The sequence below is a fragment of the Gymnoscopelus microlampas genome, assembly GCF_963454915.1.
Source record: "Gymnoscopelus microlampas genome assembly, chromosome: 18".
In the NCBI taxonomy this organism is placed as follows: Eukaryota; Metazoa; Chordata; class Actinopteri; order Myctophiformes; family Myctophidae; genus Gymnoscopelus; species Gymnoscopelus microlampas.
This window is the reverse complement of record NC_139955.1, coordinates 13,013,508-13,085,596: the sequence shown is the minus strand read 5'-3', so window position 1 is coordinate 13,085,596 and position 72,089 is coordinate 13,013,508. Positions and strand designations below refer to the sequence as shown.

At 43.7% G+C, this 72,089-nt stretch overlaps 3 protein-coding genes and 1 long non-coding RNA gene across 5 annotated transcripts; all 4 read left to right on the top strand.

Moving 5' to 3' along the window:
* Window positions 1-11,619: 11,619 nt before the first annotated feature.
* Window positions 11,620-25,834, top strand: sncb (synuclein, beta; the record flags this gene model as incomplete). Its single annotated transcript, XM_084085735.1, has 5 exons — window positions 11,620-11,740; window positions 17,594-17,623; window positions 18,032-18,117; window positions 22,595-22,681; window positions 25,740-25,834. 5 exons carry the CDS (start codon window positions 11,620-11,622, stop codon window positions 25,767-25,769), a joined length of 354 nt encoding a protein of 117 aa, XP_083941861.1. The 3' UTR covers window positions 25,770-25,834.
* Window positions 25,835-28,462: 2,628 nt separating this feature from the next.
* Window positions 28,463-30,353, top strand: adirf (adipogenesis regulatory factor; the record flags this gene model as incomplete). Its single annotated transcript, XM_084041671.1, has 3 exons — window positions 28,463-28,541; window positions 29,342-29,404; window positions 30,250-30,353. 3 exons carry the CDS (start codon window positions 28,463-28,465, stop codon window positions 30,351-30,353), a joined length of 246 nt encoding a protein of 81 aa, XP_083897797.1.
* Window positions 30,354-48,182: 17,829 nt separating this feature from the next.
* Window positions 48,183-52,171, top strand: LOC311033692. Of its 2 annotated transcripts, XR_014599530.1 has the most exons (6): window positions 48,183-48,234; window positions 48,467-48,532; window positions 48,614-48,681; window positions 48,933-49,030; window positions 51,778-51,983; window positions 52,064-52,171. It is a non-coding gene; the product is annotated as an uncharacterized lncRNA (long non-coding RNA). The 2 variants fall into 2 exon arrangements; XR_014599531.1 differs by lacking the exon at window positions 48,467-48,532 and having other exon boundaries at window positions 48,197-48,234.
* A 12,997-nt stretch (window positions 52,172-65,168) lies between these two features.
* LOC311033688 (uncharacterized protein) lies at window positions 65,169-68,409 on the top strand. The gene is made up of 7 exons (XM_084041298.1): window positions 65,169-65,357; window positions 65,629-65,824; window positions 66,013-66,065; window positions 66,287-66,423; window positions 66,534-66,598; window positions 66,889-66,968; window positions 67,572-68,409. The coding sequence occupies exons 4-7, from the start codon at window positions 66,364-66,366 to the stop codon at window positions 67,694-67,696; spliced, it is 330 nt and encodes a 109-aa protein (XP_083897424.1). The 5' UTR covers window positions 65,169-65,357; window positions 65,629-65,824; window positions 66,013-66,065; window positions 66,287-66,363; the 3' UTR covers window positions 67,697-68,409.
* Window positions 68,410-72,089: the final 3,680 nt, after the last annotated feature.

The window sequence follows — 72,089 nt, the reverse complement described above, 5'->3', positions numbered from 1 at the left end:
CTGAGACGCTCTGCTCCGCTCCGCTCTGCTCCGCTCCGCTCTGAGACGCTCTGCTCCGCTCTGAGACGCTCTGCTCTGAGATGCTCTGCTCTGAGACGCTCTGCTCTGAGACGCTCTGCTCCGCTCCGCTCTGAGACGCTCCGCTCTGAGACGCTCCGCTCCGCTCTGAGACGCTCCGCTCCGCTCCGCTCCGCTCTGAGATGCTCCGCTCTGCTCCGCTCTGCTCCGCTCCGCTCTGAGACGCTCTGCTCTGAGACGCTCTGCTCCGCTCCGCTCTGAGACGCTCTGAGACGCTCTGCTCTGAGACGCTCCGCTCCGCTCTGCTCTGAGACGCTCTGCTCCGCTCTGAGACGCTCCGCTCCGCTCTGAGATGCTCCGCTCTGCTCTGAGACGCTCTGCTCCGCTCCGCTCTGAGACGCTCTGCTCTGAGACGCTCTGCTCTGAGACGCTCTGCTCCGCTCCGCTCTGAGACGCTCTGAGACGCTCTGCTCCGCTCCGCTCTGAGACGCTCTGCTCTGAGACGCTCCGCTCTGCTCTGAGACGCTCTGCTCTGAGACGCTCCGCTCCGCTCTGAGACGCTCCGCTCCGCTCTGAGATGCTCCGCTCTGAGACGCTCTGCTCCGCTCCGCTCTGAGACGCTCTGCTCTGAGACGCTCCGCTCTGAGACGCTCCGCTCTGAGATGCTCCGCTCTGCTCTGAGACGCTCTGCTCCGCTCCGCTCTTGAGACGCTCTGCTCCGCTCCGCTCTGAGACGCTCCGCTCTGAGACGCTCTGCTCCGCTCTAAGACGCTCTGCTCCGCTCCGCTCTGAGACGCTCCGCTCTGAGACTGCTCCGCTCTGAGACGCTCTGCTCCGCTCCGCTCTGAGACGCTCTGCTCTGAGACACTCTGCTCCACTCTGCTCTGAGACGCTCTGCTCTGAGACGCTCTGCTCTGAGACACTCTGCTCTGAGACGCTCTGCTCTGAGACGCTCTGCTCTGAGACGCTCTGCTCTGAGACGCTCCGCTCTGCTCTGAGACGCTCTGCTCCGCTCCGCTCTGAGACGCTCTGCTCCGCTCCGCTCTGAGACGCTCTGAGACTGCTCTGCTCTGAGACGCTCTGCTCCGCTCCGCTCTGAGACGCTCTGCTCCGCTCCGCTCTGAGACGCTCTGCTCTGAGACGCTCCGCGACGCTCCGCTCTGAGATGCTCCGCTCTGCTCTGAGACGCTCTGCTCCGCTCCGCTCTGAGACGCTCTGCTCTGAGACGCTCTGCTCTGAGACGCTCCGCTCTGCTCTGAGACGCTCTGCTCTGAGACGCTCCGCTCCGCTCTGAGATGCTCCGCTCTGCTCTGAGACGCTCTGCTCCGCTCTGCTCTGAGATGCTCCGCTCTGCTCTGAGACGCTCTGCTCCGCTCCGCTCTGAGACGCTCTGCTCCGCTCCGCTCTGAGACGCTCTGCTCCGCTCTGAGACGCTCTGAGACGCTCGGCTCCGCTCCGCTCTGAGACGCTCCGCTCTGAGACTGCTCCGCTCTGAGACGCTCTGAGACCCTCTGCTCTGAGACACTCTGCTCTGAGACGCTCCGCTCCGCTCTGCTCTGAGACGCTCCGCTCTGAGACGCTCCGCTCTGAGACTGCTCCGCTCTGAGACGCTCTGCTCCGCTCCGCTATGAGACGCTCTGCTCCGCTCTGCTCTGCTCCGCTGCTCTGAGACGCGGAGCAGAGCGTCTCAGAGCGGAGCATCTCAGAGCGGAGCGGAGCAGAGCGTCTCAGAGCGGAGCGTCTCAGAGCAGAGCGGAGCATCTCGGAGCGGAGCGGAGCATCTCGGAGCGGAGCGGAGCAGAGCGGAGCGGAGCGTCTCGTCTCGTCTCAGACGAGACGAGACGCTCTGCTCTGAGACGCTCCGCTCTGAGACGCTCTGAGACTGCTCTGCTCTGAGACGCTCTGCTCCGCTCCGCTCTGAGACGCTCTGCTCCGCTCCGCTCTGAGACGCTCTGCTCTGAGACGCTCCGCTCCGCTCTGCTCTGAGACGCTCTGCTCTGAGACGCTCCGCTCCGCGACGCTCCTCTCCGCTCTGAGATGCTCCGCTCTGCTCTGAGACGCTCCGCTCCGCGACGCTCCTCTCCGCGACGCTCCTCTCCGCTCTGAGATGCTCCGCTCCGCTCTGAGACGCTCTGCTCTGAGACGCTCTGCTCTGAGACGCTCCGCTCCGCTCTGCTCTGAGACGCTCTGCTCTGAGACGCTCTGCTCTGCTCCGCTCCGCTCTGAGACGCTCTGCTCCGCTCTTCTCTGAGACGCTCTGAGATGCTCCGCTCTGCTCCGCTCCGCTCTGAGGCGCTCTGCTCCGCTCCGCTCTGAGACGCTCCGCTCTGAGACGCTCTGCTCCGCTCCGCTCTGAGACGCTCCGCTCTGAGACGCTCTGCTCTGAGACGCTCTGCTCCGCTCCGCTCTGAGACGCTCCACTCTGAGACGCTCTGCTCCGCTCCGCTCTGAGATGCTCCGCTCTGCTCTGAGATGCTCCGCTCAGCTCTGAGACGCTCTGCTCTGAGACGCTCTGCTCCGCTCCGCTCTGAGACGCTCCGCTCCGCTCTGCTCTGAGACGCTCTGCTCTGAGATGCTCTGCTCCGCTCCGCTCTGAGACGCTCCGCTCCGCTCTGCTCTGAGACGCTCTGCTCTGAGACGCTCCGCTCCGCTCTGAGACGCTCTGCTCTGAGACGCTCTGCTCCGCTCCGCTCTGAGACGCTCTGCTCCGCTCCGCTCTGAGACGCTCTGCTCCGCTCCGCTCTGAGACGCTCCGCTCTGAGACGCTCCGCTCTGAGACGCTCTGCTCCGCTCCGCTCTGAGACGCTCCGCTCTGAGACGCTCTGCTCTGAGATGCTCCGCTCTGCTCTGAGACGCTCTGCTCTGAGATGCTCCGCTCCGCTCTGAGACGAGACGAGACGCTCCGCTCTGCTCTGCTCCGCTCTGAGACGCTCTGCTCCGCTCCGCTCTGAGATGCTCTGCTCTGAGACGCTCTGAGACGCTCCGCTCTGAGACGCTCCGCTCTGAGACGCTCCGCTCTGAGACGCTCTGCTCCGCTCCGCTCTGAGACGCTCCGCTCTGAGACGCTCTGCTCTGAGACGCTCTGCTCCGCTCCGCTCTGAGACGCTCTGCTCCGCTCCGCTCTGAGATGCTCCGCTCTGAGACGCTCTGCTCTGAGACGCTCTGCTCCGCTCCGCTCCGCTCTGCTCTGAGACGCTCCGCTCCGCTCTGAGACGCTCCGCTCTGCTCTGAGACGCTCTGCTCCGCTCCGCTCTGAGACGCTCTGCTCTGAGACGCTCTGCTCCGCGACGCTCTGCTCCGCTCCGCTCTGAGACGCTCTGCTCCGCTCCGCTCTGAGATGCTCCGCTCTGCTCTGAGACGCTCTGCTCCGCTCCGCTCTGAGACGCTCCGCTCCGCTCTGAGACGCTCCGCTCTGCTCCGCTCCGCTCTGAGACGCTCTGCTCTGAGACGCTCTGCTCTGAGATGCTCCACTCTGCTCTGAGACGCTCTGCTCTGAGATGCTCCGCTCTGAGATGCTCCGCTCTGCTCTGAGACGCTCTGCTCCGCTCCGCTCTGAGACGCTCCGCTCTGCTCTGAGACGCTCTGCTCCGCTCCGCTCTGAGACGCTCCGCTCTGCTCTGAGACGCTCTGCTCCGCTCTGCTCCGCTCCGCTCTGAGATGCTCCGCTCTGAGACGCTCTGCTCCGCTCCGCTCTGAGACGCTCTGCTCCACTCCGCTCTGAGACGCTCCGCTCTGAGACGCTCTGCTCCGCTCCGCTCTGCTCCGCTCCGCTCTGAGACGCTCCGCTCCGCTCTGAGACGCTCTGCTCTGAGACGCTCTGCTCTGAGACGCTCTGCTCCGCTCCGCTCTGAGACGCTCCGCTCTGAGACGCTCTGCTCCGCTCCGCTCTGAGACGCTCTGCTCTGAGACGCTCTGCTCCGCTCCGCTCTGAGACGCTCCGCTCTGAGAGTGCTCCGCACTGAGGCGCTCCGCTCTGAGACGCTCTGCTCCGCTCTGCTCCGCTCCGCTCTGAGACGCTCCGCTCTGAGACGCTCTGCTCCGCTCTGAAACGCTCTGCTCTGAGACGCTCTGCTCTGAGACGCTCTGAGACGCTCCGCTCTGAGATGCTCCGCCCTGAGACGCTCAGAGCGGAGCTGAGCGTCTCAGAGCAGAGCGTCTCAGAGCAGAGCGGAGCGGAGCGTCTCAGAGCGTCTCTGAGCGCTCTGAGACGCTCCGCTCCGCTCCGCTCTGAGACGCTCTGCTCCGCTCCGCTCTGAGACGCTCTGCTCCGCTCCGCTCTGAGACGCTCTGCTCTGAGATGCTCCGCTCTGCTCTGAGACGCTCTGCTCTGAGATGCTCCGCTCCGCTCTGAGATGCTCCGCTCTGCTCTGAGACGCTCTGCTCCGCTCCGCTCTGAGACGCTCCGCTCTGCTCTGAGACGCTCTGCTCCGCTCCGCTCTGAGATGCTCCGCTCTGCTCTGAGACGCTCTGCTCCGCTCCGCTCTGAGACGCTCTGCTCCGCTCTGCTCCGCTCCGCTCTGAGATGCTCCGCTCTGAGACGCTCTGCTCCACTCCGCTCTGCTCCACTCCGCTCTGAGACGCTCTGCTCCGCTCCGCTCTGAGACGCTCCGCTCTGAGACGCTCCGCTCTGCTCTAAGACGCTCTGCTCCGCTCCGCTCTGAGACGCTCCGCTCTGAGACGCTCTGAGACGCTCCGCTCTGAGACGCTCTGCTCTGAGACGCTCTGCTCTGAGACGCTCTGCTCCGCTCCGCTCTGAGACGCTCCGCTCTGAGAGTGCTCCGCACTGGGACGCTCCGCTCTAAGACGCTCTGCTCCGCTCTGCTCTGAAACGCTCTGCTCTGAGACGCTCTGCTCTGCTCCGCTCTGAGACGCTCTGCTCCGCTCCGCTCTGAGACGCTCCGCTCTGAGACGCTCTGCTCCGCTCCGCTCTGAAACGCTCTGCTCTGAGACGCTCTGCTCCGCTCCGCTCTGAGACGCTCTGAGATGCTCCGCTCTGCTCCGCTCCGCTCTGAGACGCTCTGCTCCGCTCCGCTCTGAGACGCTCTGCTCTGAGACGCTCCGCTCCGCTCTGCTCTGAGACGCTCTGCTTTGAGACGCTCCGCTCTGAGACGCTCTGCTCTGAGACTGCTCCGCTCTGAGACGCTCCGCTCTGAGACGCTCCGCTCTGCTCTGAGACTGCTCTGCTCTGAGACGCTCTGCTCTGAGACTGTTCTGCTCTGAGACTGTTCTGCTCTGAGACGCTCCGCTCCGCTCTGAGACACTCTGCTCTGAGACGCTCCGCTCTGCTCTGAGACGCTCTGAGACGCTCCGCTCTGAGACACTCTGCTCTGAGACACTCTGCTCTGAGACGCTCCGCTCTGCTCTGAGACACTCTGCTCTGAGACGCTCCGCTCTGAGACTGCTCTGCTCTGAGACTGCTCTGCTCTGAGACGCTCCGCTCTGAGACGCTCCGCTCTGAGACGCTCTGCTCCGCTCTGCTCTGAGACGCTCCGCTCTGCTCTGAGACGCTCTGCTCTGCTCTGAGACGCTCTGCTCTGAGACGCTCTGCTCTGAGACGCTCTGCTCTGCTCTGAGACGCTCTGCTCTGAGACGCTCTGCTCTGAGACTGCTCCGCTCTGAGACGCTCCACTCTGAGACGCTCTGCTCTGCTCTGAGACGCTCTGCTCTGAGACGCTCTGCTCTGAGACGCTCTGCTCTGAGACTGCTCTGCTCTGAGACGCTCTGCTCTGAGACGCTCTGCTCTGCTCTGAGACACTCTGCTCTGAGACGCTCCGCTCTGCTCTGAGACACTCTGCTCTGAGACGCTCCGCTCTGAGACTGCTCTGCTCTGAGACTGCTCTGCTCTGAGACGCTCCGCTCTGAGACGCTCCGCTCTGAGACGCTCTGCTCTGAGACGCTCCGCTCTGCTCTGAGACGCTCTGCTCTGAGACGCTCTGCTCTGCTCTGAGACGCTCTGCTCTGCTCTGAGACGCTCTGCTCTGAGACGCTCTGCTCTGCTCTGAGACGCTCTGCTCTGAGACGCTCTGCTCTGAGACTGCTCCGCTCTGAGACGCTCCGCTCTGAGACGCTCTGCTCTGCTCTGAGACGCTCTGCTCTGAGACGCTCTGCTCTGAGACGCTCTGCTCTGAGACTGCTCCGCTCTGAGACGCTCCGCTCTGAGACTGCTCCGCTCTGAGACGCTCTGCTCTGCTCTGAGACGCTCTGCTCTGAGACTGCTCCGCTCTGAGACGCTCCGCTCTGAGACGCTCCGCTCTGAGACTGCTCTGCTCTGAGACGCTCTGCTCTGAGACTGCTCCGCTCTGAGACGCTCCGCTCTGCCCTGAGACGCTCTGCTCTGAGACTGCTCTGCTCTAACTGCTCCGCTCTGAGACGCTCTGCTCTGAGACGCTCTGCTCTGAGACTGCTCTGCTCTGAGACGCTCTGCTCTGAGACGCTCTGCTCTGAGACTGCTCTGCTCTGAGACTGCTCCGCTCTGAGACGCTCCGCTCTGCTCTGAGACTGCTCTGCTCTGAGACGCTCTGCTCTGAGACGCTCTGCTCTGAGACTGCTCTGCTCTGAGACTGCTCCGCTCTGAGACACTCCGCTTTGAGACTGCTCTGCTCTGAGACGCTCTGCTCTGAGACGCTCTGCTCTGAGATGCTCCGCTCTGCTCTGAGACTGCTCTGCTCTGAGACGCTCTGCTCTGAGACGCTCTGCTCTGAGACGCTCTAGCCTGCTTTGTAGGTTATATGAGAGGGATTTGTAGTATAAAATTCACAAAACATGCACATTCAAGTAATAAAAACCCAGCTCCTGGACAGAGCATGTTTAAAATAGAAATATACAGTCTGCACACTGGATCATGCTCCCACCGTGTATTTATTGAATCAATACGCTATGGGAACATGATCCTGTGTGTGGACGCTCTATTTTAGGGCTGTGTAGTATAACGGCTCACTCCCAGAAAGGACCTGATTGCAGAAGATGAAATGGATCAAGGAGGGGTTGGAAGTGAAAGAAGAAAATGGGCATCAACTGAAAGACAGCGCATATCTATGTAACACAATTATATCATATATCATCATATTATACATCTGCCGCAAGAAAGTAATCTACTGAATGGAAAACGATAGCCTATAGAGTAAATGATATTGAACTGCAGTCCACATTGAAAATCAAGTAAATCCAGTGTGATAGCTGGGAATTCCATGACCAGGGGGATGGGGTTGAGAGGGGGAGGGAGTGTTACTCACTCACCACCCACTACCACAAGCATGACATCACTTCACACACATCAGGGTAAAATGGTTGATTTTAACCATTCCGTGATTTACTGATCAGTTGAACACACCATAGGACATTTATTTTTTTGACACATCAGCATCCTCCATCTGACGACATAACAGTCTTGTTCAATATTCTATTCAGGAAGAAGATTGTGAAGATGTCAAATTTTGAATTAACCCCTGGAGGAGAAATGGTATCATCCTTGGATTCCCGCCCACCACCCCTTACTTGGTCCATGCAGGGTTGAGCACGTCATTAACAGCATGCTACTACTACAACTACAGTTCACATGACAAGCTAACATGGCAGTATACATAAGACTGCCATGTTATCAAATAAAGTAATAATGGCAGAGGTGTTTTATAGGTTAGTGCTACCACTAAATATATATCTTTTTTTTAATAATTGCTGGCAATTATAAAAAAAAATCATCCTAATAAAGTGATGAATGCAAAACATAATTTTAGAATTTGTGGGGTTATATTTTAACAACAAATTGCATTAGATTTGGCCAATAAATACGCTAGAAGACAACAGTCTAGTAGTTTATAAATTCAATCCCAGGGTTCCTTGACAGTTTAAGAAATCCCAGATAATCTGAGTTCTTTTTTTTATTTATTTTTTACCCTTTATCAATATCATTTAATTTATTACACAGCTGCATAAAGACTATCCTGAGAATCTATATATTGATAATGTATCTGCCCAACTATGTTAATAGTACATTCATACACAGGCTATTAGGATAACCAAATGAAAGCTGGGAGTAGGCCTACTCGATAACAATGTCTTCCAATTATAATAAATCCATAAGAGGTCCTTGAAAATATTTTATAACCCCTAAGGTGGCAAGGCAGTGTTATTACTGAGCTGTAGGGAAAAACGAATAAGGGTTCTTCTAATCATGAAATAGAATATCAGAAAGATAAGGGTGACGTGGTGCACCTAGGGCCATCGCTACACGACCGTGCCGGGTGTTACACCGACGTTGGTGACCTATTGAACGATTTGGTTCCGGCCAAGTCGTTGTGTTCGCCGTGAAAATGTGGCTTGTGTTTGATGTTATTTATGTTTGGCTTTTGCCCATGGCATCCCTGCGGGATTGGTTGTTGGTGTTTTTTATTTTATTTTTAACTATAGGTTTTCCTACCTTTTGACATCACATGCAGAATTTCTGGCAGCATTGGTATAATAATAGGCCTAATGCAATGCATATAAGATATAACAACTGCATGTATCACTTTAGTTTACCGAAGATGTTCAACATATTTGAATATCATGCACATCTTCTTCAATCTCGGCAGTAGCCCTGAAAGTCTACGACAGTCATGGACTTCAACCTGGTGTTTGCATTTTCATAATTTACGACCCGTACATCTACATAAACGGTCAGATTTAAAATGTAAAGTACTGACCTTATAGACCAATTATTTGTTTACTAACATTTAGACTGGACGCACAGGTGATTGTTTCACGCAATCAATTTCCAACCTGTTTCGGGGTGCGCTGGTTTCAGCACACCCCAACCCCCTCTTGTGTGTTGGCTAGTGAGGCGCGTCCTAGCGAGAGCTGATAGAATGGGTTTCATTGCGCGCATACTGGTTGCACGCATACTGGTTCTCATCAGTGTGACGTCGTCTGTTAAGGGGTCTATGGCTACGGTTGTTAAAATTATGTACGGACCCTCAGAAGTACCCGTATCTTCCATATTGTTCAATAAAATACCTTTTAATCCGATTAATGGCCATTTTCTCATAGAGTTATACCGTGTCAGCGTGCAATACACCTTCCAGCCGATAGGGTCACGTAGTGAAAAGCATGGAAAATATACGAAGAAAATGGCCACCAATCAGATTACAATGTTTTTTTATTGAACAATAAGGAAGATATGGGTACTTTTTAGGGCCCGCACATAATTGCAACATCGGTGGTCATGGGGTAAGCACTTTATATTTGAACGTTTATGTAGATGTACGGACAGTACGGGCCATAAATAGAAAAAGTGCAAACACCAGGTTGAAGTTCACCCATGACTGTCATGATGACAGTCTTGTTTCAGGGCTACCTCGGCAGCTAATTGGTAAAACAGCGACCCCTTGAGTTACTGGATTCGATGGATCCCCAACTCCGGTGTAGCCGCTAACAGCTGACATGTTCTAGTGATGTTGGGGGTGGGGCGGGGGGGGGAGGGGGCGTCGTGATTGTATGAGCCGCACCGTGAAGGGGGACGTCCCTATTGGTGGAGAGAATCCAGAGGAAGGCCCACCTATAGTGATCACTTGGTGATATATCTCCCATTTACTCCATATTTTGAATCAGCTGTGTGTGTCAAAAAGGGGACGAGAGTCAAAGGCTGTTTATAGTAAGTAAGAACTATTTTTTTCTGGCGTTAATTTGCGTTGGCTTTTGTATTTACAAACCATATACGATCGTCGTGAAGACGGGCTGGTTTGGACCGTTATTTGATGAAAGGCTGTTAAACCAGCTAAATAGGCCTATGATCACAATATTCGTGCATGTGCTTATTTTTTAATTTTTTTATTTCCCCCTCCCTCAATCTATAACACAATGGTCGTGGCTTAAATATGTTTGAATGTTTCCAAGGAATGTTCAATATTCACAGTGGGTGTTGGAAGTATGAAATGTCGACAGCGTTGCCGTTTATTATAGTGACTGGATTCTACTATGTCCACGACAGGATTGGATCGGTTATTCACAGCATGCCATCCTATTTATGAAGGGCTCAGAATTGGTGTGTTTTTTTTTTGTTAAGACTAATGACTGTGTATAGGCCACATAATATTTTATTTCACATAGCCTATGTGAAATAAAATATTATGTGGTCACATGTCTAAAATAACCCCAAAAATAAACATTGTTACATAGGCTATAATAACCTACCAACATCTGACATTCGCTGTAAATGTGTGGATTTATGTAGTGACGACGTGTGAATTATATCAAAACGATATCAAAATCATGTCGTCGTCGTCGTCGTCGTTGCGCCCCCCCCCCCCCGCCCCCCAGCAAAAAGCTGTCGAGCCCTCAAATGTAGGCTACTTGGTCTGCCAGATAAATCTATATTTAGCCTGTATATATTATCCACTCAGATAAATCTATATTTATCTTATCTATATTTATATTTAATCTGCTCGATCTTTATCTTATAATCTACCCAGATAAATGTATATTTAGCCTGTAAATATTAATATCTACCCAGATAGCCTGCGTTATTTTCAAGTCAAAGCCATCACCACGTCCTTCATTGGCAGCCATGGTGGGATGGATAGCATTTCAAGCGACCAATAATTAATGAGCGCGTAACACAATTAACCGTTTCACTGATGTGTTGAATATTTCATGCAATGACGGACGGATAAAAGAAAAGGGAGCTGGACGCGCGTCATTGAACTGCGCGTCCATGGCGGGTGTACAGTGGCGGCCCTAATGCTTAATTTATTCTCCGTGGTGTAAGGGTGTCGAGTGCCAAAAACGAACAGATCTACAAGCCAATAGATTGGCCGGATCTGTTCTGTTTTTGGCCAGCGACACCCAGCGCGAGATTGAGTAAATTATGCTTTGACCACTTAAACCCCATATCATATGGATTGCGCCGCGGAGTCCCTCAGGGTTCAATATTAGTGTATTTTCATTTTCCCTTTATCGTGGGGAAAGCTTTCGCTGAAAATAGCAGATCAAAGCTCACAACGCGACGCAACAGCTCACGTTGTGTCATGTTATAAGCTTGCCTATCTGCTATTTTCAGCTTTCCCCACGACCCCACAATACATGCTGGGGTTTAAGTGGTTAATTGTTTGCGTGAGCTCTGTCACTGTCACAATCAGGTTTTATGGATAAACCACGCCTACACAGGAGGCCAGAGATTGTGACAGGGTTAGAATGCTAGCCTACTGCTGAAAATAGTAGATCTACAAGCTCACAGTGTCCCATCAGATGGGACGTGTTGTGCACTTGTAGATCTATTATTTTCAGCACTAGTATTTCCAACGCTGCCGCTGTCACTAGATTGTGACTGAAAATAGTAGATCTACAAGCTCACAGTGTCTCATCAGACGGGACTCGTGAGCTTGCAGATCTACTATTTTCAGCAGTAGCAGTCTACCGTTACCGCTGTCACTAGATTGTGACTGAAAATAGTAGATCTACAAGCTCACAGTGTCTCACCACGGGACTCGCTGTGAGCTTGCAGATCGGCTTTTTTCCTTTTCGCGGCGCGCGACACCGTCCCACCACAAAGTATGAATACATCATGCTGTAACACATAACGACATGTCATCCATTCCATTCCTCTGCACAAACAGCTTGCTGGCCAAGATGGATGTATTTATGAAGGGTTTGTCTAAAGCCAAGGAAGGCGTGGCGATGGCTGCCGAGAAGAGCAAGGAGGGCATCGCCGTGGCGACTGAAAAGACTAAAGAAGGGGTCATGTTTATAGGTAAGATGGTTAACTATACCTGCTGGTGCTCTCTCACACACACACGCGCACACACACACACACACACACTCGTTTGTATTACTATACTGTTGTGAGGACATCAACACTTTAGGACAGCATCTTATGAATGCCATTCATAAAATATATGTATTGTGCCATTTTTAACCGTAAGCCTAAAGCCGAAAAACAGCAGATCTATAAGCCCACAACGCGTCGCGAGCTTATACTGTAGATCGGCTATTTTTCGGTGCATGACACTGGCGCGCGACTAAGTATAAATCATGTTGAACTCTAATTCCAATCCCTAAACCTAACCTCTAAATGTCTAATCCTGACCTGAATGTTTTTCTAATTGTAAACGTATCATTAAAAAAAAAAATTTTAACTATAAAACAACCATTTGTCTTGTGAGGACCAGGAAAACGGTCCTCACAATGTATATTTCTTCAAATTCTACTATACTTGGTCCTCGCAAGTATAGTAATACACACACACACGCACACGCACCCCATATAATGAGAATGCATGCAGGTGACTCTCTGTGCTTCATGTAGGAGGCGACCGACCAGCAGAGAGAGAACATTCAGCATCCCCAATTGTCCAGAGATAATTGTATACTTTATTGATTGGCTGCATTGAAGCTCGGGTCGATTTATACTTCGTCGCGCATTGAAAATAGCCGACCCACTCAAGCCTCAAGTCAGTGTTAATACTATAGAACTAGCACATGGTTGGAAGTGGTCTCTCCCTACTCTTCCATTGAGACATTTTGATCCTGTTGTCCGTTCTTAGGACACCTACTGTTTGACTGGTTGAGTAGCCCTGCTTGGAACTTAAGCCAAATATCTCTCCAGGCTAAGCAGTCAGTGCATCTGATCAATAATTGATCAGCTGATTGATAATTTTGTTCTGCTGCTTAGAGAGGTCATTCTTTGAAGCTGTTCTATTAATCAGCACTTTTCTCTGTAGTAGGACCATACTGCTCTCAGTGAATACCCTGTCTCTCAACACATGTCATTGTCAAGTCACTTCAGACCGTATCGTATGTAAGCATAGCACATTTTTCAGTCAATGGATTCATTTTTAGATTTTGTCATCGTTTCGATTTTCTCTATAGTCATTAAACATTACCAAACGTAGCTGAATAATTGGGGGGAAAAGGAGTGGACCAAGTATAGAGCCCTGGGGGACCCCTGTCAACTAAGTACGTAGGATTTAAGTGGTTCAATGAATTAAAATGGAATGATAATGTAACTTTTGACCCAAAAATAAAGCAGTTATAAAGCTTACTATGTTGGATTACCTATCTCTGCAAGTTTGATTTTCATATTGTACTCAGATGAATAGAATCCAGAAGCTTCCTTGAAAGTCAAACACAAAAAGGAATGTCAAGTATACTGTGATTGGAGTTGCATACTAGACTGGTATGGTCCTTTAACCCAGTGGTTCTCAACCCCCCAAAATAATCCTATTTGAACTGGGGACCCCCCAAAATAATCAAAATTGAACTGGGGACCCCCCACCCTGATAAGCACTTGGAATGTAGGAGTTGAGGCATTCAATTGTCAGTTCCACAGATAAATATTGTGAAAATAGCCGATCTACAAGCACCCACAGGTTGAGTAGCACTGCTTTAACCACTTAAAGAGAACCGGGGTCCCCCAGGGGTCTGTACTTCGCCCCCCTCCCTTAATCCCCCTATAATAAAATCTCTTGTAGATCAGCTATTTTCACGGAATGTTTGCCGAATGTTCGCCTATTACGACATGTCCAGAATAGGACCGATAGGGTTCGTGTGGTTTAACAGCATGACTCAGAAAAGATCTGTAATTTGGGAAACAGGACAGTGGCACCGGGGTGACATTGAGTCACGGGGCACTGTACTGTGGATGGCCTCGTTGTCTGTCCTCTGAACAGGCTAAAGGGAATGGGGGTGGGGCAGTAGAAACGCAGGGTGGTGAGAGCTCACGGGCAGCGTTGCCAGATTCTGTGAGAGAAACGAGCAACCAGGTCTAGGAAAACAAGCCCAAAAGAAGCGACTATGGGCTACACGAGCACTTTAAACATATGCATCTGCTATTTGAAAATAGCACATCTACAAGCTGACAACGCGTCGCGATGCGACGCGTTGTGAGCTTGTAGATCTGCTATTTTCAAATAAAATCTTGGGGGGGGGGGGGAATTATAATAAGCAGACCTGGCAACGCTGCTCACGGGAGGTATACGTGCGTGCCACATGTCATTGGACTGCAACAGATTGTGGAAACAGATTCACAGCGAGTGTCCATCTCTTGGAGGAGCGACAGCCATGGATTTGTGTACTTGTCCTTCTGCCGTCGCTGATAAAAAAATAAAAATAAATCACAAATAGGCAGAAACAGATGGTTGAATTAGTTTTCATTGGGTGCTGTGGTATATGACTGACTGTCTTAGTTCCTGTGTCCAGGGCAGCTCGATAGCCAAGTGGTTAGGGCACATGCCATATGGCTGCAACCAAATAGGATGGCAGGTCGACATTTGTTCCATATATACAGTATGTGTCTGGCGCTATACAGAGATAAAATCTACCTCTGTATTGAGTGCACACAGTATTGATATATTACATTTTTTGTATAGTTGTTATATAGCAATAATAATGTGTGGTTGTCACAAGATGCCAAGGCACACCTGGACTTGATTCACGGCACATCAGTGTGCAAATGGTGTACGGCACACGTACACCATTTGAGACACACGTAGTAGTAATAATAATAATACTAACATAGGTTGGTCTTTTCTTCAGTTCTGCCCATGCTGTAGTAGCAAGGAGGTGAGCGGATATTAGCGTTATCTGTAGCATCCTTGTACATCTGTGTACTGCTTGTTGAGTGCGGTAGGGTCGTCCTAGAAAGCGACACACGATTGGCTGCTAAGCCCCCTTGTGGAGGAGGGGTGAGAGGGAGCTGATAGGTCTATGCTGCAGCCCACCTTTGATGCTGCAGCCCACCCGCCCACCCACCCAGCTGAGAGGAGCAGCCAGTCTGAGGGAGGCAGAAAGACCCTGCTTTACGAGACACCATTTAATATCACATCTAACAGTCTCACAGAGCATGTGCCACCCTGTTGAAGGTGCAATGCTGGCCTGATTGTCGCTATAATTCACAATATTAATCAGCCAATTCTATTGGGATGGGTGATGTGGACAAAATCAAATATCACTGTATTTTAGGCTCATATTGCTATTGTGATGATAATATTGTATAGTGACAATTATAATCTATAATATGTATAGATAGATAGATAGATCATTTTATTTCTGTGTCCTGCACACAAAGTGCCCAACCCTCATGGGTTTATAAGACACCATTTTACATTTATAACATGTTTTACAATGTATTCACGTAGTACATTCAATTACATCTCAGAATTATACCTCAGAATTATACAGACTGTTCTGTCTTCTCTCCCAAGCTTGACAAATAAAATCTGCAACAACAAAAGCTCCTTTAACAAAACATATCTCAAATTTTTCATAATCATCTAACTCAAGGAAATGTCCACAAATAGAAGACATCTTACTAACAAATACCTCTCTTATATCATCATACTTTGAGCAATAAAACAAAAAGTGTACCTCATTTTCAATTTCCCCAAGTTCACAAAACAGACAATATCTCTCTTCCTCTGGAATGCATATTCTATGCATATTTAGAGCAATATGCTGAAATGTCTAAAAAAAAATTAAACTCAATTAAAGGGAGGGTAAGTGATTTGCTTTTGTTAAGATAAGTGTTAAATAGCTCTACTGTATATGCTGATTACTCATTGCTATATGTTTGTTCAGTAAAAGGAGTCTCCCATGTCTCTCCAGCTCTTTATTAAAACAGAAAATGCATTTTCAGTACTCTCTCCTGATTGGCTTAAAATGTTGTCACCTACCTGAAAATGTACAGTATGTATAATATGTTTACTAAAGAGCTGGAGAGACCCCTGTGACCGAACAAACGCTCTGTAGCAATGATTACTATCAGAATATAGTACTTTAACCTTTTAACAAAAATAAAAAATAAACCAAAAAATATCACTTATTTTTCAGAGAGTGTTTCGCTGGTGCTTTTTGAGCTGCAATTTTACACTGTAGTGTAAAGTACGGGTTCCACGCGCTTATGTGCTTCATCGACGACCAGCACTTAGATAGACGCCTCTCTCAGATGTACGTATATGTGGCGCTTGGAGGCTCATCTTTTGAACACAACGTTCCTGCGCTTCTTAAGGTTTTCTCCTCTTTCTCCAATGGGCTTTTAGAAGCCCCAAGGGTGCAGTGAGAGATAGACGGTAGAGGATGACGAGAAGTTGAGCGGGTGCACCAAGTAGACTGCTCAGATAGCCGACTTGATCACTGATGGAACTAGTCATGACCAAAGGTCAGCGGTTGTATTTCAGCCGGCTGGGAAGTTTAATGGCGCCTCGGTCTTAAAGGGCCACGTCTCCTTTTTGTTTTAGTTTTTTAACCACATGAACCTTAGCGTCTCTATTCAGGGGTGAACATTCTATGAAAATAACCGTCACCTTTTGAGCTTGTAGGTCTGCTATTTTCTGCAAAGTCGATGCTAAATGAAGTATATAGGATTTAAGTGTTTAAACTTGAATCCTGTCGTATTGTGAGCCTTTGAGAGTGAGCACTCAAGATACAGAACACACGAGAAAGTGATAATGTCAGATTCTCACATCACGTTATCCTCACAATAGAATGACGGGATTCAGGTTAAACGGTGAAGTGGCCCTTTAAGGTGCCTCGGGGAGAAATGGTAACCTGACGACCATCCGCAGAGCTGTCGGCTTGATAAATCAACGATCAATAAAACCGAACGGTTCGAGATGCCTGTTCCTAGACTACCGTGGCAGCTTGCAACGATGAGAATATAGAAGTGTTCCTGTACCATCGCTATGCTATAATCGCACCCTGGTGTTCCAGTTTGGCACACAGTGTTATGCATTGTTCTTTTATTTATTTTATTACATTGATTAATCATAAGCAAAGTTCTGAACAGGACGCTATGTCTTCAACTTCAAGCAACTTTATTAATCCCACTAGAGGCAATTAGTTATGAGTCTGGGAATTAATAAGAGTCTACATCGTTATATAAGGCCCTACTGTACTAATGATGACCTAGCTTCTTTGTATCATCTAAGTAGATGACATTATTTTGACCTGTACATTTTCCACTCTTAGTGAGATTAGGATGTCCCCTGTGCACTGTGAATATACGTAGTGTGAGACATAATGGTCCAAATAGATGCTAGTAATTCATGCCCGGATCCATGCCTGCTTTATAGTTAGTACACCGAAAATTGCAGATCTACAAGCTCACAACGTGCTGTGGGCTTGTTGATTTGATATCGTCAGTGCACGACACCCACACCCAAGTATAAATAAAAAATAAGGGCCAAACTCATTTGCCCAGGCTCCACAGACTTGCAGTCCAATAAATAAAAAAAACTGAATAAAACAAACTAAATTGCTACACTGAGATCAGCTTTAAAGTAGCTTAAACTTCTATCTGCATTCTAAAATCCGAACTGCATTCTATCTGCTGTAGCCTTCTTTCTTTTACAACTTATAGTTGACCTGACCACAGTATAGACATTACATTTGCATGCGTGTGTATCTATCACAGAGTATGTACAGTATGTATGTATGTATGTTTGTTTGTATGTATATCTAAATTATGTGTATTTATGTAAGACAAGAGTAAGCTTGTACTTGCATCATCTGATATGGAACCTGTAGCCTAACCATTTATCTGTTTGAATGTTGTAGTTTGTTCGTAGCATTGTTTATTTCACACTTGTGCATTTTTTTTCTCACCACAGGCACCAAGGCCAAAGACAGCGTTGGTACAGGTGAGTGTTCCGCCCGTGGGCCACATCATTAGATCGTTGCCGTCGAAGGTGTTAAGAAGCTTAGATTGTAGCGACAAAGGCACTTAGAGCTGATTAAAAAACGGAGTGTCTAGCCTGAAACTGTGTCGCACTGTGGCGGCATGACCTTAAGAACAACAGGATGAGACTGCATTAGGGCTGTGTGTGCGTGTGTGCGTGTGTGTGTGTGTGTGTGTGTGTGTGATATACACTGTAAAAACCTCCTGAAAATGCTTAAGATGTTGTGTGTGTGTGTGTGTGTGTGTGTGTGTGTGTGTGTGTGTGTGTGTGTCTGTGTGTGTGTGTGTGTGTGTGTGTGTGTGTGTGTGTGTGTGTGTGTGTGTGTGTGTGTGTGTGTGTGTGCTTATGCATAATGCATGTGTGTTGCAGTGGCGGAGAAGACCACCGGAGCCATGGGGAACATTGCTGCTGCCACTGGACTTGTGAAGAAGGACGAGTTCCCTACTGACATGAACGTATGTATACTGGACTGTACGGCACTGGTTCTCAACATGGGGTCCTTGAGGGGGCTCACCGACTAAGTGATTGATAGTTTGGAACCAAATGGACCCTTAACCCTCCGGGAACTCCGGGTCTATTCATTTTTGTTGTTCCATTTGCACACTTTTGTACATTTGAAATAAATGAACACTGAGGTTTTTACTGTGTAGATATTAATTGGGTGTTTGTGGCCTAATGCAAATGAAACTGGGGTCCTTGAAATTAAAAGGACTGAGACTCACTGTCGCCACCAACAGCAGTCTAAATACACATTCACATGTAGCAACTTTATTAGAGTTATTAGAATTTAAAATCTCACATAATGTATTAATAGACCTGTAAAGGTCTACTTGTACATTCTCAAAGCAAAAAAGATTACTCTCAGTAATTCTCTGTGTTCAGTTATTAATTTACGACCGCTTGTGTAAAGGATATATTATTATCTTCTACCCACCAGCAGGGGATATGTGCTGCTTAGCCTGAAGCAGTTGAGTAACCCTTAATCTGTGAAATAAATATCCCTTTAGATTAGTCTTGTTTTTATTTAGCTGTTTTGTTGTTCAGAAAGAACATGTGAATTTAATTAGCTTGTTCTCTGAGGATAGGGAAAACACAATTATCATTGGCATTACAGACTGAGACAATTGCTTTTAAAAAGCCATATGTATCTTCATTATCCTTAATGATCTGCTTCTTATGTTCGGTTGGGACTAACTTGTAATGGTGAATGTAATGCATGGTTTTCAATAATCTTAAGAAATCTTGCTCAACACATTGAGTGCCAGAGGTTTTTTAAAACAGGGTACAGCCAGTGCCAGCGTTTTAAACATTTATTTTACCTTTTCAATCAGTCACAAAATATTTTCCGTGATCACCGTCCTCACGGTGATCCCCTCTTTACACACACAGGGGTCTCGTAGAATCGGGGAAAAAAGGTAAACGTAATCAATATCAGCCTCAAAGTCGACTGATGAACAAAGGACTTCTTCAGTCTAACTGTCTGGGAGTCACTGCCCTAGCAGACATACACAACAGCAACAGCTCTGTGACATTGTACGACATTTCACAAGCATTTATATCTGTCTCTTAGTCTAGCCTAGCGGATATGAGAAAGTCATAGTGCTCTGATTTGTTCCGACATTTATTTGGACATACAGCATTTCTGCCCTGAACTGTGTTTGTTACAGAAGTATAGATTAACAGGACCAATCACAAATAAAAGTCAGCACACTGGCTTACGCGGCTCCCAAAAAGCTTTATAGATGTGCTAGCTCTATTGTATTTTATAGATGCAGTACACAGGACAACCCACTAGGATAGCAATTGGTTTCTTGAAATCTGAACAACCTCCGTCTGTTTCACTCACTATACGGGCGTTTTTGAGAGAATTGCTGGTATTGGAACACAGTGTGGAGTAAGGAATAGGGCCACCAGAGACTAGCTGACTCTTTTGTCCATGGTGCCTCACATAAAGTGAGCAGGTAGGGGTTCAGTGGATTGCACCTACAGCAGTGGTTGTCAAAGTTGGGTCTGTGCATTGGTTCCAGGGGGTTCCCAGCAAAATGAACAATTTAACCACTTAATAACAATTTCAAAAATAGCTGATCTACAGCTCACAACGTGTCACGTGTGTTGTGAGCTGCTATTTTTGCAAGTTTTTGCCTGTGACATGAACAAAATAGGGACGCCAGGATTAACTATTATTTGTACTTTAAATTTATATATACTGTAAATGTTCTGTATAAGAATGATTTATTCAGATCATAGGTTTCTCTCTCTCCCTACTTATAGTGTAGACAGGTTGTAAAATGATGTACTGAAGTCTAATCTTACAACTAAGATATTCTCTTCTTGGGGTCCCTGGCACCAAAGCTTTTCAAAAAGGGGGGTATCAATTTTGGGAAATCTTGAAAATGGGTGCAAATCTTTGAATATATATATATTTTTTTAAAGCGAACATTTTTAACTCAAATCTTTGCTTCTGGGGGGGTCCCTGGAACAACATATTTGAGATGGGGGTCCGTGGCCCAAAAAATATCATTTTGGGGGTCCTTGACATGAAAAAGTTTGAGAACCACTGCTCCATGGGACTATCAGCTCTCTCCACCAGCATGCTCCATTATTATTCTCTGGGTAAACGTGGTCAAAGTCAGTATAATGGTCAAGTCACAGTTTATTTATAATGTAGCACATTTTAAACTGCACACATAGACTCAATGTGCTCAGTGTCTCTGCTCACCTTCAATTAGAACACGGGACATGATGAAAGGAGAGCAGAAGGAGAGGGGACAGAGGAGAATAATAATAACAGGGGAGGGGACAGAGGGGAGGGGAGGAGAAAGGACAGCAGAGGGTGACCAGTGTTGCCAGATTCTGTGAGAGAAACAAGCAACCAGGTCATATACATCAGCTATTTCAAAATAGCAGATCTACAAGCTCACAACGTGTCGCGATGCGACGCGTTCTGAGCTTGAAGATCGGCTATTTTCAAATAAAATCTTAAGGGGAAACTATAATAAGCAGATCTGGGAACCCTGAGGGTGACCGGTTAGCGGTTAGGATACTAGAGGAGAAGACAGGACAGGACAGGAGAGGAGAGGGGGGACTGGAGAGAGAGCAGAGGGGTGGAGAGGACAGGAGACCGGTGGACGTGAGAGGAGGAGAAAGAACAGGAGAGGACAAGACGGAGGGAGGAAGAAGAGGAGAAGGAGAGTGGCGGAGGAGGACAGAAGATGGAAATGGAAGGGGGTGGGCAGGAGAGGAGTGGCAAGGGGGGTTAATAGGGATGAGCTTTTGAGGGTTTGGATGTGGAGTTCCTGCACATTCCAAATACATCACCCTTTGATATGACTGTAATCTCATTACCTGCCTGCCCAGCAGGGGGCGTAGCCCTGCAGCTGTAGCAGCAACCTTAACCCCATTAAGACCTGAGGTTCCGATTCTACAAAATGTCTTCTAAATCTTAACAGTTTTCTGAAAAACCCATGTTGCTGTATCAGTGGCGCTCAAACTATTTCATGTCAACCTCCAAAATGATATGTATTTGGCTGCGGACCCCCATCTGAAAATATGTTTGTTCCATGGACTCCCAGAAGCAAAGATTTGAGTTTTTGATTTTTTTTTAAATGATTTAAAAAATATGTATTTTCAAAGATTTGCACAAATTGTCACGATCTTTCAAAAATAGCGGATCTACAAGCTCATATGAGCTTGTAATATCTGCTGTTTTTGAATAGCCAAAGTATAAAATAATGGTTTAAGTGATCTCTATACTTCCAAACAGGGACACCTTGCTTGTTGTGTGGGTGTTTCAGTAACAGGATGGTCCTCCTCCTATCTTAAGCCCCTCCTGGTTAAGGACCCCCACCCCACCCTTCCCCCTCCTCTGACTCACTATAATCTATTAAATCTCCCAACCGCCTCGTTTAAGAGGCTTGTTGAAGGCCTCAACTGTAGGGTATAGGTGTTTCTCCAAACGAGACCCTGGTAACTCAGAACACGAGTTAAAAAGATAGTTTTTTTTTCTCGCATTCATAAGCCAATAATTTGATGACGTCTCCATGGGAGTGACTAATCGATAGAAAAAAACTAATTCCGGCGGTGAACTATCCCTTTAACTAAATGTTTCTTTTTAGGGGATTTAGACTGTGGCTGGCGAGTGATAGAAGTTTTACTTCACTCTTTGTATCATCAAATACTATTTCATACATACAGTATATTGCATACATATATTGGAGTCTTTTTTACCACTCCTAGTGTTGATATCATTATTGTTACCTATTTCATACTTGACTCCGAGGGAGGAAGATTTTTCCTTGGCTGTGTCCACACATTGGAAATTCTGTTTATGTGAGCGTATTTGCTATAATCGCGATCACATATGGTGGACTGCCCATATAAACTTCCAGACAGCTTTCCATCTCATGAAGTTGTTTATCATGGTATTGAGCTTAGGTCGCGCTAATTGCATTGGTGGGCCCACCGTAATAACATCAGCTTCGATACGGCACGCGGGATTATAGTGTGTTCTGACCTAATTGACTTTATTAGCGCAGCTAGTGTTTAAAAATAACGGTGTGATGGCCCACTAGCTTTATTTTCAGGGTCCATTGTACTTTGTACTAGGTTGCAGGAATGATGAGCACATGGTGCTTCATAAACCTCTTAGTAAGAGATACTTTAATACCTATGGTAAAATGAAATGGTTAAGAAGCACAATTGTTTTCTCTACAGTTATTAGACGTTCAATGTTAGCTTAGATATCGAGTGATACGTTTTGGCAAAACTGATATAGGATATAAACTAATGGTCCACTTTTTTATTATTTTTTAAATGTTATATTTCATGCTTCTGTCTCTCGCTGTCTCTCTCTCACCGTCCCTTCCTTCTGTCTCTCTCTCTCTCTCTCTCTCTCTCTCTCTCTCTCTCTCTCTCTCTCTCTCTCTCTCTCAGCCTGAGGAGTATGGTCAGGAGGCGATGGAGGGGCAGGGAGAGGCAATGCTGGAGCCAGAAGGAGAGACATACGACGAATCCCAGCAGGTAACCTCCCCCACAGAATGCCTTTTACTTTCAAATATAGCAGTATGATGCATGTCGCTGTTGTAGCCAGTCCAAAACCGTTCCTTTTTTTATTCTATCAAATAGCCAAAATAGCCGATCTTCAAGCTCACAACTCGCCATGATGCACTGCCCGACAGCGACGATACACTGCTGAAAATATTGCCACATTTTAATGCGCTCAAGTACATAAAGATTGCATTGCCACAATATCGCCCGGCATAGAGTGTAATTTGCTTTTAGACGAGCAGTGGTTGTGATTTGGGATTCAGCGAAGGCGACAGGGAGGCATGGAGTCTTCTCCTTTAATGCCTCACATCAATATTCACCAGCTCGGTTACATTTCATCGTGTATTGCATTTCAACAGCTCTATACACCCTACACCCCTGACCCACACAATCACTACTGCGTTGACTTTATACTGCCTTTGCCTATGAATACAAATAAATAAATAAATGAGCTCTTTGAGTTAACCACTTGAACCCTAGCGCCCCATACGCTGGAGGAACATTCGCCCGAAATTGCCGATCTAGAAGCTCTCAATGCGACGCGTTGTGAGCTTGTAGATCTGCTATTTCTTGGGAGAAGAGAAAGGTTTTTCCTATAGTGAAACAGGATAGGGAGGCGGAACATTATCATTGAGCAGAGAACTGCGTGCGTGCTATCCATTCACAGCGTTGGGGGTGGGGTTGAACTGCATGGAGCTTTGCCACCTACAGAGAGAGGGATACGCACTGTATGTGAAACCTATTTTTGTGATTTTTAGTTTGTAAAGCAGCAGCCATGTTCGATACGTTAGCTGCATGCAGCTCGATTGACAGGTCATATTACGTTGGTTGAAATGAGCTACCTGCCGACGTAAGCACGTGCCACATTTTGTTTTACAGGAAGAAATCACAATTGGATTTTGATATTAAAATACCTTATGTTTTTTGGCACATAATTAAATGTTAAACAGGCGTCCAATATGACGTGGATGTGCTCTTAAATGATTGAAAACTTTTTTTAAATTTCAGCTTGACTTTAACTTAAACAACTACGTTTAGTATGGCATGCCTGGGCGTCTGTGTGTCTGCGTGTGTGTCTGTGCACGTATGTGGGTGTGGTCAGAAGAGATGAGAATGTGAGACAGATGGTTATTTTTGGAAGGCGGCTCTCAAGGGCGAGACAAACCACACTGAACCCATTCCTTCTCTGTCGGATCGATAGACCCACAGTAAACAAATGGCAATAAAAATGAAACAAAAGTCACACGGGTCACGTGGCGTTTAATTGAATGGTTCTGCTAGATGGTATAATCGCTGAGATGAGAACATAGGATTACATATCGCATAAAATCCCTTGAATTGTGGACACCAGCCAGCTGGCTTGCTTCAGTAGAACATTGATTGCATAATATGATCTTAACAATGTTAATGATCATAATTGAGAACATGAGACCATTCACTTTATTTCTTTTTTTCAATTAAGCCTCCCCCATCATAATCTTCTGTGTGTGTGTGTGTGTGTGTGTGTGTGTGTGTGTGTGTGTGTGTGTGTGTGTGTGTGTGTGTGTGTGTGTGTGTGTGTGTGTGTGTGTGTGTGTGTGTGTGTGTGTGTGTGTGTGTGTGTGTAAAATAACAGTGTGTGTAAATATATAGGCATTAGGCAGGTGCCTGTTCTCGTTGCAAATTAAAAGTGATTCGTCAGAGGGAGCGTTGCATATTCCATTCACGTCCTTCCGCCATATATTTCTTTCTCTCTCTCTCTCTCTCAATCTCTCTCTCTCTCTCTCTCTCTCTCTCTCTCTCTCTCTCTCTCTCTCTCTCTCTCTCTCTCTCTCTCTCTCTCTCTCTCCATCCTCCACATGTCTCCCCCTCCCCCATCTCTCGCTACACCAGCAGCATGCTAGGTTCTGCTTGAATGGGTGTGGCGATGACGCTCGCTGGCTCCGTGCATTGTGGGTAGAGTCAGGGTCTCCCTGCATTGCTGTAAATATGGAGTCTCTCTGCCGACCACTCTCAGTCGCAGGACGAACGTTTCTGTTACACCCGAGGAATCACTGTTTCACTGAAATATCAAACTGTAAACAAATAAGCCCCCATCCTGCATCACACTTCCTTTTGTGGAACGTTGCGGACGGTTAGAAAGTGTGTTGCGTGAATGATCATCAGAAGCAAATATCTTGTCTTTATGGTGAGGGAGGGGGATGCTGAGGATGTTGAGCACGACATGTCCTTGAAGCTGCTGTGAGGCGCTGCTGCCCTCTGCAGGGCCGAGAGAGAGACGCACTCAACCTGTACAGTGACATCATTACCCAATAGAGAGTGATGGATTGAAGGGGTGCAACAGTTAATCGAACTAATCTATTTCATCAATTAAGATCCCATTTGTCATTATAGGCTAAAAGTTTCAAAAACTCTCTGGATTTTCCAAACTAGCATGCAGCCGATCTACCAAAAAATGTATAAGAGTTGAGTTTGTAGATCTGCTATTCTCACGATTTTCATGATTTCTGCATGAAAAAAACATCAATTTGTTGACATATAATGAAAAAACACATTTCTAGATTATTTGATTAATCAAAAAAGTAATGGATAGAATAATCACTAAGAAAATAACCGATAGTTATATAACCTTAATTGATTGCATGCTGTTGATAATAGTCTCCACTATTATTCTCTTCTAGTCTGACTGACGTTTCCACAAATGCATATATTGTTACCAAAGCAGGTTCTATTGCTTCTTGATACACTGGCTTTCTACAAAGGTTCTATATGGAACCATGGTTCTTTTTAAAGAACCATGAGAAAAACATTTCTGAGCTTTAAAAGGTTCCATTGAACATTTATTGAGCGAAGAATCATGTTGGTTCTTTATGAAGAACTATATTTAAAAAGGTTCCATACTGTAGAACCTTTTTTGACCTAAAAAAGGATCCATCTAGTTCCATATTGAACCTTTTTAGACCTAAAAGGGTTGCTTATACCTTTTTAGGTGCCTTGCATAACAGTTTTCAGGTCAATATAGACCTGTTTTGTTTGTTTGTCTTTGTTTCAGGGGAGCCAGGATTACGAGCCTGAAGCGTAAAAGCATCATTCCAAATGATCATCCAACCAGCAGCACAATAATATTTCTATAAAATAATAACAAAAGGACAAATGCTGAAACGATCACAATTAATACCCCCACCCCTCTCCCTCCGTTGCAAAAAACTACATACAAAAAAAAGCATTCCCACTGAAAAATTGTTCTTCCTTCAAGACAAATCTTTTATTATGATATATATTGTAAATGTCATGTTCTTAATGTAATGTGTTGGGTGTAGGTATTTATTGACACGTAGGAAATGTCCTTTCGGTCTCACTTCCTTGCTTCCCTCCCAACGAAGTGAGACCTGAACGAGGACTTGTGACTTTGTACTTTGTGTGTATCTATATTAAGAAACATGTGTGATAGATGTTCATCATCTTCCAATGACAACATTGGGAGAGAGAAAAAAAGATTATAAATACATTAAGTCCGGTTGCAAACAGATCTACAATAATATCCTCTAAGTGTCTACAATGCCTGTTTGTGGGTTTCTCTTTTGCATTTGATTTGAAAGCGAGTTATTTATTTATTTAATGTTTTTTGAAGTAAGAGTTTTATACATTGTATCTTTATAGTTGCTCGTGAAACCATTCCAGTGTATTATCCGTTTAGAGATGAACAAGTTATACATGTTTGCGTGTGTGTGTGTGTGTGTGTGTGTGTGTGTGTGTGTGTGTGTGTGTGTGTGTGTGTGTGTGTGTGTGTGTGTGTGTGTGTGTGTGTGTGTGTGTGTGTGTGTGTGTGTGTGTGTGTGTGTGTGTGTGTGTGTGTGTGTGTGTGTGTGTGTGTGTGTGTGTGTGTGTGCGCGCGTGTGTGTGTGTGTGTGTGTTCAGATTTTAACAAGTTAAAGTCGGTATATTATGTCTTGAAATCATAATGGTTGTCATAAACAATATGTGCTTTAAAATTGCAGGACATGTCTATATAAAGGTTTATGTGTCACGCCAGACAAACAATCCTATGTAAATAAAAAAGTGAGAAAAAAAGTGTTTGGTGTTACTTTTATTTAAAAATAATAATAATACATTCAAAACACGATCAATAAATGTAAAACTATAGATGGATTGTACTGTAAGAGCCCTACTACCACCTACTTTCCTTGAGGATCAGATGACTTATTGCTATGGAGACCACATAACCACTTCATAGAAAAACGGAGCCCCCATGGATTCCTCATCCCCTCAGCTTCGTCATCAATGGTAATGTCTAGTCATGTAACGATTTATCGTAAATCGATTAAAGTCGATTCAAACTGGTGACAATTTAAATCGATTTAATAAAAAATATATCGCGATGCAAAAAGCAGAGAGCAAAAAAAAAGAGCAGAAAATACAGGAAATTTGTAAGAGAATTGAACAAATTGCTACTGTATTGAAAAGAGGATAAGAGACAACACAGTTATTGTAAAAGAAATAAAAAAAAAAGAAGAAAATACTGGCTTTGTTTAAGAAAATATATCGTGAACCTAGTGTGGTGATTAGCATCGTAGTTGAGTGAATCGTTACATACCTAGTAATGTATGTTTTATACATGTATTTCTGTGTCAGAATATTTAGATGCTCACATGACTGTTAACCCATCTGATTTTTATCTATCTCGCCTGCACCCCCCCCCCCCCCCCTCATCTCTCTCCTGTCCCTCTCTGTCTGTCTCTACCCCCCCCATCTCTCTCCTGTCTGTCTGTCTGTCTGTCTGTCTGTCTGTCTGTCTCTACCCCCCCCATCTCTCTCCTGTCTGTCTGTCTGTCTGTCTGTCTGTCTGTCTGTCTGTCTGTCTGTCTGTCTGTCTGTCTGTCTCTACCCCCCCCCATCTCTCTCCTGTCTGTCTGTCTGTCTGTCTGTCTGTCTGTCTCTACCCCCCCCATCTCTCTCCTGTCTGTCTGTCTGTCTGTCTGTCTGTCTGTCTGTCTGTCTGTCTGTCTGTCTCTACCCCCGATCTCTCCTGTCTGTCTGTCTGTCTGTCTCTCTCCTGTCCCTGTCTGTCTGTCTGTCTGTCTGTCTGTCTGTCTCTACCCCCCCATCTCTCTCCTGTCTGTCTGTCTGTCTGTCTGTCTGTCTGTCTGTCTGTCTACCCCCCATCTCTCTCCTGTCTGTCTGTCTGTCTGTCTGTCTCTACCCCCCATCTCTCTCCTGTCCCTGTCTGTCTGTCTGTCTGTCTGTCTGTCTGTCTGTCTGTCTGTCTGTCTGTCTGTCTGTCTGTCTCTACCCCCCATCTCTCTCCTGTCTGTCTGTCTGTCTCTACCCCCCATCTCTCTCCTGTCCCTGTCTGTCTGTCTGTCTGTCTGTCTGTCTGTCTGTCTGTCTCTACCCCCCATCTCTCTCCTGTCTGTCTGTCTGTCTGTCTGTCTGTCTGTCTCTCTCTCTCTCTCTATCCCCCCCCCTCTCTCTCTCTCTGTGCTCGGGGGTGATCTAGCCTTGGTGATGATGCCATGTTGTGTAGAATCTGCTGAGGCGGTCCAATAGGGGGGCTCTGCATAGAGTCAGGCTCTGGCCCTTGGCAGGGTTCTGCCATAGTCAGGATGCCAGGCTAATCAGGCCTCTTTGCCCGGGGCTTTGTTGTACTAATCCGGTCGGAACGCGCGGGCCGGGGGCCGCCGGGCCCAGACGGAGGGTATTAAACAGGCGTTCCAGCCACATTCTGGTCAGACTGATGTGTGGACGCTGCAGGGGACGGGGACACACGTTGGAGCCATGGCCTCGTTCAAGAAGTCCTTCGAGGGCCTTAAAGGCAGCAGCCACTCGGCAGCCAGAGGAGTGACGGAGGCGACAGGTACAGTAGGCTACAGTACACTGTGTTCAGTTAACCATGGAACGTCTCGCTGAGCAGCAGAATATACATGGTTGCATGACACACGTTGATACACTTTAAGCATTTAAAGGGGGTGTATTTCTTTTTTTATTCTGTTGGGGTGTGATATATATTTCTTATTTTTTGTTCAAATAAGAGTTAAATAGCTCTATATTCTAATAGAAATCATTGCTATGGACTAGAGTGTTAAATGACAGTTCTCCCCATCTCTCCAGCACTTTAGTAAACAGAAAATCTTTTTTCAGGTTGTATTATACCCATTTTATCCAATCAGGAGAGAGCACTCACACAGGATACAGGATAAATAAAAAGTGAAACTGAACGTTATGAAACAAAAAACCTGAGGCTGGGGGGATTGAACCTGATAAATGACCTTTGTGGAATTCTCTCTCCTGATAATCTATTTTCTGTTAACGAAAGAGTGGAGAGACGGGGAGACCTCGGTTACTGACCAAACGATTACTATCAGAGTACCCCCTTTTCTTTTTTCTTTTCTTTTTTACAAAAACATCACATCCCTTTTGAGATGACTTATATGCTATGTTACACTAAATGTGAATATTGATTTTCAGAATGTAAAAACCTGTGACCCAATGATATTGTAAACATAGTGCCTGAAATATATAGATACAAGTGAACTTGAGAGTGGTAATATTCATGAATGCATAATTGCAGTTTAACAAGGTAGAAGTTTGTGGTATTGCTGCTAATCTGGATATGGATATATGTGGATGAAATGTGTCCCTGTGATGTGACTGCAGTGCAGGCAGCGCAGGACGCCGTGCAGCAGGTGGCAGAGTCCTCCAAAGAAACGGCCAACACAGGTACAGTACAGCTGTGATTCTCAGGGACCCCCAGGTTGATATGCATTAGACCAGTGTTTCAAACGTTTTTTATGGTACCCACATTTTACGTTTCCCACAATTAAAAAGATCATAATTACTCCTTCAAAAGACTTTTCCAAAAATAAAACAAATTCTGACATTCATTTTTATTTTATTTTTAACACATTCAGAACTTTTCCAAAAAAAAAATGTAATCAAAACAATTCCTTTTCATATATAAAAATTGGCTGAAGGGAGGACCGGCCAGCAGGCCGGCAGACCGCGCCATCACTATGACTCAGGCCATAACCATATAAGGAGTTCCCAATGCAGCTACGCCCAAATATGGAGTGTGTTGTCTAACCTCAATGTGTCGTCAGGGCAAACAAATCAGTCGGCTCCATATATGGGCACAAAGGGGGGCATATATGGGCATATACTGATGACATCAGTGATCTCCACATATGGGCATAAAAGGGACAAGGACTGACAGAAACAGAGACACATTGGTCGGATAGGTGGTGCAACATAGGTGTGAGGGCCGCATAGCGGCCTGAACTCTAGATGTGTCCTCTAGAGTCTAAAGCTCATAACGTGTCATATCAAGACGTATTGTGAGCTTGTGGACGGATAGATGGATAGAATTTGAAATTGAAGTCCTTGTATCTTGTCTGAGATGAAATTACAGTAACACTATCAGTTTGATGCACTTTTTGGAGACATTTGTCTTTGTCTTTATTATTTATGTGCAGTATGGAAAAGGTTTTTTATTACTTAGAGTATTGGTTGTGGTATTATTATCTGTCTGAACATTCACCCTGTGCTTCTCTCTGACTTTGTGAAAGCTGCTCAAGAGGCTGGCAGACAGACTCAGACCGCCATAGGGAAAGCTGCGGACAAAGCTACAGACAGCATCAAGGAGTTTGGACAGAAACTGGAGACCAAGTGAAGCCCCCATAACTCAACTCGGTTCCGCTCAAAACCTGCGGAGCCGCCTTTGTCCGTCGACGTGGTATACACTGTCTGTTATGTAAAAATGTGTATTGGTCTGGTTACTGCACCAGAAAGCAAGAACGCTGAGATACAAGAAGGAAAAAACAGAAGAGAACTGAAAGAGTTTCATAATCTCAAAGCAAACATTCCACCGGGAAAAGTTTACAAATGGGTCATTTTCTCTCTTTCCCCTCCCCCTCATTTTGTGTTACCTGCTTTTTCTTTCTTTTTTTCCTCTATCACATTACGATAGATTCTATTTAATCATAATGTGATTATTTTGGCAAATAAAGACAAATGTCAAGTTGTTTTCTCAGTTTTATGGAATTTAAAACCCACAGGAATGAAACACGTGTTGACATACAGTACGGCACCAAGGGATCAAATTGCCATGAATTCATTGTGGGTGTGTTTAATTAAATGAAACAGGAGCTGTCCATGCAGGCTGGCACACAGACAGTTAACACCTACATGTTAGCTTACTCTGTGCCAGCACGGACAGCTTCTGTACAACATTGCCGTCGGAAAGAAACCTCTTACAGGTTATATTTAAACTTTATATACGCATCTGTGTCATTTTAGATTTCTTTGGCTATTCAAAAATAGCAGATATACAAGCTCATAGCGCGGCACCGAGTGCCGCGCTATGAGCTTATAGATCTGCTATTTTTTTTTAATCGTGACATTTTTGCAATTCTTTGAGTATATCTTTTTTAAAGCTAACATTTGTAAAATGTTTTGTTCCAGGGACCTCCAGAAGCAAAGATTTGAGTTACACAGGGATGTGTGTGAGTGTCCGTTACAGATGATGACTATTACTTTAGACCAGGGGTTCCCAAACTATTCAATGCCATGGACCCCCAAATATCCATAGCATTGTGGCCGCTGCGGCCCCGTATTGCAAAAGGGCTTTTAAAAAAAAAAGAAAAACAAAATAGAAAACATAGCGAAAGTAGCCTACAAGCTCAGAGGGGCTTAGATGTGCCATTTTTAGGGGGCACAATTTTATTTTGAACACAGTTAAATTAAAAGCTAAATTCACCACCAGCTGGTGAGAAATATTGTTGTTCAATTGAAAAAGTTACACAGTATGACTTTAAACTATGTGTACAATGTAGCTGAAAAGGTGAATGACAACAGTGTCATGTATCCTGTTTGATGCTTACAATACCTACTATGCATGAGCTCATTATCATTGCAATGTGAAGAGGACCTGGCAAGCTGAGGGCCACACTCATACACACACAAACACACATGCACACGCACACACCAAAAACTCTGAGTTGCTAGGCAACAGATCCCAGTGGTGATCTGGGATCGGTGGAGGCCTTTTGAATAGATGATAATTCTGCTGTCGGTACACAGTGTACTGTTCTGGGCCAAGCCTTTGGCTCACTTCAACAATATGGAGATATATGTATTGGGAAGTTACTCTTAAATGAGAAATACATGTCTGAGGCCTGTATAATTACTTTGGGTGGGTTGATTTACTGAGGCTGGAGGGAAGTGTGTGTGTGTGTGTGTGTGTGTGTGTGTGTGTGTGTGTGTGTGTGTGTGTGTGTGTGTGTGTGTGTGTGTGTGTGTGTGTGTGTGTGTGTGTGTGTGTGTGTGTGTGTGTGTGTGTGTGTGTGTGTGTGTGTGTGTGTGTGTGTGTGTGTGTGTGTGTGTGTGTGTGCGCGCGCGCGCGCGTAAGATAGTGTTGTGCAGAAGTGTGTGGGAGTATTATATCTGCATCCCCCAGGCTACTTTGCACCAGCACTGTGTTTTCATGCACCTTCACAGATAGAGAAACACATTGCTTGCATAATACATAAAACAATGAAATAGAATATCCAGTAACATTTGAGTGAGCATTTTAAGATATACACTCCACACATCTTGGAATTTGTTGAAAAGGCCATTTTCCTTTCAGAATGCTTTCCTGCTTTTTGTTATTTAATGTGTTTTGTCTTTTAATTGTGTGTTAAAATATTGTGGCCATGTCTCACCAAGAGGCAGTGATGATTATTGACAATTAGAATTATTCTCTTTCCAAGTCCAGAGACGGAGCCCTGATAGCAAATAACTAGTGATTACATAAAATCATTATCAACATGATCCGTGCCTCTTCTTAAATGGTCTCTATAAAAACCTAATTCACATCATTTGACCCTTTGCATATACTGTATACAGTTGCCACTGTGTTGCTATGAGAACCTGGAGTTAATTACTGTGATTTGCCAATGATTAGAGAGCTGAACAGAGATTATGTCATTATATTACCACTCATTGCCAGATCCCCACTGTGGTTTCCACGGAAACTGGCAATGTGAATCTTTTCGATAGACACAGTCACAGCTAAAGCCCAAGGAGTGCCTAAGATAGATTCTTCTAGAGGCAAACCTGTAGCAACCACAGCAATCCATCGACAAGAGAGAGACGGATACAGTGCGGACAGCAGCTGTGAGTTTTCATTAACAGTGAGATTGGACAGTGTTGGACTTGGATGTGAGCGAGAGCAATGGACAGACCTCAGTCTGACTTTGACTGTTGAGGTACGTAGCTTTGATTCCTGATTTAATCTCCATCATTCTTTCTTCTTTCGTTTATGCAGCTCTGTTTTTGAAACTGTTGTGCATTCCTATGCATGGGTTCTTACAGGTGATCGTATTGAATCACACAGATCTTGATCTTTGCTCCACTGACATGCAGTGGTATTTTTTGAGTAACTGCCAAATGAGATCGGAATCGAATGTTATCTAAAAGATATTATTAATTTGATGATGGTGATATGATTAAGCATACAATTAAATATGCATATCATTACAACCTTCAATATACCTTATTTTAAAAATGATTATATTACTATGAAACAAATAGCCATGGAAATGTATTTAGGGGTAGCTGCTTGCATTTATGGTAGCTGTGTAAAGCATTTTCATAGTCATCCTTGTTTCACGAGGATGTATCACAAGAAATATGGCATTGTTTGTTTTATCACGTTGTTGCTGTTGTGATTTATTCAGGTGTTATGTGGAATTAAAAGAATGTCGATGCTCTGTGCCATGTCTCCCAGGTGACTGTTGAGAGACTTCTGTGCAGCGAGAGAATGGGAAGCATCAAGGATGCGACCAGCGCTCCTGCAGAGGGCAGCCTGCACTGTGAAATCACGGAGGATGAAGAGCACCCTGGTGCCACCGGTAGCAGCCGTGCCACTGAGGAACCTCAGATGAGCCCCGGTCCAAACCAAGAAGTCACTCAATCACGGCTCACACAGAATGAAGTAACAGTCCCACCACAATCAAGTGCCAACTCTCAGAATACGTGTAAGAGCAAAGAAATGGACGAGGGTACAGAGAACATTTTGTCAGAGTCATCTGTTCTATTCTCCCCTCTCCCGTGTTCCCCAGCACCTTCCGGACAGCACCACATCCGGACCCAGGTCAGCCTTGAGGTGGTCCAATGCCAGTCAGTTGCGACCAGCCCTATGACGCCTCCTCAGGGCGATAATGCCTTCGTCTTCCCGACCTCCTCTGGGCGGTCGCCTGGGGCCACTAAAGATGCTGGTCAGCAGGTGGGTCAGCAGGTCGAGTACCGCTCTGTAGCCACAGCGCCCATGACCCCTAAAACACCCACATCTGCATCCTTTCCAGAGCTAACGGAGGAGAATACAAGAGGGGACGTGGAGACGGGTTCTAAGTTGGAGTGGACCCCTGCTGTGAAGGATACCACAGCGATGGACGTGTCTGAAGCAACCAACTGCGTCTCAACAATTGCATCTCCAAAGAGCTCCGTCGACTGCCCTCCTATTGGGTCGGTAGATTCAAAAGCAACACAGCAGGACAGCAGGAAACAATCCAAGCAGCACACGCACAAAATGGGGAGTATGGATCAAGACATTACGATCCTGGTGACACACCATGGCACTTTGGAAGAGTCTGAAGAGGGGGGGTTGCATTCATCCTTCCGTTCCATTGAGCTAGAAGTGAAGATAGATGAGTGCAATGAGATTAATGCACCGAGTACTGAGGCAACTCCCATGGATGAAGTCCCCACAGCAAACACCAATGAAGGGGAGAACTTTGACTCTCACCATGAACAGGAAGCACTAACAACAGAAACACAAATCAAAATAAAGCATGAGAGCTCCTCCCTGCCAACAAGTGAACCTCATCAAACAGAAACAGACCCCCTGGCCAAAGATAAGCAATCTACAAATTCAGAGGTCAAAGCAACAGAAGAGGAATCTTTTGGTGAAGAGCTGGAGAAAGTTCCCCAACCAGAGTCCTCCATGACGCCAAATCCTGTACCAAGTTCTCCAGCTCCCTCTGGGTTTCAGCACATTCGGACCCAGGTCAGCCTTGAGGTGGTCCAGTGCCACTCTGTTGCCACCAGTCCAATGACGCCTCCTCAGGGGGATAATGTCTTCTTCTTCCCGACCTCCTCTGGGCACTCTGGGGCCACGGGGCCAGAGACTAAAGATGCTGAGCTGCAGGTGGGTCGGCAGGTTGAGTATCGCTCTGTTGCCACAGCGCCCATGACCCCAAAAACACCCACCTCTGCAACCTTTCCAGAGATCAGCAGGAAAGAGACAGAGCAAATGAGGGAGAATACGAGTGGGGGCGTGGAGCTGGGCTGGACTGGCCACGTATCGCAAGATGATAGTACTGTGATAGAAAGCGCTGCTGATTCTGACACGGGTTCTAAGTCAGAGTGGACCCCTGCTGTGAAGGATACCACAGCGATGGATGTGCCTGAAGCAACAAACTGCGTCTCAACAACTGCATCTCCAAAGAGCTCCGTCGACTGCCCTCCTATTGGGTCGGTAGACTTGCAAACAACACTGCAGGACAGCAGGAAACAATCCAAGCAGCACACGCAAAAAATGGGAAGTATTGATCAAGATATCACGATCCTGGTGACACACCATGACACTTTGGAAGAGTCTGAAGAGCATACTGATTCATTCCTCCGCTCCATTGAGCTAGACGTGAAGATAGATGAGTGCAATGAGATTAATGCACCGAGTACTGAGGCAGGGGGGGAAGCCATGAAAATTGAAGGAGATCAGAAAAAGGAAGCTCCCACGGATGAGGTCCCTACAGCAAACACCAATGAAGGAAAGAACTTTGACTCTGGCCATGAACAGGAAGCACCAACAACAGATACACACACCAACATAAAGCATGAGAGCTCCTCCCCCCCAATAAGTGAACCCCCTCTAACAGCAAAAGACCACCTGGCAAAAGATAAGAAATCGACAAAATCAGGGGCCAAAGCAACAGAAGACAAATCTTTTACAGAGCAGCTGGAGAAAAGCTCCCAACCAGAGTCCTCCGTGACGCCAAATCCTGTACCATCTGGGTTTCAGCACATTCAGACCCAGGTCAGCCTTGAGGTGGTCCAGTGCCACTCTGTGGCCACCAGTCCAATGACACCTCCTCAGGGGGATAATGCCTTCTTCTTCCCGACCTCCTCTGGGGCCACGGGGCCAGAGACTAAAGATCATGAGCGGCAGGCGGATCGGCAGGTAGAGTTCCGCTCTGTTGCCACAGGGCCCATGACACCAAGAACACCCACTGCACCCCCCAGTTTCCAAGAGATCAGCCCGGAAAAGAAGGTGGAAGAGAGGATAGCGGAGGAGGAGCAGGACAAAGACGTGAAGGAGACAATGAGCACGGAGACAGTAGTGGAGGACAAAGAGGAGGTGGAATGCAACGGGAAGGATAAAGCGAAGGTGGAGGAGGATCGAAAAGTGGAGGCTGCCGCCGAAAAACAGACGGCAATTGCTAGCAAGGAGAAATGTGAGGAGAAATGCGAGGAGCCGGTGCAGAAGGTGAACTGGGACGAGAAGGGCATGACTTGGGAGGTGTACGGCGCCGTGGTGGAAGTGGCCGTGCTGGGCTCGGCCATCCAGAAGCACCTCGAGAAGCAGGTGAAGAAACACAGAAATCAGCCCTCCATGCCTCCCCCTCCCCCGCTCATCCCCACAGCCGTCCCACTGACCTCTGCTTCTCCACCCGCCTCGGCTTCCGGCAAGAGGGGCTCGAGGAAGGGCCGGGCGGGGAAGCGAGGCAGACGCAGGCAGAATCCCTTCCGCTTGCTGCTGCGAAACATGCAGCAGCCAGTTTGTTGTTCCAGAGCCCACGCTGCTGAGTGACAGGCGGCACACTGGGTCCGGTTTTACACAGCAGACAGCAGGGAAACAATGAGCTTCTCTTCCAGTGATCACAGGGTGTCACTGGCTGCACCACAGTCTTTATTTAGTATCATTTTTTGGGGGGGGGGGGGATTTGACATTGTGGAACAAAAGTCTACTAGGAGTCGAACAATGACGGAGCATACGCTTTTCATGTTTCTTTTTCTGTCAAGGACAGGTTGAGAAAAAAACTGCCTGGTCTGTAAAAATAAAAAATGGACAAAATATTTCATAACCAATTTGTAACATGAAGTTCCAGTTATTTGCGAAAATTAGCTGTACATGATTTTTTTTTAAACTATTTCATGTGACTTAATTTCGTGTGATGACTAGTGCACAGCATCTAGGCTAAGTAGAACGTCTCGTATTTATGAAAATAGGTGTAATATATGTAATTGTCATCTTAATTTTCTTCTCTTTTTTCAAAACAACCATCTTTTAATTGTTCTGTACACCTTGTCAATACGTGACACCTTTTTTTGTTTCACACGCCAGATAATATGAAGCCATGGCAACCAGCATTCCATTCCCTGGTTGCGGAGATACAGTATAGATAACGGTAAAGCCCACTTTGATGGGTTCCACTGTGTGATTCATGGCCCTGTATTTAAACGGTTCAATCTCTGATAGCTTCAGGCAGTGTTGTGTTTGTAATAGTTATGTATATTGATCTACAATCAGTGCTGAACATTTCTGATCTGTATGAGAGATTGCTACTATTATTGTGTTCCTTTGGGTGTACGTCTTTTATTCTGCATATCGTTTTTTTTTGTGCAATGTCTTAAAATGTACCTTGTATTGTGAAAATGATTAACATGTACTTATGGCAACCGTACAATCAATGTCACTAAGAATAGTGATAATTCCCAATATAAGGGTATTTAATCATAACTATTTAAAAACCATGATTAGTGATTCACCTGTAAATATTTTAATGTGCTGTGTGTTCAGTTCAAAGGTTATTTAGCCAATAGAAACTGTGTCATCGGTGTTGATGTTCACACATTCACCTCACAAGCTCAAGTGAAAAAGCATATTTGCATAAATGTATTTTATGATTATTTAATGTTGCAATAGCAGTACAGTACATTCATTTACAATCATTCAGTAAAATGTTCAAACAATCCCCACACCACTGGTAGCAAAAACAAAGTCATGTTGCTTTATGTTTTATTTCTCTAATTAAATATCCCAGGCCCAAGGCAAAGTCAGGCCAATAAAAACACACAGAAAAGTGAAATGTTTTGAATAACTTTGTGAGAAAATGAATGGTTCCATTCATCTTATCACAGTTTGTAATATTCATATTTTTACAATGCCACAATGCAAGGCATAATAAGGGAAATTATTCAATATGTCAGATTGATTTAAAACCATTTTCAAACATTTGCATTATACTTTTTGAGAAATAAAGTGATTCACGTATGCAAGAATGGTGTGTTTTGTTTGCTTTCCCCACATTTTAAGGTATAATGAGTAAACACAACATTCAATGTGGGCCCCTCCTCGGACCCGGTTCAATGACACAGACCGCCGAAAGGTTGATAACTAGAAACATCCCAAAAAGTACATTCGGACACTTCTTGTCTAATCCTCATGAGTGATGATTGAGAGTGATTGTTTTTCTATGAGTATTGCAGTCCCTCTCTTGCACAGGACATGCATGTACTTTTTTTTAAATATTTCATTATATTATATACTACATTTAATAAATACCCTTTGTTTTCCTTTTTTGACTTCTGCCAAGGTTGAGCCTTGAATGAGTCTTGAACCTGCTACTTTCTACGCTCTAGTCAGTCACTCTATCCATTCAGCTACAGCTAACTCCTTGCAAATTGTGGTTCTACAACCCTTTGTTGTCAAATTCATTTGTAAATAGCAGTGGACCCCAATGTGAAAAGATGTAGTGGCAGGGCCCCCCATGAAAAGTATTATATTTAAAAAGAATATATCTATATAGTAAATGTATCAAAATTTGACACAATGTCAGGGTTAAGAATCAAACTCACAACCTTCTGTTTCACAGTCAAGCGCATACACCAGTGGGCCACCACTGGAGGCCCACTGGAAGTGCCAAGCATTGAAGGCCAATAGATAGCTGTAGAAAAACACACACAGTGTCACCAATCACTCAAATCACATAACACAGATCAGTCACACCAGTGATTGCAATTTGGCAATCACAGCCACACCCTACAAAACACAGTCAGTGTGCAGTAGTGAGTGTGGTGCACACCACTCTGAAGCTGCTGCAGGTCTGTACCATTTCCACCATACTCTACATTTCCAAACTTTATATATTGATCAATTGACTAAAACCAGTTATATTGTGTCTTTTAGATTTCTACCCATACTGTATGTAAGCTGGCACAACCTTCTGGCTGTGGGAATCAGATTGAATTGGTGAGTGACCATGAGGTTCAAATGTTTGTTCTCAATTGTGTTTGGTTGGAATGTATAATTTTGGATGTAATGCTTGTAGATTAGCTGTTTTTGTTAATCATTAGTGATCTTATAGAGCTGGTGTTTTTCTTGTTTTATATTAATTTGGCCTTTTGTATGTATCCAGGCCAGGTTTTTTCCACAAAAGAGAAAGGAACATGATGGCCGGCCAACTGGAATGTAGTCTGTCCTACCAGGAGCACAACCTGCTTAGAATCGGATTGAAGTGGTGAGCCATATTTCATTATATTATATACTACATTTAATAAATACCCTTGTTTTACTTTTTTTTTTCTTTCTTTTTTTCACAGAATCAAATGTTTAATGATCATGATTCACCAGGACGGCTTGATTCTAGGCTTGAAATAATTGATATACATATTTTTGGAAAATACATTTGTTTTTTTTGGAATGGAACCAGAAAATGGCCGCACAGCTATATGCCCCATATATATATATATATATATATATATATATATATATATATATATATATATATATATATATATATATATATATATATATATATATATATATATATATATATATATATATATATATATATTATAATTAAAAAGAATATCTCCCAATTGATTCCATGTTCTTCTCATTGAGTGTTGACTGTTGAGGCCCTTGGTCAATATGCTGCTGACCACAGATCACCTTGAGGTCCTGCTCACTGCTGGACCTATGGAACACCAGGCTCTGATGTCCTGGGGGGTTCTCGTTATTCCTCATCATCTGATGATTGGTCAGAAAAAGACCATCAGTACAGCATCATTTATTATACAGTGGTCAATTTGGGAATCCTTGCCATGAAAAAGATTGAGAACCACTGATGTGTTCAAATATTGTGCAAATAACTTTTGCTTTCTATTCAATAACAGCTGTGCTAGTCAGGTTTTTATTTTATTTTTTAGATCAGCAGATTCACGGAAAGTTTTGTCAGTGTTTTATTATTAAACACTAGAGTTTCGGGGGGCTACGCCCCCCTCAACCCCAGCCGCGCACGGGGCTTTGCGTTTGTTGGTCCCTCCGTGTCCCTGTGTCTGTATCCGTGTAGCTGCAGCACAGAGTGGGCAGTATAGATGGGGATTATGGCTGTTAGAGGCATGTACGCGCACGGGGCCCGCGTGGGCGTGTGTATATGGGGGTAGACAAATTGTCTAAGTAACATTTGCAAAAAGGGGGAAAAAAAAAAGAAATTGTAATAAAGTATAATGTAAAAGTTACAAAATGATGAAAAATAAGTAGAAGAAATTATATTTTGTATGTTTCGCGGACCACCAGGGGGTCCGCGGACCCCCTGGTGGTCCGCGCGGAAATCGTGGGATGAAAATTTCCAAAAGGAAAAAAAAAAAAAAAAAAAAAAAAATATGAAGGTGGTTGCTTGTTTTTCTGAAAGCTGGCGAATGGCAGCCCTTTCTGCAAGATGGCGGCCGCCTGGTGTTGTTGTGATTTGGTCGTGCGCACGTGCTCTCGGTTACACAGCGTTGTACTGGCGAAGTATAGTTCTCGCTTACACAGACATGTCCAGACATGTTGTAGGTCCCTCCGTGTCCCTGTCTGTGTGTCCGTGTAGCTGCAGTACAGAGTGGAGTGAGGCGTTTCGAGCTTGTAGATCGGCTATTTTCACAATATTTACTTGTGGAACGGAGTCAAACAGAATGGGGGGGTCCCAGATCAAGTACGTGTATTTGGGGGGGGGGGGGGGGGGGGGGGGGCGGCGTGAAAGGGTTGATAAACACTGGTGTAATCGGAGCGAAATTATCTGAAATGACTACATGACCATAATGCAGCGTAACATGCGTTGCACGGGGCGGTCCTGCCATTACGTTAGTTACTGTAGTTGCTGTGGAGCTACATAGTTCTCCAGAAGACACACACAAACATACACCATCTACAATGGACGAACTGAGCAGCAATATAGACATTCACCACACGAACGTGCATTGTTGACAAAGTGATTGCACAGCCGCTGCAGGCATGACAACCAGGTTAGCGTTAGCGACATGGCAGCTATCACAGCGCCCTGTCCGTCGTGCTGCAACTGCCTGTGATGGCTACAGCAGTAACAGCAAGCTGTCTGCGATGCCATTGTCTGGAGACTGCTCTTAGCGTGACACGACCAATGAGAGTGAGCGCTGTAGTTGTTGCTAAGATACGGTGGCGTCTCTGCCCCATAGCTTGTAGATCTCTCACACATGATTGGCGTAGGCTGCGTTGCCAGGTCTGACTTTGTGTCTAAGCAATGGTCGGCTTATTTTTGCGCGCCTTTGGGCTCGTTTGCATTGTGCGCACGGCAGCGCTTGTTTAGCGTACGTCAGCGCGACGTGGCAACGGACGTGGCAACGTGAAAGGTGATTGGCTGGTGAAAAGAAACACCCGACGTTACACCGGAAATGGTGCCTGGAGAAAATGGTGACCAAAAAAAAAGTTTGGAAAAAAAGGAAAAAATCCCCGCAGCGGCTGCCTGCTGTTGTGGTGATGAGGTCGTGCGCACGGTAAACGGTACGAAGCTGGCTCCCCTTCCGTTTTGTCCGACATTTGGTGAGTAGAATTAATTATGTTGCGCGGTGGAAACGGTGTAGTGAGCAGTGAGATGTCCCCTACGCGAGGCGTAAATTCAGCGCGGCGGCCGTGGCGAGTCAGTAGGCGACATGTGGTCTGGCGGTGCGTTGTTTATTCGATAACAGAGCTGTGGGGTGTCACCACCGAGGGTGCGGAAGTTGCTCGCCATTTATATAGTTAGATAACAGTAAAATGACTTTCTCTGAGTGGATTCTCTCACATACCCCCGGCAGTACCTCCGTGTACCACTAGGGGTAAACATACCCCCATTTTAGAGACCTTTCCATATTTTATTTGCAGATGAGTTCACTACATAGAAATGCCTGAATGAATGGGTAAATGGATGGATGTATGGATGAAAGTCACCTGTTCTCAGTCTCCTAATACAGTGGTTCTCAAAGTGGGGACTGGGGGACCCCCAGGGGTCCTTGTGGGGGTTCCAGGGGGTCCCCAGCAAAAGGAGTAGCATGTAGCACAAAATCAGTTCAACCACTTTAACCCTATTTTATATTTAGGCTGTTCGAAAGTAGAAGATTTACAAGCTCACAACTACGAGCTTATACATCACATTGAAGAAAATATCTTAATTAATCTTATTAAAGCATTAGGTATTAATTTACCCAGTGACTGTAGTTATTTGTATGTTTTTTTTCGTGAATTCAACACCCTACTTGATCATACTACAGCGTCACACAAAAGCATAATAAATAGCAGATCTACAAGCTCAAAACTCGGCACGAAGTGACGCGTTTTGAGCTTGTAGATTGAGCTTGTAGATTGAATTTGAATCCTGAAAAGTAATAGTTTTGAACATATGAGGTTTCCACCCCGACAGAGACGATATAGTGCAGGTAGACCAAAGCAGCATGCAGTGTTTTGACTTTGCTCTGCGGTCAGCCCAAGTTCAAGGTCACTGGGTTCACCAACATGGGGGTCGCGCACATCATGCGGACGCAAGGAAATGGGGATTAGAATATGACCTACCGTCTGGGGAAGTATATAGGGTAGTGGTCCTCATACTGTTTGGTGTCAAGGACCCCCAAATGAATATGTGTTTGACCATGGACTCCCATCTGAACATATTTTGGGCCACGGACCCCATAAGTGAAAATGATTCCAGATTTGTTTGACAAGCTGCTTGTTGCCAAGTTCACTAGGGCATTGGTTCTCAAAGTGGGGTCTGGGGACCCCCAGGGGTCCTTGAGGGAGTTCAAGGGGGAACGATGAGATAGAAATGTCATTAAATGGGGGTCCGGACTCCGTAGCCTAATGCATGTCAAACTGGGGGTCCTTGAAATTAAAATGGTCGAGCATCACTGCTAGAGCCATAAAAATATTCTCTTATGGGGCTCCCTGACATATATTTTCAAATGGGGGTTCGTGGGCTAATAAGAATCAATTTGGGGGTCCTTGACATGAAAAAGCTTGAGAACCACTAGGGAGCAGACATGCAGCTACTTGGTCAGATATATGTTACATTTATACAAAGCTCAAGGAAGTGATGTCATTGGGCATCCAGGTGTCAATCAACTCTAGTCAACCAAGCAGGTTTTGAGAGGAGGTGGGACAAAACAAAAAAGCAGGAAGGAGAACAGAAGGAAAACAAAGATGTTTCTAAATTCAATAATCTGGTAAATGTTGTCACCAAATTAAGAGCCAGGGATAAATATCAGTGTAGATATATCAGCATGTTTGTGTGTTTCTACCATAACCGGCTGACATTAATAACTACAAGATGGGCTGTGTGGCTGGTCAACTAACACTAGCCTGGAGGAGAAGGGAGAGTGTTAGACATTTCAACACGTTTCTGAGTGAGTATGGACGCTTTCTGAGAACTGTAATGACATGGACATTTAGTTATAGGATAGGACCTTTATAGCCATAGAAGAATGTGATACATTTCACTGACACAGGAGGGCATAGGAGTGATCTATGGCTTTGTATATGGAATACATGGAATGTATGTAATATCACAGCCATTCTAGGGCTAGGACCTTTAATAGTGTTGTGGTGTTTTGGATAGTGTGTGTACCAAAGCTGTTGCAGTAGAGTCACTGCATTATACCAGAGAATCCAGGTGCACACAGCAGACAGCTGGGGTATTGGGTTATCCAGCACACAGACAGACAGGTGGGGTCTGGGTTCTTCATCACACAGGCAGGTGGGATCTTGTTGGGAAACTGTTTGCAGCAGTTCAAAGGGACTGAGAGACAATATGAATACTTTCATTGAGGATTTCAAGTCAACTCCAACAAGCCTTCAGGACAAAAATAAAGTTTGTGAAGTTAACTGTTTAAAATGTTCCTTTGGACTGGATGGGTCCTTCATGTTAGAATCATTTAGAAATGAAAGCTGAGTGATCCATTGCTTCTTTCTCTTTTTAATCTGTGATTGAAATGTCACTGATAGGCCTGTCACAATTATGATATAATCACCGTCATAATTGAAATGTTCCTATATTTTCAAACATTTTCCAAAGTAGTGGAAAAAGCTGATCTACAAGCTCACAACGCATTGCAATGCGACACGTTGTGAGCTCGTAGATCGGCTATTTCCACTACTTTTTAAAAAACATAATCATTTTAAAGATAAAATGATTAAATATGGCTTATTTTGGCCATAGTATATTATTTATTTTAACTATTTGTATCATTCATTTATTTGTATATTTATTTGTAGTTTTGATCTGAAATGAAAATCTGAATACAATCACACCCTCCATGGCACATAATTAAAAGCCACCGACAGAGTAAACACAGGGTGTGCAGTGAAAAAGGATTGTATGCATTAAGAGCAAATTGAATCAGCCTGTAATACCTTTTGTGTATTTGTATTGAATTGTTCCAGGTATATGAAGTACTTCCCTCTGCCCTCCAACACCAGTTCAGACTACTACTTTGAGAAGAGTGCCAACTACTTTGACTCTGAGGTCGCTGCAGAGCGGGCCGCAGCTCTTCTGCCCAAAGCCAAGATTGTCACCATCCTGATCAATCCAGCAGACAGGGCCTAGTCCTGGTACCAGGTGTGTCTCAAATAGGGCCTGACCCACATATCACTTTAAAGCTGGCGTCCCTTATTTGGGAATGCCATTCAAGGGACAAAATAAAAATAAATCCAATAAATAAATATGCAGCTCGCAATGCGCTGCGTTGTGACATGTTGTGAGCTTGTAGATCAGCGATGTTTTGAAATGTGTGAATAGGGCTTTATGGGGTTAAATGAAATAAAGTTCAGTTTATATTTATCTTTTATCTCTCAAAATGTTTTTGGTTTATTGGCTTATAAGTTCAATGTTCTCAAATAGAAACTTGAATCAAATCAAAGTTTTCCAAATTGATTAGAACATTTTGGTCAACCACCGGTGCCGTTCCCAAAATCAGCACAGACACAGCATAGACGCCAGGTTCTACACAGCCTTAATTGTAAAAAAAAAAAAGAAAAAGAAAAAACGATTCACGTTTTTCAGAAGGGTGAAAAGTTATACATTATTTTTTTTACTCTTGAATATATTAAATAACCTTTCCATTTATTGTATTTGATGACAAACGTAAAGATGTAGTGTATTTGGAGGCCATAGCATAGAACATAAAAACTAAGATATTAATTCTCTAGTGAGTGGCACAATTGTAGAGTTGGTCCGTATGACAACATCACATGAAATTGTTGAGAAAGAAAATGTGAAAACACTGCATCTCACAGAGCCATAAACTAGCAGACGAAATAGTCAGAAATCAAACTAGGGTGTTTTTATGATTCTGAATCCATTGCAATCATTTGTTTTGCACCAAAACCACTCGTTGGGCTAAAAACGCCCCAATCTCAATGGGCTTTTTACACAAAAAGTATACATGGCTATGGCCGTTTTTAGCCCAAGGAGTGGTTTTGGTGCAAAACAAATGATTGCAATGGATTCAGAATCATAAAAACACCCTAGTTTGACCCCTCACATGCTACTTAAAACAGAATTAAATTTGGATTTTTTTTTTAGATTTTTTTTTTAACCAAGGTTATGGTGGGTACTCCAACTTTAAGGAGCTGTCAAAAATTCTCCTATGGATACTGAATTTCAATAAAGTTGTGATGTGTTACTAGACAGATGTGTTACTAGACACCTTTGCAAACACATTGGTGAAGATTTTTTTTTGGTAAGGAATTTATTCCAAGATTGGAAAATATTCTGCTAATATCCCCTGACTACTAATTATAATCTATCTAATGTATAACCTATCTAGGGAGATATAATCTACTTTGAAATTTCGCATAGTACTTGACAATGGAAGTAAATTAGTCTATGAAGTTTCGACAATGTCCGAATCAAGAAATGTTGATCTGAAATTATGTTTGCAAAGCCTAAAAGCTAAACATAAATGTAATTTATATATTCCAATTGTTCACAGAAAAAAGACAATTAAATTGTTAATCTCAATTATTTGTATGACAATTAATCTTCGAGTGGAATTTCATGATGGTGACAGCCCTAGTCACTGATCTAGGATCCTTATACTCATTATTGGTTGATTGTAATTTTGTTTAACCGTAAACACTGAACTGTTTTTCTTTCTCCACCCCCCCCCCGTCTTGTCTTTTCACCACCTCAAGCTGAATCCAGACAAGATCAAGCTTCTCTTCTGTTCAAACGGCCAAGAACCTTGGTGTTGTCCTGGACAGTCAGCTCTCATTCTAGGCACACATTGCAGCGGTCATTCGATCCTGTAGGTTTACACTCTACAACATTCGGAGGATCAGACCCTTCTTCACCCAGGAGTCAGCCCAGCTCCTTATCTAGATCTCAGTCATATCAAAACCTGACTACTGTAACTCGCTCCTTACTGGCCTCCCGGCATGTGCACTTAAGCCCCAGCAAATAAGGCATGCCTGGTCTTCAACCAGCCAAAGTTTTCCCCCCTTCTCCGCTCCCTCCAATGGCTCCCAATTACTGCCCGCACAGAGTACAAAACACTGATGCTGGTGTTGCAATGCATTGTGAGCTTGTAGATCTGCTATTTTCACAATATTTATCTGTGGAACCGAGTCAAACTAAATGTCAGTGATGGGCAAGCTACTTGGAAAATGTAGTAAGCTACACTACCAGTTACTCTCTATTAATAGTAGCTCAACTACAACTGAAGCTATCGTCAGAGAATTGTAGCAAGCTACACTATAAGCTACATGGCAAAAGTAGCTAGCTACATCGACACTACTTTTTTTTTATTCATGTTTTTATCAACTTCATGATCAAGTTTCCACCGAACAAATAGGCAGGCAAAAATGCTCAGTTTGATTGTTTATTAAAAAACAAACTTGAAACAAGCCCTCTGTCTGGCTTTTGGTGTCATCCTTTTCACATTTACAGGCATTAAAGGCAGTGAAACAATAATCAAATAAACACCAAAGTGTGGTCAAAAACTCAAAATGACATCAATTTCTTACATATGGCTAGAGTATGAAACATAGTCATTTAATTCGTATGGTTCTGAACAAATTACACAACCGGCCAAAGAATGCAAATATGCATCATACTTACTGAAATATGATATAGACCTGAATGTGATTTATAGGACTTTTTACAAAAGTTCCTAAAGATACCAATACTATCTCTATTGGAATGGAGACTTCTCAGCACAGGATAAACTACAGTTTCAACTCAAACCACAGTAGCAAAATGACAATAACCTGGCCAAAGAAAAAGTGCAAAAAACATTTGTCTCACAAAACAAACATTAACAAAATCCATCTTTACATGAACGGACATCAATAGAATAGAACAAACACATTTGTGCCAGGACTTGAATCCTATGTAACATTTATACCTTTTTAAGTACACTCTTGAATGCATCAAGACAGTTAAAGTGAGAACGCTATAATGTTAAAACTGTAATCCACAACTTATTTGAATGAATGAAATGTTATTTTAATGATCTGTATGGCAGAGTATATTTTAATACAATATAACAACAAGTACATCTGCAGTGGTTGGATGCGGTGTGTCCCTACTCTTCCATTGAGATTCTGATGATGGGAAGGAGTCGAAGGACACCTACTGGTTGACAAGTAGTACCGCCTGCCTGAAGCTCATAATCGCAATGTACCCACTTTTCAGCACAGGATAAACTACAGTTTCAACTCAAACCACAGTAGCAAAATGACAATAATTTTGCCAAAGAAAAAGTGCAAGAAACATTTGTCTCATAAAGACATTAAAGAAATCCATCTTTACATGAACTGACATCAATAGAACAGAACAAACACATTTTTGTGCCAGGACTTGAATCCTATATAACATTTATACCTTTTTAAGTATGGAAATAAGCAGCATGGGGTAATCGACATTGAAACTTTCACATCGCCTCGGTGTAGCAACTCATAATGTAATAACGGCTCATAATGTAATAATGGTTCATAATGTAATAATTTAAATGTAATAAAAACTCATAATGTAATAATCAGCTCATAATGTAATAAAAGAATTAGCGCATAACGTAATAACAGATTTTTCTATAATGTAATGTGGGAATCTAGGTGACTGGTGCACCCACTGCACCTGACCACCATGACCAGGAAGTATAAAAGCCAGCTCCTCCCAGTAGAGAGCCATTTGTCTCTGCTGTAGGCAGCATGGTTCATGCAGGGAGAAGGAGAACACATGGTAGGCCAAAAACTGAACCTTGTAGATCTGCTACTTTGTGCGACCCTTTTGTTTGTTGTAGCTCATGCTAATGTTTAGCTTATTGTTTGAGCACATGTTACTACTGGCTTTTGTTTGTTTGGTTGCCTATTTTCTGTTGAGCACATGGAGGCTTCCCATGCTCTTTAGCACTTTAATTTAGCCAACAGCATTGTGTTTTATTATCTTTTAATGCATTTATTTATTATTTCAGTTTTACAAATGAAGTGACCTCCTGGTGGTGTCTGTTCTGTTCTGTCTGCCCTACCTGGAGACACGGGTAAAGCAGTATCTTATGCATTGCCTTTTTGTGGATTTTAATGTATTTTAGTTTGTAACATCACTGTCTTCTTTTATACAGCAGCTCTGGTGTTGAGGTTGCCCCCTCGCCTTGGCCTTATATTGTGTGCACCGTTACTGCAACACAAAGTAGGTTTTAAGCTGTTTTGTTCTTTTAATGATTTGAATATAATGTTTTATAGTGTGATACTAGGGCTGGCAACTAATGCGTTTTGTTTGTCTCCTTAAAGGGACCACACCGGCCACTGTTTTCCACTGTTAATTTACTCTTTTTGTTTTGTTTGTTTGAGCCATCTAGCCAAGGTACACTGTAGGCATAGGTTTTAACATTTATCCATATTGGCATATTTTAACTGTTTCTCTCCTCTGTTCTGTTACAGTTTAATTCATGTAACCCTGTTCAAGGCCGGGTCCGCCCTGCTGCACACGGCTCTCCTCTCAGCTTGGGACTGCACTGGGGACCCCTTTGGTTTTATTGGTGTGTATTCATATAACCTGGCACTGCATGTTTTGTATTTGAGTTTTGTATTTATATTGCATGATTTCTTTGAGGCCTGTCCCCTTTTCTTTTCCCCTAGTTATTTTGGTATTCACTGTGTGCACCCGCCCTTCCTTATAATGTGAGAGGTAACTGTTAGATTGCCATTTTAATACTAAATACCTTGCCTTAAATACCTTAATTGTCGTGCTAGTTTGTAATAGACAGTGATGTGTTTTGTAATTTTATGGTAATAAAGTTGTTATATTTTTCCACAAACTGCCTCTAGTAAAATAATTGTTCCTGTTTAAGGGAAGTTGAACAGAATAAGGTTTAAGGGTTCCTCCTGCCCCCTCCACAAGCGGGAGGTGGCGTAGTCAGGCATATTACAGTGGTACTACTCAGTTACTACAGTAATAATGTGTTACATTATAAATCTCACGTGGCCGCTTATAATGTAATAAAAGTTCATAATGTAATAATGTCTCATATTGTTGAGAAAAGTAAAGTGTTACATCATAATAATCATTATCAGTATCATGGTCAGTATCAGTATCATGGTCAGTATCATGGTCAGTATCATGGTCAGTACCATGGTCAGTACCATGGTCAGTACCATGGTCAGTATCAGTATCATGGTCAGTACCATGGTCGGTATCATGGTCAGTATCATGATCAGTATCATGGTCTGTATCATGGTCAGTTTCATGGTCACAATGATACTGGCCATGATGCCGACCATAATTAACCATGATACTGGCCATGATACTGGCCATGATACCGACCATGATACTGGCCTTGATACTGACATTAAACTGACCATGATACTGACACGATACTAACCATGATACGACACGTATATGATACTGACATTATATTGACATGATACTGACCATGATACTGACCATGATACTGACATTAAACTGGCCATGATACTAACCATGATACTGACCATGATACTGACATTAAACTGACCATAATACTGTCATGATACTGACCATGATACTGACCATGATACTGACCATGATGCTGACATTCTACAGACCATGATACTGACCATGATACGTACATAATACTGACATTATACCGACCATGATACTGACCATCATACTTGCCAGGAAACAACAATTTGAACCGTTATTGTCTCCGCCAGGCCGAAAGGCATGGCTAGAGAGTATGTTTTACCCCTGTCTGTCCGTCCGTCCGTCCGTGTGTCTGTTAGCCCGGCCGCTGCGAAACTGTGCACACACACTCCCTGGATGCCAAAGCCGAACATCTGCCCCAAAATTTTCAGATTGTCCTGTTATAGCGCCACCAGGAGGCCGATTTGTGCAAAACACATTTTTGGATATCACTCCTACAGATTTTGTCCAAACCTCACGCAAATCGGTACACAGTATCTATATAGTCATGTGATCAACACGGGTCTCTCCGATTTTTATATTCTATCCTGATTGGCTAAGATTGGCTTCCAAAGTTTGCAGGATTGGTTCGTTTTGAACAAAATGCCTCAAATCATCAACGCAGTGTGCGATTGCCGTGAAATTTTGCGCACACCTTCCCACTAGGCCGAGGAAGAAATGGCACCCTTTTCACATTGGCCTGTTATAGCGCCACCAGCAGGTCTAATTTAGCAAAACACATTTTTGGAACAAAATGCCTCAAATCATGAATGCAGTGTCCGATTGAAAGGCCTAAGAAGAAATAGCACCCTTTTCACATTGGCCTATTATAGCGCCACCAGGAGGCCACAATAACCTCCCTGACCTGGCGGAGACCTGTGCTCCGGGGAGCACTTTTTCTGGTTACATTATGCAGTGTTATTACATTATGAGTGGCTACGCAAGATTCTTAATGTAACACATTATTACATTATGGGCTCATGATTTTATTACATTATGAGCTGATTATTACATTATGAGCTTTTATTACATTTAGTTTATTACATTATGAGCTTTTATTACATTTAGTTTATTACATTATGAGCTTTTATTACATTTCGTTTATTACATTATGAGCCGTTATTACATTATGAGTTGCTGTAGCAACACATAATGTAATAACTGCTCATAATGTAATACATTTACAGTAATAAACCGGGCTAACGGTGCCAGAGATTAGCTGTTCACAGACGGACGGACGGACGGACGGACAGGGGTAAAACATACTCTCTCGCCATGCCTTTCGGCCTGGCGGAGACAATAACGGCTCAAATTGTTGTTTCCTGGCAAGTATGATGGTTAGTATCATGGTCGGTATAATGTCAATATCATGTACGTATCATGGTCTGTAGAATGTCAGTTTCATGGTCAGTATCATGGTCAGTTTAATGTCAGAATCATGGTCAGTATCATGGTCGGTATCATGGCCAGTATCATGGTTAATTATGGTCAGTATCATGGTCAGTATCATGGTGACCATGAAACTGACCATGGTACTGACCATGATACTGATACTGACCATGATACTGACCATGGTACTGATACTGACCATGATACTGACCATGGTATGGACCATGATACTGATACTGACCATGGTACTGATAATGACCATGATACTGACCATGGTACTGACCATAATTAACCATGATACTGGCCATGATACTGGTCATGATACCGGTCATGATACTGACCATGGTACTGATACTGACCATGGTACTGACCATGGTACTGACCTTGGTACTGACCATGATACTGACCATGATAATGATACTGACCATTTGTGGTATTGCTCTATGACCATACTAGCGGCCAGGCATCAGTGAATCAGGCACGGAAGCAGCTATTCACCTAGAAGGGCAGAACAATTGATGGACTCCCCCCAACACGAGCTGCACTGATTCAACATACAAAGAGGGCAGCCTACCAAGCTGGCCACTGCTGGGGACAGGCGATGGTTGCAGCCCCTGAACTCCCATCCCCAGGTGAATGGGGGTGGAAGAGGAAGGAGACAGGTGAATGCAAATAATTTAATCCACTTCTTTACACTTGTAAACCTGTGATCTGACAATAAAGCTGATTCTAATTTTGACAGGAGGATGGGAAGTGCACTGGACCACACAGAAGCGAGCCTGGCCTGTCGGGAACTCTTCCGCTGTGGTTGCAAAAAGGGATGCAGTGGACAATGCAGATGTGTTAAGACAGCCCTTCAGTGTACTGCCCTTTGCTACTGTGGTGGACTGTGCAACTAACATTGTGTAGATTATCTGGCTTTATTGAATAGACCCCTTAACAGACGACGTCACACTGCTAAGAACCAATATGTGCGGAACCAGTATGTGCGCAATGAAACCCATTCTATCAGGTCTCGCTAGGACGCACCTCACTAGCCAACACACAAGAGGGGGTTGGGGTGTATTTGCGCTGGGTGAAACCAGCGCAAATAATTGGTCTATATGCCATTATGCTATGACTCATGAGTACTCTGTCTTTGTTGTGTCTTATAGTCCATTTAAAATAATTATGCAATGCGACTACTAATAAAAGAGTGAAAACAGTGAAGTACTGCATTCTTGACTCTCACGTGTCAGTTTGAAAACATGTAGGCTACTGTACTACATCATTACATATTTTGATGGGTTTACAATTATTGAATTAACTGAATGCCAGATATATGTAGTTAGGTAGTAGCATGTTGTAAATAGTACCACTGTATTCCTCATCCTTGAAAATGTAGGATTAGTCACCAGAATCAAGATCCTAGGTGGTCTAGCACCTGAGTTATTGGTAAAATGACAGCAGGTGGTGGCCATTTTGGAAAATGGCTGCCATAGTTACCACAGGACAAAACTGCGATGGCCCTATAGCCAAAAATGTTCCTTATGGCATGCCCTAACGGTGTGCCAAATGTCATGCTTTTATCGTAAAGTGTACGATTTTTGCTCGAAACGGCCGGACTAATATTGTGTTGAGTTTATGGACGGTTAGCTTGGTTTGTTATCAGTTCATGAAATACAGATTGAAAAGTATTATAAAAAAATGACAAACATCACTGAGTGTTAATTAGGTGTGTAAGCCTATTAGTGATCTGTTTAATGTTTTGTTTCAAATACACTTTCTTTTCTCTTTTTATCCCACGATTTTTGTAACCCATTTTTTTTCACCCAGTGCCAATTGACTAAGCTGTAATCCTGGGCACTACTCTCCCTCTGCCAGCCTGGGGGAGAGCCCCGAACTGAGCTCAATGAGCTTGTAGAACTGCTATTAAAAAATATATGTATTGAATATGTATATTATTTTAAAGCGAACATTTGTAACTCAAATCTTTGCTTCTAGGCGGGGGTCCCTGGAACAACATGGTCTCCCCTACGTCCGTGTTCAAATACATATCACTTTGGGGGTCCTTGACATGAAAAAGTTTGAGAACCACTGATATAGCATCATTTTTTAAAACAATTTGTAGACTCCCTCAGAAGCAAAGATTTGAGTTACAAATGTCCACTTAAAAATATATAAATATATATTCAACAATTTGCACATATTTTCACGACAAAGATAGCATATCTACAAGCGCATAGCCAGCCAAGGATATGAAGACTGACAGAGGAATTCCCCCAATCACATGACACCCCTCTACTACTTGCCCCGCCCGTTCTCTGTCTCTGCCACATTCTCTGCTGTGAATCCCTATTCCCACAGAACCAACCTGGCAACCTGCACTGCAGCTGCACTGCAGGAGAGATCACTGAGAGCGACAGAGTCACAGAGCCCAAACAAATTAATACTAATCTAAATACATATGGAAGCCACACAAGACAGCACACACACCTTGCCCATCATCTCAGTCTTGCCAGAGGGCTAAGCGTTCCTTTCTGATAACATTGGTGAGTTGCTACAAACTTTTGTTAGCTACTTTAGCAGCTAAGCAGGTGTTTTGTAGTGATACAAGGACAGGACCATTGCTAAAAATGCATTGCTTGATTTGTTTACCTCTTGTTCAGCATAAGGTATATTGAAGGACTTTGAATGAAAGAAATGTATTTCTGCAACAAAGGAATGTGGTGCTATGGATAATAAGAACAAACTAAACCAGAGTTGAGTTTGCTACTCTTTCTGTAAAGTGTGTTGAAAATGAAAGGTTTGAATTGTACATAGCAAAGGAAGGTATTTGATATGACTGTATTTCATACATTATGGTTAAAAAACACGTCATTATAAGCACTTGAAAAAGGTTAAAAAACGTGTTTCATGAGTTTAAAAACAACTGCTAAAAAAGAAAAAAGACAAGTTCATTAGAATAAGTGATGATGTCGAAGTCATCTGCCTTAATTCATTGTAAAGTAATTATCGTAATGCTGACTGATCGTCAAAGCCATGTTAAAAAGCACTTTCAGTACAGTTTGAATGTTCTATTATTTAAATTTGGAGCTTAAGTGAGCTAGTGTTATGATAGCCACCTGTTGTTCTTACACACAGTATGGGAAACTAACAGAGTCTTTTATTTGTTTTTGTACTGTCTTGCCAGTTCTTACGTTGATCTTTGGATCGTAATCAATTCATGATCAGTTCAAGTCTTATATCTTTCGGTGGGGGCCGCTACACACAACTTGATGAAATTGTCTGAAAATTCCAATGCACTGCATGATTCTTTGATGCCTCTTATTCCACATGATGAACAAGAAAGGCAAAATGATTGGTTCTCAAAGGTCAATAAATATAAAGATGGATTCATTAAAGATGTTGATGCCTGGTTCTCAGTAGCCAGAGGACCCCCAAGCCAACCTCAGCTAGAGGCTCATGACAGGCCTACTGAAAGGCCCCAGCAGCAGAAGTAAAAGTAAAGCAAGTAAAAGTCTGGAATTCAAAATGTACTCGAGTTAAAAGTACAGAAGTATTGGCATCAAAATGTACTTTTTGCAGAAATGTCCCATTTCAAGTTTTCAAAATGTATAAAAATCTTTTGAAAATAGCAGATCTACAAGCTCACAATGTGTCGCATCGCGATGCATTATGAGCTTGTAGATCGGCTATAACTATTTTCAAAAGGTTTTTATGCATTTGAAAACTTGAAAAGGGACATTCTACATGAGTACTTTTACTTTTGGTACTTTAAGTACATATACTTTGGTACTTTATGCCATTACTTTTTTACTTTTACTCAAGTCAATTTAGTATTCTGGTTTTACTTACGTATTTCTATATTGCAGTATTGATTGTTTTACTTAAGTAAAACATTTGAGTACTTTTTCCACTACTGGTCTATCAGGGGCATCAATTGGGTATAGCAAGGTATGGCATTATTTTCAATCATACATGCAAGCATTAAAAGGATATGCTGCTTGCTATTTTCCAAATGGAATAGTTACAAGACATGTGCTTCATAAAATAAAATCATGAATGTGATCTATGTCTACAGCATTGATTATTATGTTATTAAATTACTGTAAAATAACTACAAATTCAAATTAGAACAAAATGATGGCTTTCACAAGGTATTATATTCTCCACAACACTTGTATTCCCTCTATCTTGACAAATGGTATATTCCCCGGTTCAGTAGGTCAGCACAGGTTAGAGAGTTAGATCCCAGTCTATTCAGCCAAAACCAAAGCATTTAAAACCCTTGCTGCCATTTCTGTTGTTGTGCCAGGCAAGCATTGTCTGTAAGTGTGACTCTATTGATTATTAACTCCTTAGACCTGTATTAGTTAACTTTGTTGTGTGAAGGTGATTTGGGATGTCTTCTTATGCTTAGATTTACACAACCATGTGGGTTACATAAGTTGTTGTTTGTGTTATTTTTCTTTTGAGAGATTATTGTTTAATGGGATTTGGTACAGTGCCGTGCTGTCTAATTTGTGGTTATGATGGATATGTTGTAACTAATCAACTGCACCACAAATGATCTGTGTTTATTAGTATGGACTATAGTAATCTCCCAACTTTATTATTCTTCTTCTTTCTTTCTAGATAATCTGTATTTTGCCGCGCTACTCCTCCCACAGTTTGTGCCTGAGAGACTGCACAGTATGCTTATTTAGTCTGCCGATCACATAATCACCTCTGTGTCCTGTACAGACCACCATCGAAGGCCGGTCTCTTGATGTGGGACCTGAGACGAGGGCGTGGCTGCACGTCATTGAGCTGGACGTCTAACGATGACACACGAAAGAAAAGGACGCCTGAGTATCACTTCTGTTTGTAATCTATGTAATATCTGTTTGTTTATGTTTGTAATATATGTTTCATTTTGTTGATTTGCAGTGACCTTTGGAGTTGCATCATGGCGAGGTAACTACACAATCCAAACCGCACACACACACAGGCACACCGGAAAAAGTGGAGTGGATTCCTGGAGCTATCCCCCCCCCCTCCTCTCTCACACAAACACGGTGTACAGCTGGTTGCCTCATTCATTCGTTCGCCACCACGGTAAAGGTCGTGGGGCATTTTTATTTTGTCTTTATTTCATTTTGGTTAACCAAGGTTTCAATACATTTGTGAATAACCTGTTTTGAAGGAACAGTGGGTTGTGAATAGTGACTTTCTGTGAACTGACACTGAACTGCGTGGTATTGGACAAACTGTGGACTGGATTGGGGATTATTTTACAATACAAAGTCAAACTGAGGTTTTTTGTGTCTGTGTATTTCATTCATTCTGTTGTTCATTGAGTTGAAGGTATTCTTTTGTGGGTAATCAATCCCTGGTTTCAGGTTTTAAGGTTCATTTGGTTCTACTAATTGTGCATTTAAATCCTGTGTAAGGTTGGCTTTTAAAAAAGTGTTTTTTTTGTCCAGACTGGACTAAATTCGTGTTAGGCTTTGGCCTAACTGGCACCCCAAACAGTAATATCAAAGCTAAACCGTTAGATAAAAAGTGGCACCCCAGATGTTTAAAAGGACCTCAATCTCAAGCAAAAACAACTGAGTTCACAGGTGCAAAACCGGATCATTTTCAACAAACAAAGGAACAAACAAGCAAAACTGTGCAAACAAGCTCAGTGGGAAATAACAATTTTATTTATTCAAACGCGATCAAAAAGGGAACATTTGCAATTTCAAAATGGAAAAGTTTGATGGAAACTTGTGGGTCTTTGATGAAATAGAAACTCAGCACCCGTGTTGGTGTCAAACCCACCACCCTCAAACAAATCATCACCACCACCACCACCCTCAAACAATGTCAACTCAAGCTAACCAGCCTCAAATATATGAACCGGATGGAAATTCACCTGCAGTAAGTGAAATAAATCAGATCAATGAACCGGATGGAAATTCACCTGCAATAAGTGAAATAAATCAGATCAATGAACCGGATGGAAATTCACCTGCAATAAGTGAAATAAATCAGATCAATGAACCGGATGGACATTCAACTGCAATGAGTGAGCATGAACTGGAAATTGAAACGCCATACTGAAGTTCTGAGGGTTGTAAATACTGCTCTGCCCCTATTGTACACAATTTGGAACACACTCAATCATCAGTAGCAACATGCTTGAAAAATCTGGAGACCATGAATACAGAAATATTAACACTACTTCAGTGGCTGGAACTGCTGTTCAAACCACACTACAAACCAGTTCTCCTGTCATACCACCTACTGCACCATCTGGTAAGGCGCATCAACATCTGCAGTCCACGCTACGCACTGGTGGAGGTACACGTCGGGAGAACGTACAAGGTGACCTGCGAGGAGGATTTATGGGCAAATCTCCCATTAAAATCCAATTAACCACCTTTGGACAGCGTGAGGACACCTCAGATCTATTGCGTTATTTGGAAAAGTGCCGTGACTTTCTCGCCATGCAGCCCCTGTTGGATGAGGAACTCATTGTGACACTCAGGAATGTGTTTCATGGCACTGCCAGAGACTAGTGGGTAGTAGGCCAGGAGACCAACACCTGGGCGTGTTGGTCTATGAGGACGAATTGGCTGAGAGTTCGAACCCGAGTACAGGGTGAAGACGAAAGCCTTAGACATTTTGCCTATATGTACAGGTCTCTGTGCCAACGTTGGCAGCCTCAGATCAGTGAGGAGGACGTCATTAAACTCATTTTAGAGAATGTGAATCCTAAACTCACAAGCCAGCTGCGAAGCAGTGGAGTGAACACGGTGGATTGCGTTGGTTCGACTTGGACAACAACTAAACAACAACTTTATTTTGACGCGCTATTCCTCCCACAGTTTGGGCCTGACAGACTGCAGTATGCTTATGCAGACTGCCTATCACATAATCACCTCTGTGTCCTGTACAGGCCACCATCGGAGGCCGGTCTCTTTGATGTGGGACCTGAGACGAGGGCGTGGCTGCACGTCATTGAGCTGGACATCTGATGATGACACACGAAAGAAGGAAAACGCCTGCGTATCACTTCAGTTTTTAATATATTGTAATATATGTATTATCTGTTTGTTTATGTTTTTAATATATGTTTCATTTTGTCTCTGTTGATTTTCAGTGACCTTTGGAGTTACATCATGGCAAGGTAACGACACAATCCAAACCCCTACCAAAGTGTGTATGTGTGCGCGATTTAGTGTTGACTATAGTAGACTATAGATCTTCCGGGTTTCTTCTTCTTTCTTTGAAGATAAAGTTTATTTTGCCGCGCTACTACTCCCACAGTTTGGGCCTGACAGACTGCACAGTATGCTTATGCAGACTGCCTATCACATAATCACCTCTGTGTCCTGTACAGGCCACCATCGGAGGCCGGTCTCTTTGATGTGGGACCTGAGACGAGGGCGTGGCTGCACGTCATTGAGCTGGACATCTGATGATGACACACGAAAGAAGGAAAACGCCTGCGTATCACTTCAGTTTTTAATATATTGTAATATATGTATTATCTGTTTGTTTATGTTTTTAATATATGTTTCATTTTGTCTCTCTGTTGATTTTCAGTGACCTTTCGAGTTACATCATGGCAAGGTAACGACACAATCCAAACCCCTACCAAAGTGTGTATGTGTGCGCGATTTAGTGTTGACTATAGTAGACTATAGATCTTCCGGGTTTCTTCTTCTTTCTTTCAAGATAAAGTTTATTTTGCCACGCTACTACTCCCACAGTTTGGGCCTGACAGACTGCACAGCCTCTGTGTCCTGTACAGGCCACCATCGGAGGCCGGTCTCTTTGATGTGGGACCTGAGACGAGGGCGTGGCTGCACGTCATTGAGCTGGACATCTGATGATGACACACGAAAGAAGGAAAACGCCTGCGTATCACTTCAGTTTTTAATATATTGTAATATATGTATTATCTGTTTATGTTTTTAATATATGTTTCATTTTGTCTCTCTGTTGATTTTCAGTGACCTTTCGAGTTACATCATGGCAAGGTAACGACACAATCCAAACCCCTACCAAAGTGTGTATGTGTGCGCGATTTAGTGTTGACTATAGTAGACTATAGATCTTCCGGGTTTCTTCTTCTTTCTTTCAAGATAAAGTTTATTTTGCCGCGCTACTACTCCCACAGTTTGGGCCTGACAGACTGCACAGTATGCTTATGCAGACTGCCTATCACATAATCACCTCTGTGTCCTGTACAGGCCACCATCGGAGGCCGGTCTCTTTGATGTGGGACCTGAGACGAGGGCGTGGCTGCACGTCATTGAGCTGGACATCTGATGATGACACACGAAAGAAGGAAAACGCCTGAGTATCACTTCAGTTTTTAATATATTGTAATATATGTATTATCTGTTTGTTTATGTTTTTAATATATGTTTCATTTTGTCTCTCTGTTGATTTTCAGTGACCTTTCGAGTTACATCATGGCAAGGTAACGACACAATCCAAACCCCTACCAAAGTGTGTATGTGTGCGCGATTTAGTGTTGACTATAGTAGACTATAGATCTTCCGGGTTTCTTCTTCTTTCTTTCAAGATAAAGTTTATTTTGCCACGCTACTACTCCCACAGTTTGGGCCTGACAGACTGCACAGTATGCTTATGCAGACTGCCTATCACATAATCACCTCTGTGTCCTGTACAGGCCACCATCGGAGGCCGGTCTCTTTGATGTGGGACCTGAGACGAGGGCGTGGCTGCACGTCATTGAGCTGGACATCTGATGATGACACACGAAAGAAGGAAAACGCCTGAGTATCACTTCAGTTTTTAATATATTGTAATATATGTATTATCTGTTTGTTTATGTTTTTAATATATGTTTCATTTTGTCTCTCTGTTGATTTTCAGTGACCTTTCGAGTTGCATCATGGCAAGGTAACGACACAATCCAAACCCCTACCAAAGTGTGTATGTGTGCGCGATTTAGTGTTGACTATAGTAGACTATAGATCTTCCGGGTATCTTCTTCTTTCTTTCAAGATAAAGTTTATTTTGCCGCGCTACTACTCCCACAGTTTGGGCCTGACAGACTGCACAGTATGCTTATGCAGACTGCCTATCACATAATCACCTCTGTGTCCTGTACAGGCCACCATCGGAGGCCGGTCTCTTTGATGTGGGACCTGAGACGAGGGCGTGGCTGCACGTCATTGAGCTGGACATCTGATGATGACACACGAAAGAAGGAAGATGCCTGAGTATCACTTCTGTTTTTAATATATGTATTATCTGTTTGTTTATGTTTTTAGACTATAGTAATCTTCCGACTTTCTTATTCTTTCTTTCAAGATAAAGTTTATTTTGCTGCGCTACTACTCCTACAGTTTGGGCCTGACAGACTGCACAGCATGCTTATGCAGACTGCCTATCACATAATCACCTCTGTGTCCTGTACAGACCATGTGGGACCTGAGACGAGGGAGTGGCTGCACGTCATTGAGCTGGACATCTGATGATGATACACGCAAGAAGGAAGACGCCTAAGTATCACTTCTGCTTTTAATATATTGTAATATATGTATTATCTGTTTGTTTATGTTTGTAATATGTTTAATTTTGTCTCGCTGTTGATTTGCAGTGACCTTCAGATTAATCAAACTGTGTGATGAAGCAAGGGAAAGTCATTCATCATTGGTGGTTTTGCCATTACCTGAGGAGGAAATTGCAAGGCAAAATTCATGGTTTCAACCAAAAATGTATATTCTGGAAGGTTTTGTACAGGATGTACACCTGTGGCTATCAGAGGTGAAACAGCAAATGCATGTCATTATTCAGAAGGAACTACCAATACATGTCACTGTTGAAAAGGAGCCACAAACACCGGTCACTGCTGAAAGTGAAATGTGGAGTGCTGTACATTCTGATGACATTGGACCCCATGACAGTATATCAAATGTATCAAAATCCACACACAAATCCACTCCATCAAAATTATCTTCAACTTCATCTGCTCATCATAGCTCAGGCTGAAAAGGCTGCTCTCATGGAACAGGTGGCTGGCTTACACAAAAATATGAAATTGAAGCATAACAGGGACAACTCAGAATGCAAAAGGAGCAACTGGAAATGGAGACTCAGCTGGAAGCAGCAAATGCAAAGGCCCATGTACTGGAAACCATGGGCCAAGGAACTCATCAAGAGTGTCAAGTGGGACAAACTCAAAGAAAGGAGCTGCTGCTCCAAAGGAAACAACCCCATTCAACCCAAATGCAAATACATACCTACCTACCTAAAAAGGAAACAATGGAAACCACAAAGCCTCCCTCCCAGCCACAGGTTGTGAGACCAAAACAACCACTTCATGAAAAATCTGCCAAAGCTCATTACATGACTCCTCTAATGCAATACTCTCTCCCCAGGCAAAATGTTCAAACCGAAAATATAATAAACAAAAATGTGCAAACTGAAAATGTACAGCTTCATGGGAAAAAGAATGTTCAAGGTCATGTCACTCACACTACACCCCCTGCAGGTGATATTTGTAATGTGCTACGAAGACAGAATGAAAAAACTGCTTTACTGGTTAAGCAAAATCTGTATTCCACTTTACCACCAAGAGACATTCCAGTTTATGATGGTGACCCATTGCAATATGAAATGTTTATCAGGGCATTTGAGAGAGGAGTGGAGAAAAAGACTGACGATTACAGTGACTGCTTACATTACTTTGAACAATATACAAAAGGCCATCCATACAAGCTCGGATAAACCTGGAGGAACAAGGCATGCAAGCTACAGGAGAGGCATGGACATCGTGCTAAGCTTTCTGACCTTGTACAATTCATAGAGAGACAGGTAAAAAATACTGTCTGACCCACTGTTTGGAAACATACAAGATGCTAAGCAAACTACAACTGTCAAAACCTCAACCATCATCAAACCAAGAGACACAAGAGACATTCCAAGAAGCAGTTTTGCCACAACAGTAACACCCATAGAAACGGCAGTGCAGTCAAATGGAGTGGAAAGAAGTGTATTCATCAGCTATCATAATGATTGTCTTTTCTGCAATAAAAGTGGTCACATATTGGAGCGGTGTCCACAGATGAAATAGAGAAGACACAGAGAGAAGATGCACTACTTAAAGGAAAAGGGAGTCTGTTTTCGGCTGTTTGAAAAGAGGACACTTAAGCAGAGACTGCACAAGTCGTTTAACCTGTGATACGTGTGAACAAAACCATCCTGATATACTCCACATTGAAGAAACCAGTGGTGAGCTGTGGATTTTTGAACTAAGGGTACTGTATTTTATGACGTCACGTGCGCAGGCATGTGCACATAGCCACTTACTAATACTGTATTCAACATGTGATTATTAATGTATTTATATTTCTTATTATTTTGTTGCATTGTTAATTTGTTGTTTTTATTTTTGTTTCAATTAATCAATTATTTTATTTTACTTTTTAGTTTTATATAAAAGCCCTTTACATAGACTCACCCACAGATAAGCAGTTAAAATAATCAGACAACTTGTCTTTGTCTTGTCTCAGAGAACTGGGTGCTCTGCTAAGCAATCCCCTTCACACTCTGCAGTGCACATTCAATTCAAGTACATGGCTTTTCTCCAGTAGCCTAATGTTATGCAAAGCAGCCAGGTAGACGCTATTGAGAATGTCTCGCCACTGACGGCGCTAACCTTCAGAGGCTATTGTTTAAACTTTAAGGTGTTAACGACCGCCGCTGACGGTGAGTGCATGTTGAGCACGCGCGAGCCCCCAGCCCCATAACTAAGGGTACGCCGTACCCGCCCGTACCCCCTAGAGCTCAACCCTGGAAGAAACGGAAAAGAAATCAATAGGAAACAATGCTGTCGTCTCACCTCACACATGTGGTCATATTGGGGCTGGTGATGAAACCTCCATCTTCTCCATAGTACCCGTTCAAGTGAAGAGCCACAGGGAGACAGTGTTGCAAACATATGCATTTTTGGACCATGGAAGCACATCCACATTCTGCACTGAAAACTTAATGAGAAGGCTAAACATTACCGGACAAAAAACTAATATTCTTCTCCGCACAATGAACCAAGTGAAGCCTGAGACCAGTCACCATATCTCAGGTTTGGAAATAGCCAAGTTGGACAAAAATGATTTCATACAACTCCCTAATGTGTTCCCTCATAAAACCATGCCTGTCTCACAACACAATATTCCAAAAACAACAGGGCTTGTCACCATGGCCTTATTTGAAACACATCAAACTGCAAGAAATAGACTCTGGTGTTGACCTACTGATTGGCAGAAATGCTTCAAAGTTATTGGTACCTTTTTGGAGGTGGTTAACAGCCAGGCAGATCGACCATATGCTGTGAGGACCCTATTGGGGTGGGTCATCTATGGTCCCTTGATAGGAGACAACAATGTCAGGGATGAGACTGGCTGCACTGCTGCGGCTGTCAATCATATCATATATCCAGAAAAACAATCAGGACTTCAGTGAAAGAACAAGCAAGGAAATGGAAGCCAAGTCAGGGTAGGATGAAAGATGGACTACTGCGTGAAACGGATCTGTTCCGCAAGGTGGCTTGCCTCCCACAAGAAACGTTGGTGGTTATGTCCTCATACCCTTTCACCATGGTCTGGAACAGCAATATTAAAGGTTACATTTTCTTTTTCTTTCAGCTAGTTCCCATCATGGCTGCACCTTCCTCGATCATCACCTGCTTGTCTCTCTCAGCACACCCTAAATTTGCTATTTGTCTTGCGTTTCAGCATCCTTCTCCCTCCGCCTCAGATAAACCATCTCTACCTCACCTCTCGCTTTATCCACCTCTCTTGCTTTATCGTCTAACCTTCTAACCTGGGCTTATACTCAAATGTAGTCATTTCTGTTCTCATCCCTCCATGTTGCTTCTAATGAGAATCGTAGCATTTTCAATCCGGCCGCCTCTAGTTCTTTGCCCTCTACTAACATGACCACTTGCCCGGTGATTTATTGACTATGGTTCACATAATTTATTTTCTGATATTGCACTAACATGTTTGTGCTGTCTTTTTCAGGTCATGTATGCCAGGGATGTGTGGTTGGAGGATGGAAAGGAGACAGAGGGTACAATTCCTAATAATTGGATCGACAGGGGTAAGGGAACCATTAGATGGCCAAATGCCAAACAAACACAACTTACAAGATGAGAAAGGACCCCCAGGAGGACTGGCTGACGTCCCAGTTAGTCAAGATAAAGATGACTTCAGGCAGGTTTTGTTTTTGGATCATTTACTCAATAATTCAAGTACAAATAGTTGAATCAATGTTTACAGTTGAATTGTATAACTTCTAGTTAAAGCTTGTGAATGTGACAACTACAACCTGACCAGCCAAGCAGAGGAGGAAGAGGAGGATGTGGATGTGGTGATAAGAGGGAAGAGGAAACCTGTTAAAAGACAAGATGATGACTGATGTAGAGTTCATATGTTTCTCAAGTAACTTCTAAATATGAAATGTGTTAACAGAAACTGGGCCTCACATTGTAGACCATTCATGTTTTATATGACGTTTTGGAGCATTATGGGTAACTTTCTTCTATAATCAATGTATAAGTCCATTGTCAAAAATGACAATCAAATGCTTTAATAAGGCTGTCTATTTTAGATATGGATATGTTTATTTTTACTTTATATTGCAGCCGTATAGGTGCCCTCCTTTCCTATCGCACCAAGGAAGTTGCAGTCCAGCCAGGACAACAATGTGTTACTCAATGCTTGTTAAGTATTGATGTCAATATATGAAATATGATAATGATGTATTGGGTACACACAACATGAAATCAGTTACAAGCTGATTGTTATGTTTCAGACTCTGAAAATCAAGCCCTGGATGGCCTGGTGGATGTCGTGGTGGACACCATGTCTGTCGAGTTGGAGCATGCTGAGGGGTCTTGGCACAGGGAGATGTCTACACACAGTGAGTATGAATCACATTTAAGCAGTCACCTTTTGTATTTGGTATCTAAGAACATTCTTTGTCTTTTCCAGGCTCCCGACATGCAAGTGTAGCACCTCGGAGCAGAGAAATGTCCACACCCCGTGAGTATTCACTTTCTCCATTGCACCAACACATTTTAAGTACAATCAGTACAAGGTGTTACATGTTGTGCATACTAAAGAAATCATTACCATACCTAATTCACAAGCAATGAGTAAGTAGTTACAGGCTCAATGTGTTGAACTATGTGTATCAGAGGAGATGTGTGATTGTCAACATCTAAGACCAACCAGTAGGGGTAGTCTTTTTCAGTGTGACATGGTGTTGTAGTAGTATTATGTCCAAGTATTAAGTCTTTAGTGATGGCTCCAGCCATCAGGCACAGTGATGGCTCCAGACACAGTGTCAGATACCGGCACAGCATCAGGACCAGCCACGACTCCAGGTACAGCAACAGCTCGGAGGCACTCTGTCAGGTCCAGACATGATGACAGGTCCCACCACAGTGATGGGTCGAGGAACACGGTCAGGTCCAGACATGACAGATCCAGGGACACGGTCAGGCATGGTGAGTTGTCCAAAGGCCCCAAGTAATCAAAACCTTTACAATTCAGCAAGTAGTATCGTGCACCCCTAATTGTTACAATATGACATATTTATTATTTCTCATCTAATGTATAGTCATCTGTCTTGGAAAGTTTTAATGCAAAAATATCACTTTGTAATTTCTAAAATGTACTTTTGTTCTTATTACAGGTGCTATGCAGTGACTGAGAGGCCAACATGGGCATTCCCATTGCCAACACAAGGTAAGTTCTGAGCTATTTCAATGAAGACCCCCAACAAACTGGGGGACACTTAATTTGCAACCCTTCTCTCTTCTGCCCATTCTCTCCTTTCTTCCTTTACTGTTCTCTCTGTCTCCTCTCTTATCGGGACACAAAAACTGCTCTTCAATTATATCAGTGTTTTGTATCATTGTAGGGTGGTGTCTATAACATGTCTCTGTGTACACTTACTTATTTTTCAGTATACCAGAAGAAAGTCCTGACCATATCAATATTCATTAAAGAACCTGCCTCTTCAGCGGCCAGTCATGTTGAGAGAATGGAGGACTTCCAGAGAGAGGAGCAACTCCTCAGTGATGTCCAAGCTTTTAATACCCTGGTAGGCTTTTCAAGAGTCTGGAAGTAATGAACAGCATAAGATGCACTCGCACACTTTTTACGTTCCTCTGGGATATGTCAGTGAAAGTTTTCATGGACTTATTCCAACAGGTGCTGCAACTTTCCCGTTATAGAGGGAAGGACGTTAAGGACTGTGTCCACAAAGTTCTTGACAGGTATGTTTCAACATACACTATGAATTAACCCCTGTGTGATGTTTGGGTGCGCTGTGGTTTTCAATGTGTGAACACTTATTTGGTTAATTCTTCTAGATGAGCGCCTGACTGCATGTTTCCATTATTTTGCCTTTTTCTTTTTAGCTTAACACCTGAATCCTCTGTTATGTCATGTCAATGACATAATGGTTGAACATTAAGTGAAAATTAGTAGTATTAAGGGTTTATACCATGTTTTACAATACATCCTAATCCTACTACATTATTAAATGTAATTTGTTTTTCTTAAGGCTCTTCAGTAACAGTCTGATGGCACAGTTGAACATGAAGGGGGAAAAAGAGAAGACTGCCACTTTCAGCGCAATACAAGGTAAGCCCATATTTCATGTTGACCAAGGACAAATCTAAATGTAATTGGGTAAAACATGTCCTTCCCTGTTGACATAAAAAAAAATACAATGCCAACTGTCTACCGTTACCGTTGCTATCATAACATTTTAAATAACTGGTGGTTAGGTGTAGAAGGGAGATGGCTTTGTATTAAACTAGTTGTGAATGTACAAGCATTTTTGGATGTCAATATGGATACTCACAATCAGTTTTATTGTCACTTTCACAATACACACTATGCAAACAGGGGAGCAAAATACCATTCTCCACAACTCATGGTGCACATTAAAAAGAGGCAAACATTAAAAAGTAAAGAGCAGACAACATTGGTAAAAAGTGCTGATGCATTCAAAGTGCAATCCATCTTTCAAGATGTTGGTTTTGGGGGCAATATATGGCGAGCATGGGTTCAGGGTTCTGATGGTTTGGGGAAGCTGTTGGATGACCTGCTGGTGCTTCCCCCTGAGCTCTTGAACCTCCTACCAGATGGCAGGAGTTAAATCGAGCTGTGTATTATGTCAGATAGGGACTAGGACAGCATGTTGCCGTTGCACATTTTTTATTGTCTTTTTTTACTATGCAGATGCAGTCATGAAATTCGACCCAGAAGCCACAGAGGAACTCATAAGGCAGCATGCCGCAGACCACCTCAAGCATGCTCCAGCGAGAAGGGGAGGCGGAGGACACACAGCAGGCACTCAGGACTGATTTAACTTGAACTTTCACTGTCCATTGTGGGGGATCTTAGTGTCACAGTATTGCACAGTATTGTGTAATTTGAACTTGTGTTCTGTTCAACGAAGTAGCTCTGGTTGGACCTTACCCTGGTAGCTCACTGGCTATTCAGTACAGCACTTGTTTAATATTTTTCAGTTGTTGTGGAACCGGCCCAAGCAAAAAGGGTGTCCCTGCAAAGTAGGCTGTGCTATTATGTTTTATTATTATTTTATTTTCATTCGACTAGTGACGTGGACTTGGACTTGACTTGGACTTAGACCCCCTCGGACATACCTGTGGACTACACCAGGTACAAATTACTTTTGTGTTGCTCTCCCTCATGGAGCTACTTGCGGATTATACCAGGGTCAGTCCACCCTAGGTGGACACGCACTGACCTTTTGCACCTTAATCCCATGTATAACGCACTGACTTTTTTGTCTTTTTTTTATTTTGCTCTTTTTCTCTAAGCACCTTAACGTCCATAAGTATATCATGCACAGTATACATACATTGCTGCTATGCTCAGGCACCTTAGTTTTTATTATCTCAGGTACTTTGTAAATATGTAGATAACTTGTTTGGCCTTCTGTTGTTCTCTTGTTTGATCTCCTTCCCACTTGCCCCCCACCCCTCTTCTTCTTCCCCCCCCTCTTCTTTCTATGGAAATTAACGCTGCGATGGGAACGATGTACAAAAACGAATTTCACCCACTTTTGTACCTTGTAAACCTGTGATGTGACAATAAACCTGATTCTGACGTGTAAAAAAAAAAAAGAGAAGTTAACTGTTCTGTTCTGGATCAAGCTTAATCAGCCCTAGTGACTACTGTGTGTGTGTGTGTGTGTGTGTGTGTGTGTGTGTGTGTGTGTGTGTGTGTGTCCTTCTGTATGACCTTCTGTATTCAGTCTTGAGCTAGACTGCATGGAACAACATTGTGGGAGTTAAGTGGCTGTCCCGCTTCTGTTTTGTCGAAAATAATTCAAAGCTGGCTTGATCTGCTGTTTGTTTGAATACTTAATTAGTCAGAAAGGTAAACGTCATGAGGTACGTTAAGGCTAAAAGGATAACACAAGTCCTGGGGACTTGTTTCCATTGTGGTCCTATGAACTAGATTCCATTTCAGGGGGTCTAGTTCCAGTCCACAAATATTCCACAATCATATGGAATATTTGTGGAATACTGTAATTGTGGAACATTTGTTTGCACAGCTGTGTATTCACAAGAAGAATAAAGAGATAATAAGGAAATAAGTGTGTATTGAATTGTGATTTGTTTGTAAACCTCTGTGTACTGTATTCCCAGTTTTCAGAAGGTGGCATAACCATTTGATCTTGTTCATTTTCCTGTAGCTTTGTTTGATTAGCTTAGCAGCATGTTAACTACTAACTATGTTAAAGCTACAGGAAAATGAACAGGAAATGGGGATTACATTTATGCACCGAGCCTAGAAGAAGTGGATTGTTTGATTAGTTTATTGAATATTAAAATTCAAAAGTATAAAAAACACAAGAAAGCCCGTAGGCTTGTTTCAATTGTGGTCCTTTGGGAAAGGGGACATAGGGAGCAACAATACAATACAATATAATAACATAAAAAACATAAAACAAGGCCAAATAAAACTTACAAATTCAAAAAGGACAAACAGAAGACTAAACATCAACTAAACAAAAACTAAGATTGGGGTAAAGATGTGTATAATTAGTCTAAATTTTACGTAGAAAAGATGACCACATTTGGACTAGAATAAGCCCTTATGTAGAGGTTTGGACGTTCAGAAGACATCCGACAAAGACGCAATTAAAACTTTAATTCTGCACCCTCCAGGGACCAAAATGGGACGTTCAAAAATGACCTCATTGCACAGTGGGAATAAAATAATATACTGTATATGGGAAAACATCTGTTCCATTCCTGTTGTTCCCTGAAGATAAAGGTCGAGCTCGTTTGCCTGACCCCCAATTGTTATAATTGATCGTTCCTTCCGACCGACCGAGAGGCATACCGGACCGAGGTGGAAGGGCAACACTGCCCTCTAGTGGATACATCCAGTTTGTACATGCACATGTTAACCCAGAGTACAGAAGTCCTGACGTCACTCGTCCGTCCCCTGGGTCGTAAAGTAATTTCCATATGGAGAATAACATTGGGTCATCATAGAATCGTCTCATAAGAATTGTGGTCCAAAAATAAACAAACTGCCTCGGCGATATTGTCAGGGAGGAGCCTCGGCATTGTTTATGATAGTCAGTCACTCATATTTGAAACAGTCCGTTTCTGGCAAATTTAACTAATTCGGCAGAAGTAACATTAGCGTTTTCTCACCGTCAGTTGATGCTTCATATCCATAAGAGTAAAACCGCCGGGGTCATTTGTTTATGTTTGGAACACAGTTCTTATTTGACGCGATATTAAACACGTCTATGGGAATTCAGAACAGGGGGGAAAAGGTTTTAAAGGTTTACGGTTCTAGAGGCTTTACATCTTCTAAAGCTCTAAGGTATTCTCTAAAATTCAAATGGTAGCCGATATGTCCTAAGTAGGCCGAACGTTGTAGAGTTGGAACGGAGTTTGTAGCTAAAAGTATGAAGGACTAGTTAGGGGTCAAAAAACAGGCCGAATACGTAGTGACAATAACGTCAGTGTGCTCGCTAAGTATATACTGTTAGGCACATACGTGAAATGTGGCCTCTGCACTTTAACAGCCTCCAATCACTCTAAGATTGCCACATTGTTGACCTGACCTGGAATCGTACCCAGCACATCCAGGACCTCTGGTTCACCAGGCAGGCCCACTAACCACTCAGCTATAGCACTCTGATTAACATCATGTCAGAAAATGAAATGAAACAGAGGTCTGACTATACTGAGTCAGAGTCAAGCTTTACAAAATGTAAGTTGTGTAAAAAAAAGTCTCACTATACTAAGTTGTTATTTGTTTGTTTAAGTCAGGCTATACTCTACTCAGAGTCATAAGTTTACAAAATGTACTAAAGTACAGTGAACGTCTGTGAGGTTTGTCTTCATCACTGAAAATAACGTACATGTAAACAGATATAAAACTGCTGTCATGTGCAGTTGGGGTGAAGAAACACAACCATTTCACTCCTAATAGTACCTATTTGATTTGACATCCTGACTTGCTGCTGTGGCTGAGGCTTGAACCTGTTACCTGCGGCTCACTAGTCAGTGACTCTATCCATTCACCTACAGCTGTTTCCTTGTAATCTGTGGTTCTAAAACGTTTTGTTGTCAACCCCCCAAATTGACATGTATTTGGGCAGTGGACCCCAATGTGAAAAGATGTAGTGTCAGGGCCCCCCATGAAAAAGATTTATATTTATGCTGTAACACATTTTAAAGTTATTTGTCTTGTTTGTTGTTCAAGTCAAACCACCAGGAAGGCTGTACTTGAGAGCCATCTGTTAGCTCAATGGGTTGAGACACAGTATTCATGATCCAGAGGCCATGAGTTCAAATCCCATTGATGTCTTTCCTATGAGTCTTTCCTTTGCAGACTGGCTTCCAGAAGATCAAGTGAAAACCATCAGGAAGGCTGTATTTGTCATCCAACTCTTAGCTCAATGGGTTGAGACGCAGTATACATGATCCAGAGGCCATGAGTTCAAATCCCACTGGTGTCTTTACTGTGATGCTTTCCTTTGCAGACTAACTTCTAGAAAAACAAGTTAAAAGCACCAGGAGACCTGTAACTCTCAGCCAACAGCATAGCTCAACTGGTAGAGCGTCTGTCCAATAACATGACTTGACTTCACTTGAGTGGGTTCGATTCCCATTCGAGTGAAGTTTCCCCGGTATCTTGGGGCAACGGATAAATTGACTGATATCCTTAGTGATGCTTCCCTTTGCAGACTAACTTCCAGAAAACAAGTTAAAAGCACCAAGAAACCTGTAACTCTCAGTCGACAGCATAGCTCAACTGGTAGAGCGTCTGTCCAATAACATGACACTTCACTTGAGTGGGTTCAATTCCCAGTCGAGTCAAGTGTCCCCGGTAACTTGGGGCAACGGATAAATTGACTGATATCCGTAGAATAACTTGTAGGAGTGTGCTGGTTCAAATCCAGTTCAACCCAGGACCGAGCGGTCCTGGGTTCGATTCCCACTAACGTCAAGTCCCCGGTAAATTGGGGCAGCGGATAAATTGACTGATATCCGTAGAATAACTTGTAGGAGTGTCCTGGTTCAAATCCAGTCACCACCTTAGTAACTGAGACCGAATCTGGCCAATTCGGTCTCAGTTACTGAGATAGATAGAGGGTGTGTAGAGTGGGCGGAGTAGAGTAGGGGTAGAGTAAAGAGGGAATGTAGTGGGAGGAGTAGGACTAGGGGGAGGAGTAGGACTAGGGGGAGGAGTAGAACT

Excerpts from the sequence above, each read along its gene's own strand:
- LOC311033688 (XM_084041298.1), top strand. The coding sequence starts at position 66,364 with ATGGAGGACTTCCAGAGAGAGGAGCAACTCCTCAGTGATGTCCAAGCT. Across the intron at positions 66,424-66,533 it reads TCCAAGCTTTTAATACCCTG|GTGCTGCAACTTTCCCGTTA; the intron begins GTAGGCTTTTCA and ends TTATTCCAACAG. Across the intron at positions 66,969-67,571 it reads CACTTTCAGCGCAATACAAG|ATGCAGTCATGAAATTCGAC; the intron begins GTAAGCCCATAT and ends TTTACTATGCAG.